Source organism: Nannobrachium achirus (assembly GCF_963921795.1).
Source record: "Nannobrachium achirus genome assembly, chromosome: 10".
Lineage (NCBI taxonomy): Eukaryota > Metazoa > Chordata > Actinopteri > Myctophiformes > Myctophidae > Nannobrachium > Nannobrachium achirus.
This window is the reverse complement of record NC_137819.1, coordinates 63,246,083-63,318,001: the sequence shown is the minus strand read 5'-3', so window position 1 is coordinate 63,318,001 and position 71,919 is coordinate 63,246,083. Positions and strand designations below refer to the sequence as shown.

The window sequence follows — 71,919 nt, the reverse complement described above, 5'->3', positions numbered from 1 at the left end:
TTCTGCTCTGTTTAGACCTGTTCTGATGTTCTGCTCTGTTTAGAGCTGTTCTGTAGTTGATGTCAGAACCACAAAGAGCGGGAGCGTGTCGCTGTTACTACATCTCATCTTTTCGACACCCGACTCTAACCCTCACCCAAACCTTAACCTCCGTGGAGTGAGTCTCTAACCCTCACCCAAACCTTAACCTCCGTGGAGTGAGTCTCTAACCCTCACCCTAACCTTAACCTCCGTGGAGTGAGTCTCTAACCCTCACCCAAACCTTAACCTCCGTGGAGTGAGTCTCTAACCCTCACCCAAACCTTAACCTCCGTGGAGTGAGTCTCTAACCCTCACCCTAACCTTAACCTCCGTGGAGTGAGTCTCTAACCCTCACCCAAACCTTAACCTCCGTGGAGTGAGTCTCTAACCCTCACCCAAACCTTAACCTCCGTGGAGTGAGTCTCTAACCCTCACCCAGACCTTAACCTCCGTGGAGTGAGTCTCTAACCCTCACCCTAACCTTAACCTCCGTGGAGTGAGTCTCTAACCCTCACCCAAACCTTAACCTCCGTGGAGTGAGTCTCTAACCCTCACCCTATAACCTTAACCTCCGTGGAGTGAGTCTCTAACCCTCACCCTAACCTTAACCTCCGTGGAGTGAGTCTCTAACCCTCACCCAAACCTTAACCTCCGTGGAGTGAGTCTCTAACCCTCACCCAAACCTTAACCTCCGTGGAGTGAGTCTCTAACCCTCACCCAAACCTTAACCTCCGTGGAGTGAGTCTCTAACCCTCACCCTAACCTTAACCTCCGTGGAGTGAGTCGCTAACCCTCACCCTAACCTTAACCTCCGTGGAGTGAGTCTCTAACCCTCACCCTAACCTTAACCTCCGTGGAGTGAGTCTCTAACCCTCACCCAAACCTTAACCTCCGTGGAGTGAGTCGCTAACCCTCCGGTCGAAATGATGGGTGTTCGCAAAAGCGAGATTTCCCCCAAAGAGCAAGACTAAGAGCAAGTAATGACAGGCAGACTACTAGACAGGAAGAGGTATTATTATTATCACTAGAAACCATAAGTAGGCTATAAAGTGTTTCTGTGAGAACCAAGTGGTCGTAGCAGTGATATTAAAACAACAACACTTACTTTATGTTAAGTTGTGGTTCTTCTGGTTTGTTTTGTAATCCCACTGTGTTGTCCTGACATTAAGTTCACAGTTATGAGTCTCACATCAAAATGGTTCCCTTCCTGTTTCTACCGGCTTTTTGCTCTGCAGTGGCACCGTTGCCCCGCCTCCTGCAGAGAGTCAGGGAAGGCAGAGAAACAAGACATTATGACAAATAAACTATACCAGGGGTCTTCAACGTTTTCAGGCCAAGAGAGAGACCCCCACAACCTGGGACCCCCACAACCTTTTCATAGATTCCATATAGTTTCATTGTTTGACAGCACAATCATCAGTGTATTTTGGATTTGTGTCAATTTGTGTTTTCAAATACGTATTTAACCACTTGAATCGTCAATACATAACTTGACATTTCACTCTGTACTTGGTCTGCTCTTTTTCCCCTCTACCCCCACCGTCTTTGCCGAAAATAGCCGATCTACAAGCTCACAACGCCTCGCTGTGCGAGGCGTTGTGAGCTTGTAGATCTGCTATTTTTGGCTAAAGTTCTCAGAATATGGACACTGACTAGGGTTCAAGTGGTTGATATAAAAAAAGGACAAAAAAGTCTCTATCACACAGAGATTTGGAGGACCCCCTGTAGTAACTCTGAGGACCTCCTTGGGGTGCCGGTCCCCCTGTTGAAGACCCCTGAACTCTACTTTTATCATCTGACATGATGATGATGATGAGCGGCTCCACACATAACGGTCAGGTGGTGGCGCTAGAGAGACATCTGGGCTCCTCCGTGGAAAACTGAATATTATGTCCAAAATGTTAAAGGAATATATCGTCGCTGTCGGGTGAAAACCTTGTATGTCCAAAACCGTTCGTTTTGCATTTATCATTTTAAAATGATTTAAACTAGTGAAAACAGCCGATCTACAAGCACACAACGCCTCGCGGCGCGAGGCGTTGTGTGCTTGTAGATCTGCTGTTTTCACTACTTTTGTGCGACGGCCTTGTATGATGAAGCAGGGCTTAACTTGGCGAAAGAACGTACAAATTTGAAACTTGGAGAAACGAGGTTTCCACCCGACAACGACAATATATTCTAAGCTTATGTCTTATGTATGCGTGATGTGAACATGCACAGTACATCATCATCAGACTTATTTTTATCCTTCAACTTTCTTGTTTATGCCCATAAATGACTAGATGTACATGTTTTGTCATTTGTAGCAATTGTAGAAATATCAAGACCTTAATAGTCGAATGTTTAAGCACGTAATGATCACGTATGTATACTTTATTTTACTCAATTATAATAATCCATAAGCCACTCATCCATGCCAGTTTACAGTTTAGGCATTCAGCAGACGCTTTTAATCCAAAGCGACTTACAATAAGCAGATAAAACATCACAATAATAAACAAGATACTATGTCAGTACATCAACAGCAATATAACAATGTAAATGGATATCTATCTAGGAAACAATATAATCAGTCAAGGAAATAAAAGGTCTAAAAAACCTAAAAACAGATGCTAACTAGCTTCATGTATGGTCATTGAGTGTTTCAGTAGTGCTATGGGTTTAGGTGGAGTCTGAAAAGGTGAGTCTTCAGTCCACGGCCAAAGCTAGCGAGTGAGTCCGTTGTTCTAAGTGCGACAGGGAGTTTATTCCACAACTTTGGGGCCAGGAGGGCAAACTGTCTCGGACGAGTGGATTTTTGCCCTGCATGTGTTTGCAGTGCTAGTCTGGCTCTGCCTCTGTGCACTGTGTGCAGCTCTGTCTCTGTGCACTGTGTGCAGCGAGGTCTGCTGCTGCTGCTGGCTTTGATCTGAGTGAGGGAGCACCAGACTGGGGGCCACAGAGACTGGGGGCCACAGAGACTGGGGGTCACAGACTGGGGGCCACAGAGACTGGGGGTCACAGACTGGGGGCCACAGAGACTGGGGGCCACAGAGACTGGGGGCCACAGAGACTGGGGGTCACAGACTGGGGGCCACAGAGACTGGGGGCCACAGAGACTGGGGGCCACAGAGACTGGGGGTCACAGACTGGGGGCCACAGAGACTGGGGGCCACAGAGACTGGGGGCCACAGAGACTGGGGGCCACAGAGACTGGGGGTCACACTGGGGGCCACAGAGACTGGGGGCCAGAGAGACTGGGGGCCACAGAGACTGGGGGCCACAGACTGGGGGCCACAGAGACTGGGGGCCAGAGAGACTGGGGGCCACAGAGACTGGGGGCCACAGAGACTGGGGGCCACAGAGACTGGGGGTCACAGCCTGGGGGCCACAGAGACTGGGGGCCAGAGAGACTGGGGGCCACAGAGACTGGGGGTCCTACAGGCTGTGGCCCCTAGAAGGGTCACAGAGACTGCATGGGGTCCTATTTTGAGTGTCCTTAGTAGCAGGTATTATGCCTTAACTTAAAGGACAGCTGTGTTCATATTTTAGATGTGTTTTATTGGAACAAATAAAAGATGAGTTCAAATGTACTTAAGACAATCAAAATAGAGCCCTAGATTTCTTTAGGGATTATTGTTACCGTAGCCTCTGAATATAATAACATACAATACAAGTGTGGAAGAGTCCTTGAGCAAGACTCTGAACCCCTAACTGCTCCTGATGAGCAGGTTGGTGCCAAGCATGGTTTCCTTCGCCACCGGTGTGTGAACGTGTGTGAATGGGTGAATGTAATGAATGTGTGTGTGAATGGGTGAATGTAATGAATGTGTGAGTGAGTGAGTGAGTGAGTGAGTGAGTGAGTGAGTGAGTGAGTGAGCGAGCGAGCGAGCGTGAATGTAATGAATGTGTTTGTGAATGGGTGAATGTAATAATCAATCTCTGTAAAGCGCCTTGGATAAAGGTGCTTTATAAATGCACCATTTGACATTTTCCCCTCAAAAGGCAAAGATACAAACTCTACCACTTCCTGTTTGCAACGGCTTTCACTTCCTGTGCGGTAAAGCTGAGACAGAGGGGAAGCACACACACACACACACACACACACACACACACACACACACACACACACACACACACACACACACACACACACACACACACACACACACACACACACACACACACACACACACACACACACACACACACACACACACACACACCTCTCTGCAGGCATGCAAACAGCCCCAGTTAAACACGGAGTGCATTGATACCAAACAGCTTTAGCAGAGTGTAAATCTGTGTTGTATCTGTTGTATATTTGTAACATACACACACTTTATTTATACTGTACATTAACAGAATCACTTTTTTTAACAAATCACTTTCCATCACAGACCTAAAATCTAGGTCTGCTTACATGATGAATCCTCCTAAATAATCACAGCATGGTGTAGTGGTGGATCTGGGTTTAATAATAATCACAGCATGGTGTAGTGATGATCTGGGTTTAATAATAATCACAGCATGGTGTAGTGATGATCTGGGTTTAATAATAATCACAGCATGGTGTAGTGATGATCTGGGTTTAATAATAATCACAGCATGGTGTAGTGATGATCTGGGTTTAATAATAATCACAGCATGGTGTAGTGATGATCTGGGTTTAATAATAATCACAGCATGGTGTAGTGATGATCTGGGTTTAATAATAATCACAGCATGGTGTAGTGATGATCTGGGTTTAATAATAATCACAGCATGGTGTAGTGATGATCTGGGTTTAATAATAATCACAGCATGGTGTAGTGATGATCTGGGTTTAATAATAATCACAGCATGGTGTAGTGATGATCTGGGTTTAATAATAATCACAGCATGGTGTAGTGATGATCTGGGTTTAATAATAATCACAGCATGGTGTAGTGATTATCTGGGTTTAATAATAATCACAGCATGGTGTAGTGATGATCTGGGTTTAATAATAATCACAGCATGGTGTAGTGATGGATCTGGGTTTAATAATAATCACAGCATGGTGTAGTGATGATCTGGGTTTAATAATAATCACAGCATGGTGTAGTGGTGAAGGGGATCTGGGTTTTGGTCAATTGATTTAGTTTTGTTTTCATATTAAATTGTCACACAAACACGGCAACCTGCAGGACGCCAGACAGAGCCTGTCAACCCATTGGCTGTGATATCTCCCTGACAACCGACAACAACCAGTGAAACGGCTGACCGTCCCTTCGGGCTATGGGATTTACTGTATCTCTTTGCTAATTGGCTCAGGGCCTGTCATTTCTCCCAGACGGCTCTGCCGGCCCTTGGCAGATCAGCAGTCTGCAGATGGATTTCTCTCCCATCCTACAGGAACATGGTCTCCAACATGCACGTCAGGGACGTGCTGGGCCCCTGATTCAGCCCGGGAAAAAGAGTTGGAGAGGCCCTCATTGCGCGCTATAGAGAGAGATCTCTCTCCATAGCGCTGCTGCTACTCAAAGATTTGCCGTTTCAGATCATGACAAGTGACAAGCCAGTGGGCCAATTACATGAGTTAAAATTTGTCCTTGTTGGGTGGAAACCGTGTATGTCCAAAACCGGTTGTTTTGTATTTATCATTTTAAAAATGATTCAAACTAGTGAAAACAGCCGATCTACAAGCACACAACACCTCGCGGTGCTAAAAACTAAAAAAAACTAAAAACTAAAAATGTTGTGCCGCTCTGTTATGACTACTAATGATGATAAATATGTCTCTTCTACAATAACTGTCTGTTTTTTACCACATGATGCTGCACTGAGATGCCACCCTGTGGCCACATTGGGTAACTGTTATGACTACTAATGATGATAAATATGCCTCTTCTACAATAACTGTCTGTTTTTTACCACATGATGCTGCACTGAGATGCCACCCTGTGGCCACATTGGGTAACTGCACTTCAGTGACCACAACAATAATCAGTCAATGATGAAAGTCATGCAAATACCAACACACTGACTGAACTGAGACGGTTGGTTCTGGAGAAAGAATAAATGGAAACACATGGACCTGTAAGGGTCCATTTAGAACCCACTGGAGGAACCCTGGAGGTCCCAGGACCCCAGTTTGAGAAGCACCGCACTGAGATTCATTTCAAAGGTAGAGTTGAGCTACTTTAAGTCGCTCAACTTTTATTTTCTCACTCAACAGTAATTAATCCAACATACAGAGTCACAGCCTAAACAGTTTGGGAACCCTTGTCCTTTCCTCTACTGACTCCAGCAGTGTTCAGTTCCCCCGCCCTAAAAACACACCTGCTGAACTCTGGAAATGGAATATAAAATACCACCAATTAAAACATGTCCCCATGTAATGTAAATGAACGATCAAAGCATCAACATGTGTTTCATATAATGTAAATGAATGATCAAAGCATCAACATGTGTTTCATATAATGTAAATGAATGATCAAAGCATCAACATGTGTTTCATATAATGTAAATGAATGATCAAAGCATCAACATGTGTTTCATATAATGTAAATGAATGATCAAAGCATCAACATGTGTTTCATATAATGTAAATGAACGATCAAAGCACCAACATGTGTTTCATATAATGTAAATGAACGATCAAAGCATCAACATGTGTTTCATATAATGTAAATGAACGATCAAAGCATCAACGTGTGTTTCATATAATGTAAATGAACGATCAAAGCATCAACATGTGTTTCATATAATGTAAATGAACGATCAAAGCATCAACGTGTGTTTCATATAATGTAAATGAACGATCAAAGCATCAACATGTGTTTCATATAATGTAAATGAACGATCAAAGCATCAACGTGTGTTTCATATAATGTAAATGAATGATCAAAGCATCAACATGTGTTTCATATAATGTAAATGAACGATCAAAGCATCAACGTGTGTTTCATATAATGTAAATGAACGATCAAAGCATCAACATGTGTTTCATATAATGTAAATGAACGATCAAAAAATAGCTTGTAGATCTATTTTTTTGAAAAATCGTGAAAATGCGTGCAAGTCTTTGACCCGATCTTTGACCCGACTTCTAAATCCTTCCTCTAAATCAGCTGTTCTCAAACTTTTTCATGTCAAGGACCCCCAAAATTACAGGTATTTGGACCGCAGACCCCCATCTCATAATATGTTGTTCCAGGGACCACCCAGAAGCAAATATTTGAGTTACAAATGTTTGCTTTAAAAAAAAGATATATTCAAAGTCTTAAAAAAAAAATTAATAATAATCACGATTTTTCAAAAATAGCAGATCTACAAGCTCGCAGCAGGACACTTGGTGCCGCGCTGTGAGCTTGTATATCTGCTATTTTTCAATAGTTAAAGCATTAATAATTCTAGGCCTAAATGGCTTAAGCAAAATGCTAATCCTACTGACTAATACTGCATCACTGCATGTAAGCCAAGCCTAATGTTATCTTGACAGTGCATTTAAAACAGTTTGCTCCATCTTCAGAGTAAATAGACATACAGAACAGAATGAGATGTAAACTAAACATTATTTATTGAATATAATGTAGTCTTAAAATATGTGAATATTAACACAAATATTAAATACAATAAGAAAAATACAAGCACCTTAAGGCTCTGTAATTAGTCTAGTGACAACAAGGTAAACATACGCCTATAGGCTACAATATGGTTGCATCAAAATGTAAAATAGCAGATCTACGAGCTTGTAGATCGACTATTTTTCCCATAAAATGGGCTAAAGAGTGGTTTATGTTTTTTAATATCATAATGGATATCTGCAAAGTAACCAGTAACTATAACTAGTGGAGTAAAAGTATCCTACAATATTTGGAGCCGAGATGTAAAGTAGCAGTAAAACAAATAACTCACAATTGTACTAAAGTACAGTACTTTTAAGTAAATGTACTTAGTTACTTTATACCACTGCACACACCTCACAAGTCAAGAACCCACAGCACCAACAACAAACAAACCCAACCAAAACCAGACAACAGCAGAAACAAATCACAGACAACGGTCACTGAGAAAGAGAGCACTGAAGACTACAGCCACAGACAGCGAGTGATGAGAGATTACAAAACAGCAGCAGTAGAAGTGTCCAGCCGTGACACGTAGCTTAGCCTTACATTAAGACATCTCCTAGAGAGACTTCCACATTGTGGTAAAGGTAAGAAATTCATTAGTCTCACTAGGAGATGTCTTAATGTGTAAGGCTAACACACAACTCAAAGCCCGGCCATCCCTTCAGGCCCGCCGATAGGGGGGGGTAAAGGGTACTCTTTACCCCCTTCCGGGAGTGGGGGGGCCCGGTGGAGTGGGGGCCCCGGCCCGGGCCCCCTCCCTCCGGCCTGGGCCCCCCTAGGAAAGATTTGGAGGGCACAATTACACTGTCAGTTACGGTAGGCAGGCTGTGATGTCATTACGTTTCCACTGCGGAATCTTGTAATCTCATTGGGTCAAGATGGCCCACATGACATTTATCTCCTTCGCTATTCGCTCTCATACTAGCACATGTTTTGTTTGCGGAAGAAGCTACAGTGCTGAGTGAACCTATGGAGTGAACGCTATAGACTCCGAGACAAGTTTCAGTAAACATTAATTTATTGGAAACATATGGATTAACACATGGCGAGGACGAGGAGTTTGCGGGTCGGTAGAAAGAGTTTCGAAAATGCGGTGAGCACCTTATATATTGCATAATTGTACATGTTTGGAGCGGCAGCTCATTAATATAAGCGACATCTCTCTCTCTTTCTCACTGTCTCTTGCTCTCTTTCTCACTCTCTCTCTCTCTCTCTCTCTCTCTCTCTCTCTCCCTCCCAGAGAGACGCAAGCGAAGCGAAGTTGCACAAAATAAGTTATACAGTACATATTTCCTTTTAATATTAACCTGAGTAAAATAAGCTGCATTGGGAGGTAAACGGGAGACACTTTATTGTGAATGTAAGACCAGAATAGATAGTTGTGTGTTGCTGGGTCCTAGTTGTCTCACAGTCACTGAATGTTATACTGTACCTCTGTCGCTGGCTTCATGATGGCTTTGGAATAGGGCACAGTTTAAGTTGCACGTGGAAGATGGACAGTCAAAGCTGTATTATTAGTTAGAGTATGTTACAGACACTTTGAAACAAGAGGGCACTTGTGTGAGTAAAGTTGGCTAAGTTGTCCAGCCACTGCACACGCATTTGAAGATGGAAAAAAATGGACTGGGCTGGGCTGTCCCACGTTAAAATGTCACCGTGGCTTGAGTGGAATATATCCGAGGAGGCACAAATGCTTATCAACTGAACTGTCCCAAACAGCTGTCCTAAACCAGATGCAGGGACGCCTTTATCTATTACAGTAGCTTGTGAGTAGCCTAAGCCTATACTTTATTACCTTATGTCAGCTGAAAGCTGAGCCATATTTTGAAGGATTAATCTGAAATACATATTTCTGTGCAGCAGGCTATATGCTTTGTTTCTTATTATGAAGGAAATGTGTTCTCAAAGTAATGCAATGTTCAGGTTATTGAGCAACCATTTACGCACACCGATGCGCAAATGGTAACGTGGTTAATTAATGTATTTGTGCAAGATGGCCCTAACATTTGTGTACATACTTATGTTCAAACAGTACAATCCAACATGTACCGATGTCTCTGGTTCACATTGGCACATTTCACTCAGGTTTTTTTTCATCTCACTAATGTCAATTTGTCTGCTGACCTCACTCAGCAACAACATAGCAGTGATTACCCCATGATGTGCACTGCAATGTAGTTTCAAATGCACTGCATTGCAGATGCTTTTTTTTAGAGTAAAAAACTAAAAAAGAAGAAGAAGACACGTGTGGCATACATGATCTGGGCAGATTGCCCCAGGAAATGTGCCAATCTCAACCCAAAACAAAGGTCATGCTTAGGGCTGTGTCTGTGTGCTGCATTTACCCGACCTGCTTGTCATTAATGCATACAAATATCTATGACCGATATTTTTATCAGATGTCTGGTAAATTTTAACCATGCCAGTTACAGTGATCAACAGTTTAAAACCCAGTTTAAAACCCTAGCACAATCTCTGAACGGTTATGCCGCCATGTAGAACCACTTTTAACAATTCTTTTACTTTGAAAATGAGTAATTTCCTGTGAAATACACGTTATTTCGGCCCGCGCTGTGCGCGGGCCAAAATACGAATACGGGCACGCGTGGAGGGGGGCCCGCGTGGAGGGGGGCCCCGGCCAGCTCTTTGATATTGACCCCCTTGCCAAAAATACTCTCGACGGCCCTGATCCCTTGCATATCGCCGCTAAAGCAGCACGCACCAACGTGGCTCCATCGCACAACACAAGTTACAATTGACAGTGCAAGTTGAATGTTTATTTACCTGATTGCTGTTGCTGCAGTCTCATGGCTTCTGGCCAAACAGGAGGCCTCAAACATGGCCACCCCTCATATGCACTACCCTTAAAGGGCCAGTGCTACACATGCATGGGCTGGCAATGGTTGCTGTTGCAACTCTGACTCAACATGTGAAAAATAGTCTACAGTTGCAATTTGCATCTTTTTTTACTGTTACTGTGTTACTTTTACACACACACACACACACACACACACACACACACACACACACACACACACACACACACACACACACACACACACACACACACACACACACACACACACACTCAAATAAAATGGTTTCAATTTAGTATGAATAAAGAACAATATTTAAAGGGATATTCCACTTTCAAAAAAACGCTTGGTCATTTTATCGTCTTATCAGGCTTTTATGAACACCATGAACAGATTTTAATTTGCTTCATTCAATATTTTGATATTTGATGTAAATGTTACCAGGCCCATGGCCTCTCCACATACACACACATTGTAACTTCAAACTCCATTTTAAACATGCTAGATTCATCAAAAACACCCATTATCTTGTTCTGGTGATTCATAATACCCTCCTAATACGTGAGCAGGCTGTGTTTTTTTCTATATATATATATATATATATATATATATATATATAATTATGTTTTTTTTCTTATATTTTTAATAATTAATTGTTGTATTAAATTGTTTCCATTTTCCCAAAGAATTATTAAAAATAAATTAAAAACGTTATCGAATGTACTAGGAGGGTAGTATGAGTCAACAGAAAAAATAATGTGTGTTTTTGATGAATCTAGCATGATTAAAATGGAGATTGAAGTTACAATGGGTGTGTATGTGGAGCGGCTCTGGATCAAGCCTCCTGATAACATTTACATCAAATATCTAAATATTGAATGAAGCATATATTAAAATCTGTTCAGGGTGTTCATAAAGCCTGATTAGATGATAAAATGACCAAAAGTTTTTTTTAAAGTGAAGTATCCTTTAATGTATTAAGAGCTCCTTAATGTATGTTGGCATCACTGACAGTCTATTTCTATGTCTACATTGTGGTATTGATATTTTTACTGTTACTGTGTTACTTTTACACACACACACACACACACACACACACACACACACACACACACACACACACACACACACACACACACACACACACACACACACACACACACACACACTCAAATAAAATGGTTTCAATTTAGTATGAATAAAGAACAATATTTAAAGGGATATTCCACTTTCAAAAAAATGCTTGGTCATTTTATCGTCTTATCAGGCTTTTATGAACACCATGAACAGATTTTAATTTGCTTCATTCAATATTTTGATATTTGATGTAAATGTTACCAGGCCCATGGCCTCTCCACATACACACACATTGTAACTTCAAACTCCATTTTAAACATGCTAGATTCATCAAAAACACCCATTATCTTGTTCTGGTGATTCATAATACCCTCCTAATACGTGAGCAGGCTGTGTTTTTTTCTATATATATATATATATATATATATATAATTATGTTTTTTTTCTTATATTTTTAATAATTAATTGTTGTATTAAATTGTTTCCATTTTCCCAAAGAATTATTAAAAATAAATTAAAAACGTTATCGAATGTACTAGGAGGGTAGTATGAGTCAACAGAAAAAATAATGTGTGTTTTTGATGAATCTAGCATGATTAAAATGGAGATTGAAGTTACAATGGGTGTGTATGTGGAGCGGCTCTGGATCAAGCCTCCTGATAACATTTACATCAAATATCTAAATATTGAATGAAGCATATTAAAATCTGTTCAGGGTGTTCATAAAGCCTGATTAGATGATAAAATGACCAAAAGTTTTTTTTAAAGTGAAGTATCCTTTAATGTATTAAGAGCTCCTTAATGTATGTTGGCATCACTGACAGTCTATTTCTATGTCTACATTGTGGTATTGATATTTTTACTGTTACTGTGTTACTTTTACACACACACACACACACACACACACACACACACACACACACACACACACACACACACACACACACACACACACACACACACACACACTCAAATAAAATGGTTTCAATTTAGTATGAATAAAGAACAATATTTAAAGGGATATTCCACTTTCAAAAAAATGCTTGGTCATTTTATCGTCTTATCAGGCTTTTATGAACACCATGAACAGATTTTAATTTGCTTCATTCAATATTTTGATATTTGATGTAAATGTTACCAGGCCCATGGCCTCTCCACATACACACACATTGTAACTTCAAACTCCATTTTAAACATGCTAGATTCATCAAAAACACCCATTATCTTGTTCTGGTGATTCATAATACCCTCCTAATACGTGAGCAGGCTGTGTTTTTTTCTATATATATATATATATATATATATATAATTATGTTTTTTTTCTTATATTTTTAATAATTAATTGTTGTATTAAATTGTTTCCATTTTCCCAAAGAATTATTAAAAATAAATTAAAAACGTTATCGAATGTACTAGGAGGGTAGTATGAGTCAACAGAAAAAATAATGTGTGTTTTTGATGAATCTAGCATGATTAAAATGGAGATTGAAGTTACAATGGGTGTGTATGTGGAGCGGCTCTGGATCAAGCCTCCTGATAACATTTACATCAAATATCTAAATATTGAATGAAGCATATTAAAATCTGTTCAGGGTGTTCATAAAAGCCTGATTTGATGATAAAATGAACAAAAGTTTTTTTGAAAGTGAAGTATCCCTTTAATGTATTAAGAGCTCCTTAATGTATGTTGGCATCACTGACAGTCTGTTTCTATGTCTACATTGTGGTATTGATATTTTTACTTAGAGTAAATAATGTGAGTTTTCTACTTTTTCCACCACTGGTTGTGAGTTTCAGGAGAGATTTGTTCGGAGCTCTGATTGCAAAAAGCCTGGATCTCATTTTGTTTTGAGCCCAACAAAGTGTTTGGAGCTCCTTGTTTAAGGCCTGTATCTCCACAAATATATCAACACTAAATATTAAGTGCTTATCAATGGATGGATGCTTTGTAATAATAATCCAAATCTACAAAGTAACTAAAGTTTCCATATAAATGTAGTGGAGTAAAAGTACAATATTTGGGTCTGAGATGTTGTGGAGTAGAAGTAAAAGTAGGCCTGTTGGAAATTGGAAATACTCAAGTAAAGTACAAATACCTAATAATTATCCTTAAGCACAGTACTTAAGTAAATGTACTTAGTTACTTAAAATGATTAGTAAACTCAATACAATACATATGAGACCAAAACAGAGCCACAGACAGCCAGTGCATCCATGAATTTAAATCTAGTGTAAAAAAATAAAACTATTTAAACATCTAAAAACAACAACATGACATCCATGATCAGACATCATATGAAGTACTTCTGCTAACGGACACTAGAGGGCGTCCAAACAGCAGTTTTCACTCAATTACAAGTGAATGTCTCATTTCACAAGTTTTCAAAAAGGTATGGATATCTTTTGAAAATAGCAGATCTAAAAGGGGTGTGAGCTTGTAGATATGCTATTTTCAAATAGCCAATGTATAAAAAGTGTTGAAAGTGAAGAGGTTTTGTAATAATAATCAAAATCTACAAGGTAAAGCCCTTTGCACACAGGCGCGTTTATCCGCACGGATAAAACGGACAATTTTTTATTTTTTAAAGAAAACAATGATTCTCTACGACCTCATGCACACCGGATCCGAATTAGCCGTGCGACGAGTGGCTGCGGCCGTGCGTTTTTTTCTCGATCGAACCCAGTTCGATTTGTGCGTCTTGTCTCATGCGGTAAAAAAACTCATCACTCCTTTTATGACTCCTTTTGGGATCCGCCGCGCCGATTCCGCACAGCCTTGCACACCAAATCCAATGCGTTTTATTCATGCAGCAAACGAAAAAAACGCAACTGTCCTGTGTGCAAAGGGCTTAACTGTAACTAGTATAACATTTTCAAAACAAACAAACAAAAAGGCATTTTACATGACCAATGAGCTGTGGCCATGACAACACTGAATATTAATACACAGGAACAACGACAGACTGTCAACAATCAATTTATTAAACAATTATTACTTCTACACATGATCATACAATAACATGTGAACAATGAGAACAGCATCACATTAATATAAAAAAAAAGCACAATAATGGAATGAGTGAGGAAATAATGATCTGATAATGAATCAATGAAAAAACAATGATTGTTTTTCTACACATGATCATACAATAACATGTGAACAATGAGAACAGCATCACATTAATATAAAAAAAAAGCACAATAATGGAATGAGTGAGGAAATAATGATCTGATAATGAATCAATGAAAAAACAATGATTGATTTGAGTTAATTAACAACACATTCAGTAGATGTTTGAATCCAGAGTGATTGACAACATTCTGACAAAACATATTTACAATTTCATCAACAAATAAAAACTAGACTAAAATGTCAGGGAGGGACTGGTGGAGAAGAGATCCAGTAGAACTAAAAGACAAGTCATTTTATGTTTGGTTGAGCTCGGGTGTAGCTCTCTCTGAATATAGCCGATCTACAAATTCACAACGCGTCACAGACACGCTGTGAGCTTGTAGATCATCTATTTTCTGGCAGAGAGCTCAGTATAAATCAGGCATTACAACACCATCACAGCCCTACAAGAATACATTTTAGTCGACTAAATAAACTGTAGATTTAGTCAACTAAAATGTTATGACATTTAGTAAAAAAAAATAACAGAAAAAGAAAATATGACAATAATTTGCTGTCAAAACGAATGCTGCTCACAATGTGTCACTTTGTGACGTAGATCTTAGCTATTAGATAGTTTGTAGATCTGCTATTTTCACTCAAGAGATCTGGTGTAGAGGTGGGGGAAAAGCAGGGGACCAATTACAGAACCCTGGGGAACCCCAGTCAATAAAGTATATGGCATTCAAGTGGTTCAGTATAAAGGTTTATATAAAAGAAACAATATCGATACTGTGACAATTACATGATCAAATACAGTTTATCTCTGTCTGTTGTGTACAAATATAAAAAATAAAAAATACATAAAATATGAGTTTGTATCTACATAAGAGACACAAGTATGACACTGATATTTACATCATCATCATTGATGGACAGTATTTATGATACATATTGATAAATGTGTGGAGTGGAGGTTTGTGCACTTCTATCTGATCTAATCTAAGATCTAAAGCTCCCTGTGGTGATGACTCATTTTATACCATAGAGTTTGACATTAATATGGATTTGACCAGGGACCCCCATTTGAACATATTTGTACCAGGGACCCCCATTTGAACATTTCACTTTTTTTGCGACGCCTTGTGAGCTTGTTAGATCTGCTGTTTTTGAATAGCCAACATACAAATGGATAAAGTGGTTCAAATGATTGTGATGCTATGTTAACTACTTTTCCTGGGGACCCCCTGGTACACAGTCCATGACCCTTGCGGGGTCCCCAGACACATGGAGGTCACCGAACAACAGTCTGGCACAAAATGACCAAATGACACGCTCTGAGCTTGTAGATCTTTATTTTTGAATAGCCAGCCACTTATTTTTTTTTAAACCATGAACATTTGTGCAAACCTTTGAACAGTAGGAGCGAGATCATTTAGCGACCTACAACCGGGTCGCGACGTGGTCGTTAGTTTTCAGCGACCGGGTCGCTAAATCGAGCGACCGGGTCGCTAAATCGAGCGACCGGGTCGTTAAATCACCGACCGCGCCGCTAAACCGACCGACCCGGTCGCTAAATCTACCGACCTGCCTGCAGTTTTAGGTCGGTAGATTTAGCGACCCGGTTGGTACATCTAGTGACCCGGTCGGAAGATTTTGCGCCCCAGTCGGTCGATTTAGCGACCCCGTCGCTCGCTTTAGCGGCGCGGTCGGTGATTTAGCGACGCGGTCGGTGATTTAGCGACCCGGTCGGGAGGTTGCGTGGCAGGTTAGCCTAACTGAGGTAAGGTTACTGAGGTTAGGGTTAGGGTTAGGGTTACGGTTAGTAGCCCGGTGGTCGGTGGCAGCGACCACCGGTCGGTGGATTTACCTACCCAGTCGCTGGATTAACGTCCCGGTCGGTGGTTTTACCGTCCCAGTCGGTCGATTTAGCGACCCAGTCGGTGGTTTTAGCGACCCGGTTGGTACATCTAGTGACCCGGTCGGAAGATTTTGCGCCCCAGTCGGTCGATTTAGCGACCCCGTCACTCGCTTTAGCGGCGCGGTCGGTGATTTTGCGACGCGGTCGGTCGATTTAGCGACCCAGTCGCTGAAAATTACCGACCACGTCGCGACCCGGTTGTAGGTCGCTAAATGATCTCGCCCTCTCTCCCTTTGAATGTATATTTTCCAAAGCAAATTTTGCTTCTGGGGGTCCCTGGAACAACACATTTTGAGATGGGGGTCCGTGACCAATCACATGTCATTTTGGGGGTCCTTGACATGAAAAAGTTTGAGGACCACTGATTTAGAAGAACGGTTTAGAATAGAATCGGGTCAAAAAAATATTCTAATACCTGCAGAAATGTCCACGATTTTTCAAAAATAGCAGATCTACAAGCTCACAGCGCGGCAATCGGTGCCACTCTGTGAGCTTGTAGATCTCAGGGGTTAAAGCAAAAAAAAATCCCGAGACGGAAATGTATTCCCCCCCCCCCGCGCTTGAAAAGCGTCTTTTTTATCGTTGCTGCCATGCTGCCATTTAACAGATACAACAGAAACAGGCTCCTGGTTCTCTCAGCGTTTGACACGGTGACACCAGGACCTGAATGGCTTTCCCGTCAACCTTTTCATCCAGCCAAGCCCACCTCAATTTGTTTTTGACCGCACTGAGCACATCCGAGCCTTATTGTCGCTGCCTCCGCCCAGAACTCATGTGCAATTCCAAATAACGCGTCGCTGACTGAACCTATGCCACACGTGGGTAATGTTATGAGCGAAACACTGCGATGCAGTGGAGAAATCTCCGCCTATTGCCATGAACAGTGAACACCAATCATTCATGATACGTTGCTAATCGGTACCAATGAAACACCACCCCGAAGTATTTCATTAGCATCTGTATGGATCACTTTTGTGAGTGACAAATAAATCCCCTCGAATCTCTGATTTGCAAACATAACAAGTGTTCCGTTGCTTATAATGCAGAGAACGTAAGCAAACCATATAGACTGTAGAAAGCAAACGCGTATTGTCAATTACTGCTGCCCCCTGTAAACACATATTTAGATAGTATAGCCTACCTGCTGTTTACATGTAAAACTCCAGTGACTTCATCTTTTGACACTGCCATCCATACATTACAGAGAGAGCGACGTCTCATTCCTTTGCAGCATCCAGCTATTGGAATTCAGCGTAGGTCCAAAAAGTTTAACAAACTTCCAAACGGTGTACATCGTTTAAGCCACAGGAGCACTGTTTTCTATCATAAATATGAACTTTAGCCAAACTATTGCGGGTAATCCAAGTGATGTTTTGTTTATCCAACAGCATCGTCGCAGTTAGCTTACAGCAGCAACAAGTAGCTAGAGGCATTTCCTCTCAGTGTAGGGCGGATTTCAAAATAAGAGCCTAGCGTAATCTGATCAAGTCAAGTCAAGTCACGTCAACTGGTTTTATTTTGAAGTCTACTTACAGGAAATAGTTGGTCTAAATTAGAACTACATGACACACCAGCAAGTCTACGCACCACAGTAGTAACTGATGCTATTATAATTAGCGCAGACGGTTCAGCTTTTTTTCTTTTTTTCCGAATCTTCTCTGATCTCATAAATAGCCCCTAGGGAATCCTCAAGACGGAAATCCGTCCCCAGGACGGAGAACTTTAACCCCTGAGATCTGCTATTTTAGGTAAAATGTTTGTGTTTCTTTTATATAATTTGTAACATTTTCAAAAACACAAATCTTGTCTTATGGGAGTCTAGGGTCAAAGGTCAAACACATGGGGGTGTTGTCATGACAACGTCAGAGAAACACTGAATCTACTGGAGCTGTAATGTGTGATGTCACTGTGATGCTGATTACATCATCATTATGATGTCATTGTGAGTCACTCAGGCCAAAACATGGAGTCCATGAGTCACCATGACAACCTGCACTCACTCAAACATGTTGAGTAACCATGGCGACCTGATGTCACCCTCACATAGAGACTCTATCTCTGCTCACACAGACACACTGAGGAGGGGTAGTCTAACCAGAACCCAGCATAGAGAGGTTCAGTGAATGTGTTGTGAAAGGTATAGAGGTGTGCCAGTGAGTCAGAGGACACTGTGTAGAAGGACAGAGTCCCAGTAGGACAGTCCACAAACACTGCTACTCTGTTGGAGCCCCTAGAGGCCCTGACAGGGAGGACAGTCTGCTTATTATTGTGTCTGACACTGTAACTGTTACCATAATGACCATCACAGACCAGACTCCAGGACATGTTATTGTATCCAAGCCCACGGTCATCACCACTTCCTTTCCTGCTGATTCCTCTATAAGTCACTGCTATCTCAACCCTTCCACTGCACTCTACCTCCCAGTAACAGCGTCCAGTCAGACCCTCTGTACACAGAACCTGCTGCCATACATCAAACCTGTCAGGATGTTCAGGATATGATTGATCCTGTCCCCTCCATGTCACCTTCCTGTTGTTCTGAGACAGAGAGAGGTATCTGTGTGCTGTGTTTGTGTCCAGAGTGAGACGCTGGGAATCTGATGAGAAAACAACACAGTAAACATTAAATACATCATTCACTGACTGACACACACACACACACACACACACACACACACACACACACACACACACACACACACACACACACACACACACACACACACACACACACACACACACACACACACACAAAATAAGACCTGGAAGCACTTTAACCATTATTTTATGGTTTAACGAGGCCTAATGAAAAATAGCAGATCTACAAGATCACAGCGCGGTACCGAGTGCCGCGCTGCAAACTTGTAGGTCTGCTATTTCTTATTTGAATACATATTTTTGAAAGCGAACATTTGTGACTGGAACAAGATATTTTGAGATGGGGGTCCACGGCCAAACGCGTGTCATTTTGGGGGTCCTTGACATGAAACAGTTTGAGATGCACTGATTTGGAAGACATTTTTAGAATGGGATGAAAATATTGCTGTGAGCTTGTATGTCTGCTATTTTGACCCCTGTGGGTGAAGCGGGCGGATGGGGGTCCTCGCACCCTAGTCTGACACCCAGTGACCAAATGACGCTCTATGACAGGGTTCCCCAATAGGCGGCCTGGCCCGCGGCGGAATACTGTCTGGCCCCCACCAACCCCAGTAATAATAGTGAGCAGCAGCAACAACACTAGTATATCGTCGTTGTCGGGTGGAAACTGGAAACCTTATATCTCCAAATTTGTATGTTCTTTCGCAAAGTAAAGCCCTGCTTCATCAAACAAGGCCGTTGCACAAAAGTAGTGAAAACAGCCGATCTACAAGCACACAACGCCTCGCACCGCTAGTTTAAATCATTTTTTAAATGATAAATGCAAAACGATCGGTTTAGCATACAAGATTTTCACCCGACAACGACGATATCTGAACTGTCGCTGGAGTAGTTGGAACGCCACTGTCGCCCCCTGCTATGTTGTGGCCCTCGGCTTGGTACCCTAGACATAATTTGGCCCTTGGGGAAAACTAATTGGGGAACCCTGCCCTATGAACTTGTAGATCTGCTATTTTTGAATAGCCAATAGAAAGCAATAAGGTTAAAGTGCATAATGTGGCATGAACTAGTTTACTGGGGACCCCCTGGTAAGCCCCCAAGGACCCCTGTGGGGTCCCCGGACAGGTGGATGTCGCCGCCCACTACTCTGGCACCCAGTGACCAAATGACGCCCTTTGAGCTTGTAGATCTGCTATTTTTAGAATAGCCAAAAGAGAACAATGCTTAAAGTATAAAATGTGGCACAAACTAGTTTACTGGGGACCCCCTGGTGCACAGTCCGTGACCCCTGGGGGTCCGCGGATGCGTGGGGGATTCCCGCCAACTACTTTGAGACCAAACGACTAAATTACGCGCTATGAGCTTGTAGATCTGTATTTTAGCATATAGCCAAAAGAGATCAGTATGGTTAAAGTACATAAAATGTGGTGTGAACTAGTTTACTGGGGACCCCCTGGTAAGCCCCCAAGGACCCCTGTGGGGTCCCCGGACAGGTGGAGGTCGCCGCCCACTAGTCTGGCACCCAGTGACCAAATTACGCGCTATGAGCTTGTAGATCTGCTATTTTTTGAATAGCCAATAGAGAACGGATGGGACGGCATAGCTCAGGGGTAGAGAAACTGGTATTAGAGCACGAAGGGTATAAATCCCGAAGGGTTCCCAGTTCGAATCCGGGCTCCCCCTGAGTCAATGTCGAAGGGTCCTTGGGCAAGACTCTGAACCCCTAATTGCCTCCGGTGAGTAGGTTGGTGCCTTGCATGGCTTCCTCCGCCACCGGTGTATGAATGTGTGTGTGAATGGGTGAATGTAATGCACAATCTATGTAAAGCGCTTTGGATTAAAAGCGCTATATAAATGCACCATTTACCATTTACCATTTTAGAACAATGCTTCAAGTATAAACTGTGGCACAAACAAGTTTACTGGGGACCCCCTGGTGCACAGTCCATGACCCCTGGGGGTCCACGGACGCAGGGGTGATCCCCGCCAACTACTCTGGCACCAAATGACCAAATGATGCTCTATGTGCTTTTAGATCTGTATTTTTGAATAGTCAAGCAATATATTTAAAGTGCATAAATTGTGGCGTGAACTATTTTACTGGGGACCCCCTGATAAGCCTCCAAGGACCCCTGTGGGGTCCCAGGACGGGTGGCAGTTGCCGCCCACTAGTCTGGCACCCATTGACCAAATGACGCGCTATGAGTTTGTATATCTGCTATTTTTAGAATAGCAAATACATGCTATAAGTATAAAATGTGGCACAAACTAGTTTACTGGGGACCCCCTAGAGGACAGTCTGTGACCCCTAGGGGTCCGCGGATGCAGGGGGATTCCTGCCAACTACTCTGACACCCAATGGAGCCCTATGAGCTTGTAGATCTGTATTTCTGTATAGCCAATAGAGAACAATATGGTTAGTGCGTAAAATGTGGCGTGAACTAGTTTACTGGGGACCCCCTGGTAAGCCCCCAAGGACCCCTGTGGGGTCTCCGGATGGGTGGAAGTTACGGCCCACTAGTCAGGCACCCAGTGACCAAATGTCGTGCTGTGAGCTTGTAGATCTGCTATTTTTATAATAGCCAATAGAGAACAATGCTCAAAGTATCAAATGTGGCATGAACTAGTTTACTGGGGACCCCCTGGTGCACAGTCCGTGACCCCTGGGGGTCCGCGGACGTGGGGGGGATTCCCGCCAACTACTCTGGCACCAAATGACCAAATGATGCCCTATAGGCTTGTAGATCTGTATTTTTGAATAGACAATAGAGAGCGATAAGGTTAAAGTACATAAAATGTGGCGTGGACTAGTAGATCTTCTATTCTTTGAAAAACATTTGTGCAAACCTTTGAATGGTGTATTTTTCAAAGCCAACTTTGCTTCCGGGGGTCTACCGAAAAACACATTTTGAGATGGGGGTCCTTGACATGAAAAGGTTCGAGGACCACTGATTTAGAAGAACGGTTTAGAATGGATTCGGGTAAAAAAATATTGAAAGACCTGCTGAAATGTTCAAGATTTTTCTAAGATAGCAGATCTACAAGCTTGCAGCACCGCAAGCTTGTTGATCTGCTATTTTTTTCACACACATGTGCACGCACGACGCACGCACGCACGCACGCACGCACGCACGCACGCACGCACGCACGCACGCACGCACGCACGCACACACACACACACACACACACACACACACACACACACACACACACACACACACACACACACACACACACACACACACACACACACACACACACACACAGCAGAAGAAGATGCAATAGAAAGAGATGCAATATAAATAAAATAAATAAAATAAATGTTGCTGAAAATAGCGGATATACAAGCTCACAACGCGTCATGCTGCGGCACATTGTGAGCTTGTAGATCTGCTATTTTCAGCATGCAGCCTTTATGATACCAAGGTCCATCAAAATACATCACGTTTTGAGCTTGTAGATCGAGTATTTTTTCAAACATACTTTACAAATTCAGAACCCGTCAGGATGTTACACATTTTGAGCTTGTAGATCTGCGATTTTTGTCTAACTTTCAAATATAGACAATCTAAAAGCTCAAAATGCATGGTGAGCTTGTAGATCGGTTGTTTTGGAAATATAGCCAATCTACAAGCCCTCTGGTCCATATAATGGAATCTCTGCCATCCTGGATTCCAGCATCAACATGTCAACTCAGTCAAACGTGAGCATTCTTTAATAGAAAACATGTTTTATTAGTCTGTTATTTGGTGGTGTGTTTAAACTTAGTCTTGCTGGTGTTAAGGACCAGGCCAAGAGCAGAGAAACCTGAATTCCCTGGAAGCTCTCCTGAAGAGTTTTCAGAACAGCATCTGGGGAGGAGCCAACCAAGCATACAACAGTGTATAAAATGTTAATGTGTGATATTGACACAGACAGACAGATACTCACATCTGGTAATGAGTTGAGGATTAAGCCAAACTTCTCCTCCATGTTTCACTCTAAGTGAGGAAAAACATATTTTGTTCAATCTGATTAATCAAATACTAGGGCTGTCAATCAATTAAAATATTTAATCTGAATACCAAGACCTCCAACGGAAACAAGACCGCAAGGGCTTTTTTAGGATGTTCCTACTGGGCTGTACTACTTTTTTTTACTGCACTTTTACTGTTCTTATTTTTGTTAACTACAATTAATCACATGATTATGATCAACATGGCAGTAGACAAATGCTTGCTTTATGCAAATTAAAGTTCATTATTATTGGAACAATGACAACTACAGTCCAGAATCTTCAAGTAACAAAAGGTGTGAATGGGAGAGAAAAGCTGAAATGATAAACTCAAGACCAACAAATAACAAATGGGCATATTTATTTACTAACATTGCAGTAATGATTACTAATGATCTGGCTTTTATTGTGAAGGTGTCTTTACTTGGGAGATAATAAGCTATATGAGCCTTTTTTCAGTGGCATGTTATGTTTAATCAAACTACAACAATACGTTTACCTCAGAGTTTGGAATGGACCACAGTTCAAACACCACAGCGCATTAATTGCACATCAAAACAAATTGTGCCATTAAAAGGTTAACTCTTTATTATCGTGTTAACTTTGACAGCCCTACTAAATACACAAATACAGTAAGAACACATCTAGGTATGTGTGACTTTGTGTCAGAGTGAATACTCTGTTCAGAGACACATGAGGGAAACACTGCACATTCAGTGCACTAACATGGACACAGCTCAAGTCTACTCACTTGCAGTTCTCCAGGACTGGAACATTCACCATCATGTTGGAGCTCAGGTCCAGCTCTCTTAGGGAGGGATGAGAGCTTACAGCTGAGACCAGAAGTTCACAGCATCTCTCTGACAAGTTGCAGTGAGCCAGTCTGAATGAAGAATGAAACATCAGATTGATTGATTGTTAGATAATCATATTTGAACTGGGGACCCCCGCCCTGACAAGCACTTGGAACAATGCCTCGCAGTGAGCTTGTAGATCGGCTATTTTCACAAAGTTTGCCTCTTCCATCCGCAATATTTGACCATTTGGTTGCATAAAAAGGTCTTGAATCTTTAAATTAGACCTTTAAAAATGTGCAGATACCCGGTATACACTTATATGGTATGTTGCACATAAAGCTAATCATCTGGAGACCCCCCAAAATAATTTGGGGGCCCCCTTGGGGTCACACGTCAGAAATAGACGATCTACAAGTTTATAAGCGTTGCTTCCTCGTCGCGCTGTGAGCTTGTAAATTAGCTATTTTCGATGCGTAATCGACCATGACAAAGTAGGCTATAAATTTGCCTTAAAATGGATATTACACTTTCAAACAAGTTTGGGGTCATTTTAACGTCTACTCGGGCACATAGGCTTGGGTTATCATGATATCAAGCTTATTAAAACATTCTCACCACAGCATTCATGTTATATTCACATCATACAGTACATAATAAAACAGAAGTGATCAAAATAAACTGGGTAAATGTATCTTACCGTAGAATCTCCAGCCTACAGTGCAGACTCTTCAGTCCTTTACAGAGCAGCTCCACTAGTCCTGAGTCGTTCAGGTTGTTTTCACTGAGGTCCAATTCTCTCAAATGGGAAGGATTAGAGCTGAGAGCTGAAGCCACAACTTCAACCTCTGTCTTTCTGAGGTTACAGCCAACAAGTCTGTAAATGCAGATTAAATAAGAGATTATCAAAACAAAAGTATACATAGTTCACTGTCATGGGAGTTAATTAAAATATCTCCTATCTAGTTATCCACACATAAACAGTATTTAGCGGAGCAGAGTGTGGAATTGACCAGGGGTTTTCAAAGTGGGTGACGGGGCACCCTGGGGTGCCGTGACGGCAATCTACACCAGCTGGACAGTTGAGTTATAAGAATGATGAAACCACTCCTCATCCATAAGTGGTGGGAATATTAAATATAGTCTGCCTACGATGACTAACTGTTAAATATAGTCTGACTAGGTAATATTAGACCAAAGGTACAGAGAGAGCAAATATCCAATGAAGTGCAAATAGTTTTTTTGTCAACCCAAGAAAAAGGAAAACATCAGCTCCAAAAATTGCAGTAAGATATAAGAAGTGTCTTTGTTCTGTAAATGTTTGTTCTATTGGTCTGTAAATGTATGGATGTAAATGTTAACATATGGTTCTTGTTTTTATGTCCCTTTAACAGAGTAAAGAAGCTCAACTGGTGAACTGTGGAAGATGCAATAAAATGATTGAATCTGGAGCTTGGACAAACATGTTGTTTTTAGTTTGACTCAACTTGTGAAAATAGCCAAACTTCAAGCTCACAACGCCTTGCAGTGAGCTTGTAGATCGGCTATTTTTCACAATGCTTGCCTCTTCCTTCAGTAATATTTGACAATTTCCAATCTGGTGTTAAAAAGGTCTTAAAAGTTATTAAAATGTACCATTATAAATGTGCCCTTTATACACTTATACTGTATGTTTGTTTGTTTACTGTTGAGTGAGAAAACAATGCACAATAAGATAATCATCTGGATTAGACCCCCTTGGGGGTCCCGACCCTCAGTTTGGGAACCTCATGCCTAGGCTAATAGAACGATAGTTGATTGGTACAGTAGGTAGATGCAGGCTATTGATTATACAGTATGATTGGTACAGTAGGTAGATGCAGGCTATTGATTATACAGTATGTTGATCTGTTGCGTACCTCAGTAAAGCTTGATAACTGTGGCTTAGCTACAACGGGTTGCACATCGAAAATAGCCGATCTACAAGCTCTCAAGTGTTGCGTCCTTGACGCATTATGAGCTTGTAGGTCAGCTATTCTCGTGCACAATCCCGTTGTATGACGAAATAGCCTATACATTTGCCTCTAAAGGGATATTACACTTTCAAACAGGTTTGGGGTCATTTTAACATCTACTCAGGCACATATGGTTGGGTTACCATGATGTAAAGCGTATTAATAATGTACCTAATAAAACAGAAGTGATCAAATTAAATTGAGTACATTTATCTTACCGTAGAATCTCTAGCCTACAGTGCAGACTCTTCAGTCCTTCACAGAGCAGCTCCAGTCCTGAGTCGTTCAGGTTGTTTTCACTGAGGTCCAATTCTCTCAAATGGGAAGGATTAGAGCTGAGAGCTGAAGCCACAACTTCAACCTCTGTCTGCCCGAGGTTACAGCCAACAAGTCTGTAAATGCAGATTTAAACAAAGTATACATAGTACACTGTCATGGGAGTTAAATAAAATATCTTCTATCTAGTTATCCAGACATAAACAGGATTTAGTGGAGAAGAGTGTAGATTAGACAACACCAATTAGAATGATGAAAGTACTGAGGAAGATAACAAATTATATATCAAAGATTTCACCCAAAAGTTAAAGGTGTCAAATGAAGACTGAACTACTTTGCATATTTACTGCCTAAACTGTGTAAAAGCTTTACAAACAAGCTGCTAGAGACCAGCATTCAGTATACACTGAATTATTATGTAAATAATTGTATTTATTGTCACATCACAAAGCTTATTGTTGTTTACATGACATCGCATAAGGGACTCGCTTTCCAAATAAAGCTGATTTACAAGATGTCAAGGTGTTGCGATGCAAAGCATTGTAAGCTTATATATCTGATGCCTTTGAACTTGTACTACAGAGTGCTTTCACCACAGTGAAGCTGGTTTAACGTTGGATATTCCGGTTGTCTTTTATGGCGTTAAACAGGGAACAATGCAAATGATGAACACATGAAGAACGTTTGATTTGGTGGAATTCATCATCTGATGAAGCTGAGATGCACAAATCAAGGCTTTACACAGCCTGTCATGAATCAGACTCTTTATTTAGAAACAAACCTATAGTAAAGAATATAGCAGAAATGTAAAGAGCTGAGTGAAAGAGACCCATGGAAAATATGAATGATCTTGTTCTTTTTGAGAGGTGCTAACTGCTCCCACATTTGGCTTTGTGTGTATGTCTGTCCATCCATCCGGGCGTTGTAATTAACTCATAAAAGGCACCGCTCACTTCACGCTGGGTATGATTTTTATTTTAAGTTCCACTACTGAATGTCAGTGGGTTCAAACCACTGGTCTGGTGGGGTAACGATGTCACACGCACGTCGCTCAACACCTACTATACAGGTATATTGATATGCATACAGGCCCGTTTCTTTGTTAAAACACCCTGTTGTGACACTAAAGCGTTGGCGGAGGGCAAACTTGTTTTTTTTTTTTTTTTTTTTTTTTGCATCAGTGCATGTCTGTTTGCATTTGGAGCGTGACCCCTGCTCAGAAAGGATGGGGTGGTGGGGGCGCGACCCTGGACTAATTCAACACTGCTCGTGTCACGGCAACCACACTTGCAATTTCCCTGAATTGCATCTTTCTAGTTTAAACCCTGCTTTATTGTGGACTTTGTACGTACACAAAATACCACCAGTCACTATTACACAGACAGTATTATTGGAACTTTTGTTTTAACCTTAATAATTTCTAATTATAGCGTTAACTGTAATGTTTCTATTCACATGACTACTAACCGAGCCTTTCTGCAGTTCCTCACAGCTGGGATCAGTCTCCGTCGCCCCTCCTCTGATGTGTTGTATTTGTTCAGGTCCAACTCTTCCAGAACCTCCTCTGACATCAGCAGCATGGCGGCCAGAGCTGAACACTGGGATGGAGACAGACTGTCCCCTGACTTCAGGTACTGTTGGATCTCCTGAAGTACTGAGTGGTCGTTCATTTCCATCAAACAGTGGAAGATGTTGATCATTCTCTCAGGAGAGTGATCTTCAGTGGTCATCTTCTTCAGGTTGTTAATGACTCTCTGGATGGTCTCTGGACGGTTCTCTTTCTGAACCAGTAGGCCTCCTAACAGACTCTGGTTGGACTCCAGTAAGAGGCCATGAAGGAAGCGGACAAAGAGGTCCAGGTGGCCATTTTTACTCTTCTGGGATTTTACCATGACTTTGTACAGGAAGTGTTCCAGGGTCAGCGAGGGTCCTCCTCGTCCTCCCATCATCCTCCTCTTCCACTTCTCCTCTTCGTCTTCTTCTCCCAGGAATGTCTCCAGTACCTTCATGTTCTTCTGTGTGAAACAGTGGAACAGGTAGACTGCAGCCATAAACTCCTGGATGCTCAGATGAACAAAGCTGTAGACCTTTCTCTCAGATTGAACAGTCTCTTCTTTGAAGATCTCTGTGCACACTCCCGAGTACAGCGAGGCTTCTTTCACATCAAGGCCACACTCTTCCAGGTCTTCTTGGTAGAACATGACACTGCCTTTGTTCAGATGTTCAAACGCCAGCCTGCCCAGCTTCAGAAGAACCTCCCTGTCCTTCTCCATGAGCTGCTGTTGATTCACATCATGACTGTCATCATACTTCTTCCACTTCCTCTTTGTCTGGACCGACAGGAAGTGGCTGTACATCTGAGTCTGGGTCGTAGGCAGCTGTTCTGTTTCGTCTGTCTTCAACATGTCCTCCAGAACGGTAGCGGTGATCGAACAGAAGACTGGGATGTGACACATGATGTGGAGGCTCCTTGATGTCTTCATGTGTGAGATGATTTTGCTGGCCAGCTTCTCATCACTGAATCTCTTCCTGAAGAACTCCTCCTTCTGAGGGTCTGTGAACCCTCGTACTTCTGTCTCCAAGTCAACACAATCAGGAGGGATCTGATTGGCTGCTGCATGTCTGGTTGTTATCCAGAGGAGGGCTGAGGGGAGCAGATTCCCCTCGATGAGGTTTGTCAACAGCAAGTCCACTGATGATGTCACTGTGACATCAGAAACAATGTCATTCTCTTGGAAGCCATCAGAACCTTTGCGAATGTTCTCGAATTTCAGCGTAAACCTACTTTCATCCAGACCATCAAAGATGAAGCCAACCTTCCAGACAGCGAGCTGCTCTGCTGTGACCTTCTTTAATTCTGGGTGGAAATGATGGATCAGTGAGAGAAGACTGTGCTGCTCATCTCTGACCAAGTTCAGCTCCCGGAATGAGAAGGGAACCAGGAGAATGACATCTTGATTTTCCAAACCCTTTGCCCAGTCCAGAGTGAACTTACGCACAGAGAATGTTTTTCCAATGCCGGCGATGCCCTTGGTCAGAACTCTTCTGATGGGTTTGTCTCTACCAAGGAGGAGGGGCTTAAAGATGTCACAGCATTTGATTGGTTGGTTATGGAGGGTCTTCTTCTTGGAAGCTTTCTCAAGCTGCCAGACCTCATGTTGGGTATTAATCCCTTCACTCTCTCCCGCTGAGATGTAGAGCTCTGTGTAGATGCTGCTGAGGGAGGGGACTTCAGTGACGTATGTCACACGATCAAGACGGTTCAAACCGACCTTATAAACCTTTAGAACCTCCTGCGGACTGACACCTGCTATGAGAAGAAAATGAAGACATTTTAAACATTCAGTTGAATTCATAACTTTACATCTGCACAGCTGGGTATGCACATTATTAATTTAACCACTTAAAGGGATATTCCACTTTCAAAAATACTCTGCCTTGCATGGGTCTGCCTCCCCAGACTCACATACACACCCATTGTAAATTCAAACTCCATTTTAACCATGATAGATTCATTGAAAACTTCCATATTTTTTTTTTGGTGACTCAAACTACCCTCCTAATATGTGATCAGGCCGTGTTTTTTCGATAATATTTTTCTTTAATTTTTTAATAAATTTCTTTTGTATTTAATTTTTCTAAATTTCCCAAAGAATTATTAAAAATAAATGAAAAGGGTTATTGAGAAAACACAGCCTGCTCACGTTTTAGGAGGGTAGTATGAGTCACCAGAAAAATAAGTTTGGAGTTTAAAGTTACAATGGGGGTGTATGTGGAGAGGCCCTGAGCCTGGGGGGCAGATAACATTTACATCAAATATCTAAATATTGAGTAAATTAAAAACTGTCCAGGGTGTTCATAAAAGCCTGATTAGATGATAAAGTGACCAAAAGTTTTTTTGAAAGTGGAATATCCCTTTAAACCCCAGCTTCCGTATTCTTAGGATCTGTTATTTTCAGCAAAGATATTTCATGTTGAGTGAAAACAGAAAATACACTAGCATAGAACCCTGAGGGTCTCCACTAAACAACATAAGGGGTTTAAGTGGTTAATAAAACCAAGAAAAACAGGCAAAAGAAACAACAGCGGATCACTGGTTTTAAACAGAGTTGATGTTTAGCATCATTATTTAAACATGGATACTGATGACACATTGTGGACATTTAGTCTGACAATGTCTTCTGTCATTTCAAACATTTCAGTTATTAACTGTGTTAATTAATGTACATTGTGTCCGGTCTTACTTTGTCCACACTTGGGACAGTCATGGTGTCCTGTTGGAGCAGACTGCTTCCAGTATGAGGTGATGCACTGTCTGCAGAACCAGTGTCCACAGCTGCTAGAGACTGGATCTGTCAGAACCTCCTCACACACTGAACACCTGGACGCCTGCTCTGTCACAACAACACCACTCCTCTCCCTCTCTCTGTGGAGACATTAAGACATTATATTACTGTATAATAGTATTTAATATGTACATTTAATATCCCTCTCTCTGTGGAGGAGAAGACAACTTATTATGAATATAGACAATGACTTAATAATATCAATATGTATCAATATCACTCCAAGGAAACATACTCAACACTTTAGTCGCCAAAACGTATATCATATATTAAATAGCCTATCTACAAGCTCACACAGCAATGTGTTGCTTGCAGGTAGGCTATTTGCCTGTCTATATTTGCTGTGTGTGCACGCATGCTGGTGTGTAATGTGATGACATTGTTTCGGTGTTGTGTGTACTGTATGAAAAGGCTCAGTGCAAATGTGATGAAATGTTTACAATAAAGGATGCTTATAGTTAATGTCTTGTGTCCATAATGTTGGTACAGAACCAGACTGATAGTTAATGTCTTGTGTCCATAATGTTGTACAGAACTAGACTGATAGTTAATGTCTTGTGTCCATAATGTTGTACAGAACTAGACTGATAGTTAATGTCTTGTGTCCATAATGTTGTACAGAACTAGACTGATAGTTAATGTCTTGTGTCCATAATGTTGTACAGAACTAGACTGATAGTTAATGTCTTGTGTCCATAATGTTTGTACAGAACTAGACTGATAGTTAATGTCTTGTGTCCATAATGTTGTATAGAACCAGACTGATAGTTAATGTCTTGTATCCATAATGTTTGTACAGAACCAGACTGGGAACAGAACATGTAAATGACATGTGACACCATGACTGTCCAAAATGACATGAGAATAAGTAGAACAGAGAGCATATCTCCACCAGGCCAGGTTGGATACAGTATCAGTCTTTGACCGATGGTTCAAGACTTATAGGCCTAAATGTAAAGTGGGCTGGTTTAGCGCCACCATGACAATATAAACATGAAGCAGGGATTGTCTCAGGGGTAGAGTTGCCGTCTTAGAACACAGAGAGTTCCCAAAGGGAATCAACAGAAGTTCGATCCCGGGCTCCCCCAGAGTTAGTGTGGAAGAGTCCTTGAGCAAGACTCTGAACCCCTAACTGCTCCTGATGATTAGGTTGGTGACTAGAATGGTTTCCTCCAGTTGTGTGTGTGTGTGTGTGTGTGTGTGTGTGTGTGTGTGTGTGTGTGTGTGTGTGTGTGTGTGTGTGTGTGTGTGTGTGTGTGTGTGTGTGTGTGTGTGTACTGTAAGAAAAGGAACAGTGCAAATGGGATGAAATGTTTACAATAAAGGATGCTGATAGTTAATGTCTTGTGTCCATAATGTTTGTTCAGAAGCAGACTGGTTCTCTATCATCAATATGCCATTGACATAGGGTGATTAACTTCAAATATTAATTATGAACCTGCTATGAGGCAACAATATCACCAACATAATGCTGAGACTACGTACATGCAGATACATGCAGTTGCTCTTGTCAACCAACAGGGGTCCTACTAGACCACAGAAATATCCCAATAGAAGAGCAGGGAGATGCCACTGTTGCAACAACAGAGCGAACAGCTGGTCTGAGGCAGACATTGGATCATGTTAATAATACTATAGATTCTCCTTTAGACCAGTCACTCTTCATAGACACACAGCTGGGTGTTGGAGACTCTGCTCTGTGACTTCTGGAATCATACAAATGCATAGCCTGCTTCCAGACCATAGACCCCACCCACTCTCAGAGTGGACTCTTTCTCTGGTCTGGAGCTGAGTACATCAATTGGCATTTATTTTCGGCTCCTCCAATGAGCGCGGGGGGTGGGTCTAACGAATATCCAATCCGCACAGCAGTTGAAACGATTCAAACGAAGTTCACACTAGGCCTGTCAAAATTTGCCAAAAATGGCATTTGAATATTCGGTCAAAAATCCACCGTTGATTCGAATAAATTCGAATATTCAAATAAGTAGAGAAATTCGAAGCATTCGCAATTCGGAGCTTTGGAGCTTTTTTTTTTTTTACATGTTATATTCACACCAATACAGCCATTGTTGCCGTTTTCTTGGGTCGCGCGTTAACAAAGAAACAAGCCTATTTGCATATCAATAGACCTGTATTAGGCGACATTCGCGACCCCCCAAACCTGAAGCTGTTTATTCTAGACAGTCGCTTCTATCGCTTTACTGGTGGTCTTGCAGGTCCGCGTTGGTCAGGGACGTGCAGAGAATGTTAAGAGAGGCAGGGGCTGACATTTCTAAAAGGGCCCTTTGGTGGACAATTCTCTCTTAAAAGGGCAGGGGCTCAAGCCCCGTTTGATGTCTGTGTGCACGTGCCTGGCGTTGGTAAAAGCGCAGAGCAGCATCGCATCGTATATGCGAAGCGTCACAGCAGCTGTGATGGAAGTTTGAAGTGGAACAACCACGACATGAAACGAGCAATTATAATCACACCAATGGATTATGTTTTGGTTTGAACCAGATTAGGTAGTCTACAAGAGTGTGACGGAGGGAGTTTTACCGTGAACGTGGCTGCGTGCAGGCAGACTCGTGAGAAAAGAAATCCATGCTTTTTTACATTGTGTTTTCGGTGGAGAAGTCTCGTTGTCTGCCTTCCCGTCACTACCAAATGAGTCGCCCGTTTCAGCTTGACTCGTTATCATTCTGAATCAATTAAAGTTACATTGTGTGTTTAAACGTGAGCATGTTTAACTCAAGAGGCAAAGCACTGTGTCTGCTAGGCGGAGGACGGACGGTCAGTGTGAAGGGAAAGTTAAGCAGCTGGAGGTTTATTCTTCGCTGTATGTCGGTGTCGCTAAACATGCACCCTTAATCTACAAGCCCACAACGCATTGGATCAGCGACGCATTGTGGACTTATAGATCAGCCCACTTTTGCAGTGGCGAATGGAGACTTCTGCCTCGCGAGACCAGCCACCTTTTAACGTTACATGCGCCCTGAATCTCGCGAAAAGTGCGGCAGATTTGTTTTAATTAAATATAAAATAATTCGAAGCTCAATTTTTTACTTTTGAATATTCTTTTATTGTTAACATTCGAAGGAATATTCGAATATAGAATATTCGTTCACAGCTCTAGTTCACACACAGGCAGGCTGAGGAAGGCACACACGCACGCGTGTGCACACGCGCTGATTTCACCAAGCTGTTAATGTTGATTACATGTTTCTGGTCGCAGTTCTGTGTGGAAGCAGTCACTGACAGAGACACACACACAATCAGACACACACTCCACGACCGTGCGTCGTGTCCACCATGCGTCTCGATCACCGTGCGTCGCGATCACTTGCGCGCGTGCACGCTCGTAAAAAAGTCCCTCCCCCGTAAATCGCTCAGAATAGGGCACTGTTTCAGACTACTGCGTGAGCTGAGTCTGAGATCAGGCTAACAAATGCATACATTTATCATGTGAATGAAAAGGTCCAGGTCAGCACTAGAAGACCTGAGGGGTGGTTTGGAACATATCTAGGCAGGCATCACGAGGTGCCAGACATTTGAGAGCTTTATAAACAAGTAAAATATGTTTTAAATCAATCCTAAAAACAAGCAGGAGTCAGTGCAATGAAGTTAAACTGGAGTAGTAATTATGTTCTCTCATCTTAGTTTTAGTTAAAACTCTGGCTGCTGCATTTTGAACAAGTTGTAATCTGTCAGTTGTTTTCATTTTGAACAAATTGTAATCTGTCAGTTGTTTTCATTTTGAACAAGTTGTAATCTGTCAGTTGTTTTTTTTGGAAGGCCAGAAGGAAATGGGCACTCGGCCATTTTAATATAGGATAGATTTAGATAGATTAGACTTTTTTTTCCCATTTTGGATGGATGTGTGGGTAATAGCAATATCTCAGCCATTAATTAAAAAAACTAGCTTAGCCAAATGATTGCATCATTTTAATTCTATTTTATTCTACTGTTCTAATGTTGCCGATCTTTTTCACCCCGATCCGATCCCCGATCACCCGATCCGATCTTCACATCCTTACTGTAAATAAAAGGATTGACATACTGTGTGTGTGGAGGTCCAGGTTCACTGAAATCAGGAGGGCGTCCTTTAGACGCATCACTCGTCATAGACACACAGCTGGGTGTTGGAGACTCTGCTCTGTGACTTCTGGAATCAATGAAAAGGCTAATTGTTTCTGTTTACAGAATAGATGTAACTAAGTAACAACATTGATTTTGAGAAAACAGTAACTGAGTAAACAATTACTCTGTTGCAAAACTAACACATTATGTTACTCTGTTAATAAAAAGGTAAAGTGATTACAGTAACAGTGATTACAGTAACAGTGATTACAGTAACAGTGTTACTTCTAACATGTTACCTCCAACACTGCTGCAGGCAGAGGCTGACCATTATTCACATTATATTATTTCCCATTTAAGGATGGTTGTAACGATATCTCAGCCTTAATAAACTTGAATTAACCATATAATGACCTTGGTCAAATTATTGGCCAATTATGTTATTAAATATGTTGTTTTAGTAGCATTGTGTACATTGTATAGTGTTATTGTTGTGTATAGTGTTATAAATTGTACAGGAGGATTGACATACTGTGTGTGTGGAGGTCCAGGTTCATCACTGAAGAGAGGAGGTTCAAATTTAGACCGGTCACTCTTCATAGACACACAGCTGGGTGTTGGAGACTCTGCTCTGTGACTTCTAGAATCATACAAAAGTTTAGACATTTATCATGAGAATTAAAAAGTTAGATCAGACCTGAGGGGCGGTTTAGAACATATCTAGTCAGTCTTAGACGTATGAAGGTTTGGAACATATCTAGGCAGGCAGTCATGGAGGTACGAAGGTGCCAAAACTTTGAGAGCTTTATAAACAAGTAAAATATATATTTTTAAACCAATCCTAAAAACAACCAATAGTCAGTCTAGTGAAGCTTAGACTGGAGTAGTTAGTTAAAAGTTGTAATGTAATCTGTCAGTTGTTTTCTTTGGCAGGCTAGAAATAAGTGGCACACTAGACCATTTGAATATAGGATAGATTTAGATAGATTAGACTTTTGTTTTGTTTTCCATTTTGTTAGATAGATGTGTGGGTCGTAGCAATATCTCAGCCTTAATCTATCTATAAATGCGAGAAGTCTCTGCGTGTGTGTGTGTGTGTTTGTAATCCGCGTATCTCGAGAACCGTTCGTCCCACCGGCTTCAGATTCGGCACGCGCGTTCCCCGCCGCGGCACGGAGTGCAGTGCCGGGTCTCGACCCGACCCGACGCGCGGTTTTCCCAAACCGGCGCGAAACGTTCGGAATCTCCTTATGCGGGGTTGATTGTTGACATCAGGCTGTTTCTGAGGAAATCGGCGAAAGCTCTGACTCATTGTGACATCACTTCATAAAAGGCTCTGACATCACGTACGCCACATGAGTCAACAAAAAATCTCTGTGAGTGTGTATGTATGTAGGTAATCCACGTATCTCGAGAACCGTTCGTCCCACGGGCACGCGCGTTCTCCATATGGGCATAAAATGAATGCCCCCATATGAGAACCGTTCGTCCCACGGGCACGCGCGTTCCGTCCCACGGGCACGCGCGTTCTCCATATATGGGCATAAAATGAATGCCCCCATATATGGGCATAAAATGGATAAAGGGACACAGACAGACAGATTCAGAGATCTCCGAGAACCGTTCGTCCCACGGGCACGCGCGTTCCGTCCCACGGGCACGCGCGTTCTCCATATATGGGCATAAAATGAATGCCCCCATATATGGGCATAAAATGGATAAAGGGACACAGACAGACAGATTCAGAGATCTCCATATATGGGCATGAAATGGACGCAAATAGACAGATATCTCCATATATGGGCATATATGGGCAGACGTACGCCACATGAGTCAACAAAAAATCTCTGTGAGTGTGTATGTATGTAGGTAATCCGCGTATCTCGAGAACCGTTCGTCCCACGGGCACGCGCGTTCTCCATATATGGGCATAAAATGAATGCCCCCATATGAGAACCGTTCGTCCCACGGGCACGCGCGTTCTCCATATATGGGCATAAAATGAATGCCCCCATATATGGGCATAAAATGGATAAAGGGACACAGACAGACAGATTCAGAGATCTCATACGGCATAAAGGGACACAGACAGACACACAGACAGACGGATACAGAGATCTCCATAAATGGGCATAAAATGGACGCAAATGGCATATATGGGCATAAAATTTACGCAGAATCACAAAGATCTCCATATACGGGCATAAAGGGACACAGACAGACAGATTCAGAGATCTCCATATATGGGCGTGAAATGGACGCAAATAGACAGATATCTCCATATATGGGCATATATGGGCATAAAATGGACCCAGAACTATATCTGCAGTGATCTCCATATATGGACATAAAATGGACGCTGACAGACAGACAGATAACAGATATCTCCATATATGGGCATAAATGGACACAGGCAAACAGATGGTCAAAACGGGTCCTATGACAACAGGTATAATGGGGTTTGCATTAAAGGGCGGGGCATTCATTCCCTATTTACGTTGTTCCGAGTTGGCCAGGTCGCCGACTAGACGCTGGGCCGCCCGAAGGGCGGCCCAGCTTCTAGTAACCATTAATGAACCAAATAACGTTGGCCAAATGATTGCATAACCATGTTATTCTAGTGGTGTTGTGTATATTGTGAGGATTGACAGACTGTGTGTGTGGAGGTCCAGGTTCACTGAAATCAGGAGGACGTCCTTTAGAGTGGTCACTCTTCATAGACACACAGCTGGGTGTTGGAGACTCTGCTCTGTGGTGAAGACTTCTGGAATCATACAAAAGAATTGTTCCACTTATCATGAGAATGGAAAAGCAAATTGTTCTGTTTTCCTTTTCCCTTGTGGCAACAGAAGGAACATGGAAATATACTGTAGGTCTTCAATGTAACTAAGTATGTAAAGTAAAAAGGGTTAGGTTAGTTAACTTAGTATGCAATTACTCTATTGCAAAACTAACGTGTTATGTTACTATGTTACTAAAGAAGTGATTACATTAACAGCGTTACTTGTAACTTGTTACTCCCAACACTGCTGCTGCCGCAGACACAGGCTCACCATTATTCATTTTCTTTTCTCTTTTCTTTTCTTTTCTTTTCTTTTCTTTTCTTTTCTTTTCATTTTTTTTCTTTGCTTTTCTAGTGTTATAGTGTTATGTATATTGTATAGCAGTGGAGGTCTGTCAGGGCTAGCAAAGCCTTCTCTGCTAGCCCTGCACTTGCCTGATGAAGACATTTATATTTCATAATATATATATATTTTTTTTTACAAACAAACATATACATAACACCGGTTCTGGTTAGGGTTAGGGTTAGTTTCAGGCATAGTTTTACTGAGGTTAGGGTTAGGGTTAGGGTTGGGTTTAGGCATAGTTTTACTGAGGTTAGGGTTAGGATTAGGGTTGGGTTTAGGCACTCATTACACTGAGCACACACCTGGTGTGCATTTCCGAACGCACCCTTTGACACACTCGGACTGAAACATGAGCTGAAAACACTCTCCCGTATACTTTCAGATAGCAACACATTAAGCTTACGTCAGCAGGCCCTTCTGGCCCAGGCAGAACTATTGTCCAATGAGGCTGCTGTGTTTGTGTCACATGTTTGTTCTTGTCCATGTGAGATGTCAGATCAGCTCTGACTGGGCTGATGCCTCGGCCCGGGATCCAGATATTTCAAATTAACTCACAACATCACAATTCACAATTAAACAAACAACAACTTATTATGAATATAGACAATGACTTATATAATATCAATTTGCATTATTATATCAGAGTTAACCGCACTTGTCCGCCATATACTCCAAAACATGTATATCATATAATATCCTATCTACAAGCTCACACTGCATTGTGTAAGCTTGGAGGTAGGCTATTTGCCTGTTTATATTTGCTGTGTGTGCATGTCTGTGTGTCATGTGGTGATTGTTTTGGTGTTGTGTGTGTATTGTATGAAAAGGCTCAGTTCAAATGTGATGAAATGTTTACAATAAAGGATGCTGATAATGTATAATGGCAGTCGTAGGTGCCAAACATTTGAGAGCTTTATAAACAAGTAAAAGATGTTTTAAATCAGGAATCAGTGAAGTTAAAAATGGAGTAATAATTATGTTCTCTCATCTTAGTTTCAGTTAAAACTCTGGCTGCTGCATTTTGAACAAGTTTTAATCTGTCAGTTGTTTTCATTTTCAACAAGTTGTAATCTGTCAGTTGTTTTCTTTGATTTAGATAGATTAGACTTTTTTTTTTACATTTAGGGATGGATGTGTGGGTAATAGCAATATCTCTGCCATTAATTAACCAAAAAACGAGCTTAGCCAAATGATTGCATCATTTTAATTCTATTTTATTCTACTAATGTTTCCGATCTTTTTCACCCCGATTCGATCCCTGATCACCGATCCGATCTTCACATCATTACTGTAAATAAAAGGATTGACATACTGTGTGTGTGGAGGTCCAGGTTCACTGAAGTCAGGAGGACGTCCTTTAGACCAGTCACTCTTCATAGACACACAGCTGGGTGTTGGAGACTCTGCTCTGTGACTTCTGGAATCATACAAAAATATGTTTCTAAAATTATCATGAGAATGAAAAGGCTGATTGTTTCTGTTTTCTTTTTCCCTTGAGGCAACAGAAGGAACATGGAATAGATGTAACACCATTGATTTTGGGAAAAAAGTAACTGAGTAAACAATTACTCTGTTGCAAAGCTAACGTGTTATGTTACTCCGTTACTAAAAAGGTAAAGTGATTACAGTAACAGTGATTACAGTAACAGTGTTACTTGTAACGTGTTACCTCCAACTTCCCATTTAAGGATGGTCGTAACTAGGGATGTTAATCAACGCATTATTTACGAATCGGCGCGCCGAGGGCGAAAATCGACAAGTCAATCGACTTTTTTTTCACTTTTTTTCAGGCTAAGCAGCAGCTGAGAGGAGAGCACAACGGCACATTACTTTAAGCAACACAACTTATGCAGCTGCACCCATCAGAACTTGCATCAAAGCCCTAATAATAATTATAATAAATCATTGCTCTTCCTTGCGTTAGCACTGAGTCTGTTCTCTAGAGACTAGAAGCGGAGTGACAAAGTCCATGGAAAGTAGTGGGAGCGTTCTGGCTGGCAACCCAGGCTAGTGTAACAAATGTGGAGCTTTGGTCTGCCTCCGTGCCTCGCACTCCGTCCCCGACCGCGTCCACGGGTGTGTCGCATTAACGACGAGTGGTGTATTTTGTGTTGTTTTATTGTCAATCTTGACAAAATCACTGCACACGAGGCGACGCTGCCATTAACAAGCGAGCTTTCGTGTCAAGCATGCATGCGCACACACAGGCATGTAAACAAAACACATCCAGTCAGCGCGCACTGCTATGACGCGTGCAGACGAACAGACCAGCAGCGTTTCTCAACCTGTAGTCTGCGGACCTGACTAGCGCCGTATGCACGCGAATCTGCGATGCATGCATGCACAACACAGACATTCACTCGTCCCCGACACAGAGACACACCCACCGGTCCTCTTACATTTGGAAAACATTAACGCTTATAACGTTTTTGAACGAGCGATTAAAACATTTTTGGGGGAAAAACTTTAGAAAAAAATACAAAAATAAAAAGAATCGACTCATACATTTTTGAGTCGTGGTGAGCATGAGTAGATTTTCATTTTTTTTTTACATCCCTAGTCGTAACGATATCTCAGCCTTAATAAACTTGAATTACCATATAATGACCTTGGTCAAATAATTGACCAATTATGTTATCAAATATGTTGTTTTAGTAGCGTTGTGTACATTGTATAGTGTTATTGTTGTGTATATTGTATAGTGTTATAAATTGTAGAGGAGGATTGACATACTGTGTGTGTGGAGGTCCAGGTTCACTGAAGTTAGGAGGTTCAAATTTAGACCAGTCACTCTTCATAGACACACAGCTGGGTGTTGGAGACTCTGCTCTGTGACTTCTGGAATCATACAAACGTGTATACATTTATCATGAGAATTAAAAGGTTAGATCAGCACTAGAAGACCTGAGGGGCGGTTTGGAACATATCTAGTCAGTCATAGAGGTGTGAATGTTTGGAACATATCTAGTCAGACAGTCATAGACGTATGAATGTTTGGAACATATCTAGTCAGGCAGTCATGGTACGAAGGTGCCAGACCTTTGAGAGCTGTATAAACAAGTACAATATATTTTTTTAAACCAATCCTAAAAACAACCAAGAGTCAGTCTAGTGAAGCTTAGACTGGATTGGTTAGTTAAAAGTTGTAATCTGACAGATGTTTTCTTTGTCAGGCTAGAAATAAGTGGGCACACTATGCCATTTGAATATCAGATAGATTTAGATAGATTAGACTTTTGTTTTGTTTTCCATTTTGTTAGATTGATGTGTGGGTTGTTGCAATATCTCAGCCTTAGAATAACGTTGGCCAAATGATTGCATAACTATGTTATTCTAGTGGTGTTGTGTATAGTTTGAGGATTGACATACTGTGTGTGTGGAGGTCCAGGTTCACTGAAATCAGGAGGACGTCCTTTAGACGCATCACTCTTCATAGACACACAGCTGGGTGTTGGAGACTCTGCTCTGTGGTGAAGACTTCTGGAATCATACAAAAGAATTGTTTCCACTTATCATGAGAATGGAAAAGCAAATTGTTCTGTTTTCCTTTTCCCTTGTGGCAACAGAAGGAACATGGAAATATACTGTAGGTCTTCAATGTAACTAAGTATGTAAAGTAAAAAGGGTTAGGTTAGTTAACTTAGTATGCAATTACTCTATTGCAAAACTAACGTGTTGTTACTATGTTACTAAAGAAGTGATTACATTAACAGCGTTACTTGTAACTTGTTACTCCCAACACTGCTGCTGCCGCAGACACAGGCTCACCATTATTCACTTTATTTTCTCTTTTCTATTCTTTTCTTTTCTTTTCTTTTCTTTTCTTTTCTTTTTTTTTCTTTGCTTTTATAGTGTTATAGTGTTATGTATATTGTATAGCAGTGGAGGTCTGTCAGGGCTAGCAAAGCCTTCTCTGCTAGCCCTGCACTTGCCTGATGAAGACATTTATATTTCATAATATATATATATATATATATATATATATTTTTTTTACAAACAAACATATACATAACACTGGTTCTGGTTAGGGTTAGGGTTAGGGTTAGTTTCAGGCATAGTTTTACTGAGGTTAGGGTTAGGGTTAGGGTTGGGTTTAGGCATAGTTTTACTGAGGTTAGGGTTAGGATTAGGGTTGGGTTTAGGCACTCATTACACTGAGCACACACCTGGTGTGCATTTCCGAACGCACCCTTTGACACGCTCGGACTGAAACACGAGCTGAAAACACTCTCCCGTATACTTTCAGATAGCAACACATTAAGCTTACGTCACCAGGCCCTTCTGGCCCAGGCAGAACTATTGTCCAATGAGGCTGCTGTGTTTGTGTCACATGTTTGTTCTTGTCCATGTGAGATGTCATATCAGCTCTGACTGGGCTGATGCCTCGGCCCGGGATCCACGCCAGGGATTATGTTATTCCCTCTGACTATGGGATTGTGGGTGGCATGTGATTGGGCATGAGAACATGTATATGTATGTACCGTCATTTCCTGCCCATTCATTCAGTAAACATGGTTGCACCGCTCATCCTCTCCTGTGTGTGATTTACAGTTCCTCCTATCTAAACTGGCGTGGTGGCAGCGGCGATTGGACTTACGTCTCAGGCCGAAAAAGGAGTTATTTAACAGTCTTATGATAGACGATCGCACGGTGGATTTCAGTCTGCCGTCAGAACGCGAGAGGATTTAGAGCGCAACATAGCCTAATATGGCAACGTCACTCAGAGCGCCAAAGCAATGGTGCTTAACCAAGATAGAGAACGTGAACTCTTTTGAGAACTGGCGACAGAATCTACTGTATACGCTGTTACTGGACAATGAATTCGCTCCTTTCCTTGTGGACGGCGCAGCGTGGGAAAAGAAGACGAGAGCATCTCCGCACCGAGGCTTCACTGACGACGGGGACGAGGTGCCCCGCCCCCAGCGGCGGACAAAGGAACAGAAAGTAAGCATGCTGGAATTGATGCTGGGGCAAATAGCCAATTATTGCCCTGTGATCTCACGTCAAAGTATAGTTAAAAACTCTACTTCCATTGACAGTATATGGCAAGCTATACGCCAGCATTATGGATTTCAGTGCACAGGAGCACATTTCATTGACTTTGCTGCTATTAAATTGGAACCTAATGAAAGACCAGAAGACTTATTTCAGCGCTTAATGGCTTTTGTGGAGGATAATATGCTGCACAAAGACTCTGGAATCAGTCACATGGGAGAAGTTGTGACAGAAGATGAGGAGCTCTCGCCATCACTGGAGAACTTTATTGTGCTTACATGGCTCCGCTTGCTGCATGAGGAGCTGCCCAGACTTGTGAAGCAACGGTATGGCACAGAGCTACGTTCACGCACACTTGCATCCATTAAGCCAGAGATTTCGCAGGCTCTTGATTCCCTGTTAAATGAACTACAGGCGTCAGAGGACGCAAGGGCTATGCGCACAGCTGTCTCTGAATTTTCTAGGTCTGGTTCTAGATTTTCTAGCTCTAGATTTTCCAAGCCAAGACAGATGAGTCAGGGTCCGAGGAGGAGGGTGTGCCCTCTCTGTAAGGAGGCCAGAAGAGCTGATGAACACTTCTTGAGCATGTGCCCTTTTCTGCCCCCGGAGGACAAAAAGTTCATGGCAAGGACACGGCAGGTTACGGGGGAGCTGAGTGAGTCTGAGGGCGAGTCAGACAACTTTGCTGGTGAAGAGATGACTGCAGCCAGTGTTGTCCAGCGTGTGGTCATCAAGGCATCCCCGTATCTGGACACCTTTCACGGTCATCTAGCTGTAAGGCTCACTATTGACAGTGGCGCTACAGGGAATATGATGAAGGCATCATGCGCTACGAGACTGGGCATCACCGTTACAAAGACCACACAGTTGGCCCATCAGGCTGATGGCTCCTCTCCACTGAAAGTAGTGGGGGAGGTAAGAACATGCTTTCAAAGAGGCGGGCAGAACTTGTACTTTGAAGGCCTCGTCGTGGAGAACCTTGATTCTGACATCTTGGCTGGGATCCCGTTTATGGTGAAGAATGACGTTTCGATCAGGCCAGCCAAATATCAGGTGTGTGTGGGTGAAAACACCTACTATTATGGCAACCAGCACAAAGGCGACAGACATGCGGTGCGGCGTGCACACGTACTCAGTGCACCTGACAAGTCTACAGTATGGCCGGGGAAGTACATCGAGCTTGACCTGCCGGCCGACCTATGTGACGTGGAGGGCGAGTTGGCAGTCGAGCCGCATGTAGACGAAAGACACACACACCAGTGGCTTGCCCCAGCGCTGCTTCAAGGCGTGGCAGGGAAGATCCGAGTCCCTAACCTCACCAGGGAGCCACAGTTGATCCAGAGACATGACCACATATGCCGCGTCAGAGCTACATTCACACCAGCATGTGAGGATGTTTCACTACCAGCCGAAACTCCTAAGAATAGCCTTAAGTCTAAATCTGCACCCTTTGCTGAGCTTGTAGCTTTGGACCCAGACAACATTATGTCCCCTGCAATCAGAGACAAGTTTCTGGCATTGCACAGGGAGTTTGACTCTGTGTTTGACCCACAGTTCAAAGGGTACAATGGTGCTGTGGGCCCCTTTCAAGCCAATGTGAATATGGGGCCTGTGCAACCCCCGCAGCGTAAAGGCAGGGTCCCGCAGTATTCCAGGGGTCAGTTGCAGGAGCTTCAGGCCCAGTTTGACAATCTGGAGCAGATGGGCGTCTTCAGAAAGCCTGAGGATGTCGGCGCTGCAGTGGAGTATGTCAACCCATCCTTTCTGGTTAAGAAGGCAGGAGGCGGCTCTCGCCTTGTCACAGCATTCGCGGATGTTGGCCGGTACAGTAAACCTCAACCATCACTTATGCCTGACGTTGACTCCACCTTACGGTTGATTGCGCAGTGGAAGTACATTATTGCTACGGATCTCACAAAGGCCTTCTATCAAATTCCACTATCCAGAGACTCTTGGAAGTACTGTGGAGTGGTTACACCGTTTAAGGGTGTTCGTGTGTATGTGCGCTGTGCCATGGGCATGCCGGGGTCGGAGACAGCGTTGGAGGAGCTGACATGCAGGGTGTTCGGGGATCTTCTGGAGCAAGGCCACATAGCCAAAGTTGCAGATGACATGTACTGTGGCGCAAACTCTCTTGATGACCTGTTGGCCGTCTGGAGGAGGGTGCTGTCAGCCCTGCAGCATTGTGGGCTGAAACTTGCCGCCACCAAGACCACCGTAGCACCCGTACAGACTTCCATCTTAGGCTGGGTGTGGCGTCAGGGTACCATCCGTGCCACCCCTCACCGTGTGTCTGCCCTGGCCGCGTGCCCGCCCCCAAAGACTGTGACTGAGATGCGTTCATTCATTGGGGCGTACAAGGTGTTGGCTCGTGTACTCAAAAACTGTGCTACCACACTGGCACCACTTGATGATGTGGTTGCTGGCAGAGACTCAAAAGATGTGATCCAGTGGTCTGACGAGCTGCTATGTGCTTTTAGTAACTCCCAGAAGGCCTTGTCCTCAGCTCATGCCGTTACATTGCCGCGACCTGCTGACCAGCTATGGATTGTTACTGATGGTGCTGTCAGGGACCCAGGTTTGGCAGCTACGCTGTATATCACCTGTAAGGACACTGTGAAAGTCGCTGGATACTTTAGTGCTAAGCTGCGTAAAAATCAGGCCTCCTGGCTGCCCTGTGAGGTTGAGGCCTTGTCAATAGCAGCAGCAGTGAAGCACTTTGCTCCCTACATTATCCAGTCATCTCAGAGGACATGTGTTCTGACAGACAGCAAGCCATGTGTCCAGGCCTTTGAGAAACTGTGTAGGGGTGAGTTCTCAGCAAGCCCTCGTGTCACATCGTTTCTGTCAACAGCCAGCCGGTACCAGGTGCACGTGCGGCATGTGGCGGGGGCATCGATTTTACCGTCTGACTTTGCCAGCCGCAATGCAGCAGAGTGTGACAATCCGACGTGCCAGATTTGTACATTTGTGCAGGTGGCTGCAGAGTCTGTTGTGCGCCAGGTGAGCACTGAGGACATTATGCGAGGAGCGCAGAAGCTGCCGTTCACCTCTAGGTCAGCGTGGCTGGCTATACAGTCTGAGTGCTCAGATCTCAGACGCACGGGCGCTCATCTCCGTCAGGGCACACGACCGTCAAAGAAGCTGACGAACGTGCGGGATGTGAAGCGTTACTTGAATGTGGCCACGTTGTCCAGGGACGGCCTCTTGGTTGTCCGCCGCCACACTCCTCTTGCAGCATCAACAGAATGCATTGTAGTGCCGAGGGCTGCTCTAGATGGTTTACTCACTTCTCTCCATATTAAGCTTGACCATCCGTCCACCCACCAGTTGAAAACCATCGTGCAGCGTTACTTCTATGCCTTGGACATGGATGCTTCTGTTCAACGTGTAGCTGATGGGTGCCATCGATGTGCATCCCTGAAAAAGGCCCCGGCGTTCATGCTTGACCAGTCTACGTGTCACCCACCCGAGGTCGTTGGGGCCGCCTTCGCAGCAGATGTGTTTAGACGTGAACGCCAATTCATTCTTGTCGTTCGAGAATGCGTGACATCCTTCACACTAACCTCCATTATTGAGAATGAACGCTCAGAGACACTCAGAGATGCTCTACTTCGCCTGTGCGTAGGCGTGTGTCCACTTGATGGGCCCTTTGCAGTAATCAGAACTGACCCAGCTCCAGGGTTTGCTGCGTTGGAAGGAGATGAGGTTCTCGCCACGCACAGGCTGGTCGTGGAAGTGGGCAGGGTTAAGAACATCAACAAGAATCCGGTGGCTGAGAGAGCTATTCAAGAACTGCAGGGTGAGATCTTACGCATTGAGCCTAATTGTAAAGCTGTCACACCCCTGCTGCTCTCCGTCTCCACGGCCCGCTTGAACAGCCGGGTCAGGTCACGTGGGCTGGCTGCCCGTGAGATGATGTTCCAGCGGGATCAGTTCTCTCATCAGCAGTTACCAGTGGATGACCAGGCTCTCATCAGAGAACAGCAGTCGCAGCGTGTGGCCAACCACCCTTACAGCATGAGAGCGAAAGCACCATCCGGCCGTGCAGGTGCGCCAGTATCCCTCCAACCAGGAGACCTGGTGTACCTATATGGGGATCGGAACAAGTCAAGAGCCCGTGACAGATACCTGGTCGTCAGTGTTGATGGAGCATGGTGTAACATCCAGAAGTTTACGGGTAATCAACTGCGCCGTACCTCCTACAGAGTCAGAGTGAGTGATTGCTACAAGGTGAGGGACCAGTCTCCTGTCACGGAACCAGTGGACGCTGGCCTGTCGTCCGATGAGGATCCTGTGGAGTCTCTACGTGGCCCTGATATTCCACCGGCCATAGCAGAGCCGCCCCTGTCACCCCAGTATCATGGTGGCACGTCAGCAGACGTGCCTGAGACATGTGAAATGGACCAGTCAGTGGAGAGTGTGCCTCCTCCTGAGGCTGAGAGAGAGGTGACAGTGCCTCGCAGGTCGGGGCGTCAGACCAGAGAGCCAGATAGGCTGAGATATTATTGGTGAATGGACAATGCACAAGTTGGGGTGTTATTTAAAAAAAAAAAAAAAAAGAGAAAAAGGGTGGCGCCAGGGATTATGTTATTCCCTCTGACTATGGGATTGTGGGTGGCATGTGATTGGGCATGTGAACATGTATATGTATGTACCGTCATTTCCTGCCCATTCATTCAGTAAACATGGTTGCACCGCTCATCCTCTCCTGTGTGTGATTTACAGTTCCTCCTATCTAAACTGGCGCCAGATATTTCAAATTAACTCACAACATCACAATTCACAATTAAACAAACAACAACTTATTATGAATATAGACAATGACTTATATAATATCAATTTGCATTATTATATCAGAGTTAACCGCACTTGTCCGCCATATACTCCAAAACATGTATATCATATAATATCCTATCTACAAGCTCACACTGCATTGTGTTGTAAGCTTGGAGGTAGGCTATTTGCCTGTCTATATTTGCTGTGTGTTCATGTCTGTGTGTCATGTGGTGATTGTTTTGGTGTTGTGTGTGTACTGTACGAAAAGGCTCAGTTCAAATGTGATGAAATGTTTACAATAAAGGATGCTGATAATGGATAATGGCAGTCGTAGGTGCCAAACATTTGAGAGCTTTATAAACAAGTAAAAGATGTTTTAGATCAATCCTAAAAACAAGCAGGAATCAGTGAAGTTAAAAATGGAGTAATAATTATGTTCTCTCATCTTAGTTTCAGTTAAAACTCTGGCTGCTGCCAGAGTTTTAATCTGTCAGTTGTTTTCATTTGGAACAAGTTGTAATCTGTCAGTTGTTTTCATTTTGAACAAGTTTTAATCTGTCAGTTGTTTTCATTTTCAACAAGTTGTAATCTGTCAGTTGTTTTCTTTGATTTAGATAGACTAGACTTTCTTTTACATTTAGGGATGGATGTGTGGGTAATAGCAATATCTCAGCCATTAATTAACCAAAAAACAAGTTTAGCCAAATGATTGCACCATTTTAATTCTATTTTATTGTCTCCACCAGCCGAAGGCTGAGGGAGAGTATGTTTTCCCCTCCGTCCGTCCGTCCGTCCGTCCGTCCGTCCGTCCGTGCGTGCGTGCGTCCGTGCGTCCGTACGTCCTCGCAGTTTGTGAGCAGCTAATCTCAGTCACCGTTGGCCCGATCGCTGCCAAACTGAGCACACACACTCCCTGGATGCCAATGTAGAACCTCTGCCCCACATTTTTCAAATCAGCCTCATGGTGGCGCTATAACAGGCCGATTTGTGTGGCCTGGTTGTTACCAGTTAATCTCCGGCGCCGTTGGCCCGATCGCTGCCAAACTGAGCACACACACTCCCTGGATGCTAATTCAGAACCTCTGCCCCACATTTTTTAAATCAGCCTCATGGTGGCGCTATAACAGGCCGATTTGTGTGGCCTGGTGGAGACCTGTGCTCGGAAGAGCACTGCTTCTAGTTTTACTAATGTTTCCGATCTTTTTCACCCCGATTCGATCCCTGATCACCGATCCGATCTTCACATCATTACTGTAAATAAAAGGATTGACATACTGTGTGTGTGGAGGTCCAGGTTCACTGAAGACAGGACGTATTCCCATAGATCGGTCACTCTTCATAGACACACAGCTGGGTGTTGGAGACTCTGCTCTGTGACTTCTGGAATCATACAAAAATATGTTTCTAAAATTATCATGAGAATGAAAAGGCTGATTGTTTCTGTTTTCTTTTTCCCTTGAGGCAACATAAGGAACATGGAATAGATGTAACACCATTGATTTTGGGAAAAAAGTAACTGAGTAAACAATTACTCTGTTGCAAAACTAACGTGTTATGTTACTCCGTTACTAAAAAGGTAAAGTGATTACAGTAACAGTGATTACAGTAACAGTGATTACAGTAACAGTGTTACTTGTAACGTGTTACCTCCAACTTCCCATTTAAGGATGGTCGTAACTAGGGATGTTAATCAACGCATTATTTACGAATCGGCGCGCCGAGGGCGAAAATCGACAAGTCAATCGACTTTTTTTTTCACTTTTTTTCAGGCTAAGCAGCAGCTGAGAGGAGAGCACAACGGCACATTACTTTAAGCAACACAACTTATGCAGCTGCACCCATCAGAACTTGCATCAAAGCCCTAATAATAATAATAAATAATTGCTCTTCCTTGCGTTAGCACAGAGTCTGTTCTCTAGAGACTAGAAGCGGAGTGACAAAGTCCATGGAAAGTAGTGGGAGCGCTCTGGCTGGCAACCCAGGCTAGTGTAACAAATGTGGAGCTTTGGTCTGCCTCCGTGCCTCGCACTCCCTCCCCGACCGCGTCCACGGGTGTGTCGCATTAACGACGAGAAGTGTATTTTGTGTTGTTTTATTGTCAATCTTGACAAAATCACTGCACACGAGGCGACGCTGCCATTAACAAGCGAGCTTTCGTGTCAAGCATGCATGCGCACACACAGGCATGTAAACAAAACACATCCAGTCAGCGCGCACTGCTATGACGCGTGCAGACGAACAGACCAGCAGTGTTTCTCAACCTGTAGTCCGCGGACCTGACTAGCACCGTACGCACACGAATCTGCGATGCATGCATGCACAACACAGACGTTCACTCGTCCCCGACACAGAGACACACACACCGGTCCTCTTACATTGGGAAAACATTAACGCTTATAACGTTTTTGAACGAGCGATTAAAACATTTTTGGGGGAAAAACTTTAGAAAAAATAAAATACAAAAATCGACTCATACTTTTTTTGAGTCGCGGTGAGCATGAGTCGATTTTCAAGATTTTTTTTACATCCCTAGTCGTAACGATATCTCAGCCTTAATAAACTTGAATTACCATATAATGACCTTGGTCAAATGATAGACCAATTATGTTATCAAATATGTTGTTTTAGTAGCATTGTGTACATTCTATAGTGTTATTGTTGTGTATATTGTATAGTGCAGGGGTCTTCAACGTTTTCAGGCCGGGGACCCCCAAACTGATGGGGAGATGGAGCAGGGACCCCCTACCACCTCGTAGGGTGGGGGGGTCGGGGCTACGACATATTTTTTATTTTAAACATGTACAAGTTACAGCGAGCAGGGTGGGCCGTACCACTACCATTTCTAAACATACTACTTATTAACTGAGAACCAATGTCAATAATATCAACAATCTGTCAATTGCATAGTAATCATGTATTCAAGCTATTCAAAATGGATAGAATCATGATTTATTTTTTAACAAAAATGTGAAAAAAAAAGAAAAAAAAACATTTTTTGAAACTTTTTTTTTTTTTTTAAGCAATAATTTCGCGGACCCCCTGCAGTACCTCCACGGACCCCCTGGGGGTCGCGGACCCCCTGTTGAAGACCCCTGGTATAGTGTTATAAATTGTAGAGGAGGATTGACATACTGTGTGTGTGGAGGTCCAGGTTCACTGAAGTTAGGAGGTTCAAATTTAGACCAGTCACTCTTCATAGACACACAGCTGGGTGTTGGAGACTCTGCTCTGTGACTTCTGGAATCATACAAATTTGTATACATTTATCATGAGAATTAAAAAGTTAGATCAGCACTAGAATACCTGAGGGGCGGTTTAGAACATATCTAGTCAGTCATAGAGGTGTGAATACTTGGAACATAATTATCTAGTCAGACAGTTATAGACATATGAAGGTTTGGAACATATCTAGTCAGGCAGTCATGGTACGAAGGTGCCAGACCTTTGAGAGATTTATAAACAAGTAAAACATTTTTTTTTAAATCAATCCTAAAAACAATTGTTTTTGGTGTCTACGGCAGGCAGTTTCAATGTTAATGACCATGGCCCGTGTACCCTTTGGAGCCGGTGTACAGTCATTGTACATGTCTCATAGTGACCATGGTGCGTGATCACTCGCTGGCTGCCTTTCGTGTACAATTCTGTGCCGACTATGTTTTATCAATGGGGGGCAGCAGAGAGCTATAGTCTAGCCTACTACTGCCTGGTTGGTTCCCAAAGTGTGGTTTGGGGACCCCGGGTTTCCAGGGGGTCCCTGGCTGGTTCCCAAAGTGTGGTTTGGGGACCCCCAGGGTTTCCATGGCTGGTTCACAACAGCCTAGTACATTCATGGCTGGTTCCCAAAGTGTGGTTCGGGGACCTCTGGGGGGCCCTACAGGGTTTCAAAGGGGTCCTTGGCTGGTTCCCAAAGTGTGGTTCGGGGACCTCTCTGGGTCCCTGAGGGGTTTCTGGGGCCTTGGCCTCGGACTGCAGAGTCCGGGGACTACCGATCAGGGACCACCTCCAGGGACCCCTGGCGATATGACTGTGGACCTCAGATATGGCTTTGGAGAACCAGACGGGCCGCTGCTCCGCTCCTGTCCGACTTTGGGGCCTCGGCCTGGGACTGCAGAGTAGCCAGGGACCCTCCGGAGCTCTGGGGACCCCCGGGGACCACCGCCAAAAAGCTAAAAAATTACCAAATGATCCCCCCAAAGGGGCTGCTCACAGGGAATTCCCGGGGACCACGACTCCTGGTGCTCCGGAACGACGCACCAGGTCGCGCCCCTAGTGGAGGACCCCCCGCCACTGCAGTGCAAATAAAATGCTGTAACTCGATCTAGGAGCGACCGGGAGAGCTGGGGCCGGTACCCACGCGTCCGCCTCGGCGGCCCGGAGACGGCCGTTCACAGAGCGCCACCTAGTGGCAGACCCCTGCAACTGCAGTCCGCTAAAAAGGCTTTAACTCGGCCCCGGAGCGACCGGGAGAGACGGGGACGGCACCCAGGGGGTCCCCGGCGGCAGGGCCACCGCCTGGGCCCCGAGGGACCCCTGGAGCTCCAGGGACCCCCAGGGACCCCAGCGCCACCGGGAAAAGAAATATGGAAAATACTCAAGTAGCCGATCTACAAGCTATTGCTCCACTCCAAGGACCAAGGACCGAGGCCCGGACGGGGAGGGGGTCCGCAGACCCCCGCTTCTCAGGAGGGTCTCCCGGGGGTAAAACGTATATATTACACTATAAGTGTAATAGTGTAATAGCACAATATGTGTAAATAGTGTAATAATGTAACAGGTTTAATAGTGTAATAGGTGTAATAGTGTAATAGTGTAATAAGGCTAATAGTGTAATAGTGCATTACATGTAATAGTGTAATAGTGTAATAGGTTTAATAGTGTAACAGCACAGGCCACCAGAGTCCAATACAGCCCAATAGAGTCCAGCACACTTAAGTCCAGCCCAGTCCTGCACAGTGGGAGTATAGACAAGGGAAGGGGGTGCATTTATGTATGCACCAGGCCATTACAGGCCGGATCTAGCTGGAATAGGCCAGACCAGGGTGCACATGACTGCATATAAGTCAGTACTCTATTCAAGCCTTGACATGTTCATGTAAAACTATTGGCCATGTACACAAACTCATGTTAAACTATTGCCCGTGTACACAGGGGTTAATTGCATGTGTAGGGAGCTGCAGGGCTGGCTGTAGCCTGGAGCATCCTGATGGAGACTGTTGGAGTCTGGTGCAGTCCTGTCCACCCTGGTCTGGCCTATTCAAGCTGGATCCGGCCTGTAATGGCATGGTGCAGCCATCAAAATACCCCCCTTCCCAGGTCTATACTCACACTGGGAAGGACTGGGCTGGACTTAGGTGTGCTGGGCTCTATTGGGCTCTGGTGGGCTGTATTGGGCTCTGGTGCGCGATGCTTTCCTGTGCTGGGCTCTGTTGGGCTATACGAGGCAGTACTGTATTAAAGCCTTGACATGTTCATGTAAAACTATTGGCCGTGTACACTAAGGCATGTAGAAACTATTGCCCGTGTACACAGTGGATAATCCCATCAACGAGGAGCTACAGGACTGGCGGGAGCCTTGAGCAGCCCGGTGGAGACTGCTGGAGTCTGGTGCAGTCCTGTGCACCCTGGTCTGGCCTATTCCAGCCGGATCCAGCCTACTGTAGCCTAATGAAGCCATCTAACCTCTCCACTTCCCTAATCTATTCTACCACTGTGCTGGACTTGGATGTGCTGGGCTGTGCTGGACTCTATCAGGCTGTGGTGGGCTGTTTTGGGCTCTGGTGGGCTATGCCGGGCTCTGGTAGGCTATACAGGGCAGTACTGTACTATAGCCTAGACATGTTCATGTAAAACTATTGGCCGTGTACACTAAGGCATGTAGAAACTATTGCCCGTGTACACAGTGGATAATCCCATCAACGAGGAGCTACAGGACTGGCGGGAGCCTTGAGCAGCCCGGTGGAGACTGCTGGAGTCTGGTGCAGTCCTGTGCACCCTGGTCTGGCCTATTCCAGCCGGATCCAGCCTACTGTAGCCTAATGAAGCCATCTAACCTCTCCACTTCCCTAATCTATTCTACCACTGTGCTGGACTTGGATGTGCTGGGCTGTGCTGGACTCTATCAGGCTGTGGTGGGCTGTTTTGGGCTCTGGTGGACTATGCTGGGCTCTGGTAGGCTATACAGGGCAGTACTGTACTATAGCCTAGACATGTTCATGTAAAACTATTGGCCGTGTACACTAAGGCATGTAGAAACTATTGCCCGTGTACACAGTGGATAATCCCATCAACGAGGAGCTACAGGACTGGCGGGAGCCTTGAGCAGCCCGGTGGAGACTGCTGGAGTCTGGTGCAGTCCTGTGCACCCTGGTCTGGCCTATTCCAGCCGGATCCAGCCTACTGTAGCCTAGTGAAGCCATCTAACTTCTCCACTTCCCTAATCTATTCTCCCACTGTGCTGGACTTGGATGTGCTGGGCTGTGCTGGACTCTATCAGGCTCTGGTGGGCTGTTTTGGGCTCTGGTGGGCTATGCTGGGCTCTGGTAGGCTATACAGGGCAGTACTGTACTATAGCCTAGACATGTTCATGTAAAACTATTGGCCGTGTACACTAAGGCATGTAGAAACTATTGCCCGTGTACACAGTGGATAATCCCATCAACGAGGAGCTACAGGACTGGCGGGAGCCTGGAGCAGCCCGGTGGAGACTGCTTGAGTCTGGTGCAGTCCTGTGCACCCTGGTCTGGCCTATTCCAGCCGGATCCAGCCTAGTGTAGCCTAGTGAAGCCATCTAACCTCTCCACTTCCCTAATATATTCTCCCACTGTGCTGGATTTGGATGTGCTGGGCTGTGCTGGACTCTTTCGGGCTCTGGTGGGCTGTTTTGGGCTCTGGTGGGCTGTGCTGGGCTCTGGTAGGCTGTACGGGGCAGCAATGTACTAAAGCTTAGACATGTTCATGTAAAACTATTGGCCGTGTACACAAAGGCATGTAGAAACTATTGCCCGTGTACACAGTGGATAATCCCATCAACGAGGAGCTACAGGACTGGCGGGAGCCTGGAGCAGCCTGGTGGAGACTGCTGGAGTCTGGTGCAGTCCTGTGCACCCTGGTCTGGCCTATTCCAGCCGGATCCAGCCTAGTGTAGCCTAGTGAAGCCATCTAACCTCCCCACTTCCCTAATATATTCTCCCACTGTGCTGGACTTGGATGTGCTGGGCTGTGCTGGACTCTATCGGGCTCTGGTGGGCTGTTTTGGGATCTGGTGGGCTGTGCTGCGCTCTGGTGGGCTGTGCTGGGCTCTGGTAGGCTGTTCGGGGCAGTACTGTACTGAAGCTTAGACATGTTCATGTAAAACTATTGGCCGTGTACACAAAGGCATGTAGAAACTATTGCCTGTGTACAGAGTGGATAATCCCATCAACGAGGAGCTACAGGACTGGGGGGAGCCTGGAGCAGGTGGAGTCTGGTGCACCCTTGTCTGGCCTGTAATGGCTTGTGCAGCCATCTAACTACCCCCAGTCCCTGGTTTTAACTCCCACTAGGCTGGACTTAGTGTGTTGGACTCTATTGGGCTCTGCTGGGCTGTATTTGTTTCTGGTGGGCTGTACTGGGCTCTGGTGGGCTGTGCTGTGCTGTTCTAGGCTCTGTTGGGCTATACAAGGCAGTACAGTACTAAAGTTTAGACATGTTCATGTAAAACTATTGGCCGTGTACACAAACTCATGTAAAACTATTGCCTGTGTACACAGTGTATAATCGCATGTGCAAGGATCTACAGGGCAAGCTGGAGCCTGGAGCAGCCTGGTGGAGTCTGGTGTAGTGCTGTGCACCCTGGTCTGGCCTATTCAAGCCAGGTCCAGCCTGTAATGGCCTGGTGGAGACATCTAACTACCCCCCTTCCCTGGTCTATACTCCTACTTGGCAGGACTGGGCTGAACTTAGGTGTGCTGGACTCTATTGGGCTCCTGTGGGCTGTATTTGTCTCTGGTGGGCTGTGCTGTGCTTTGCTGGGCTCTGTTAGGCTGTATGGGGCAGTACTGTACTATAGCCTAGAAATATTCATGTAAAACTATTGGCTGTGCGTGCACACAAACTCATGTGGTAACTCAATATGGTTATTGTGAGGCTAAAGATGCTTTCCATCATAGTGACATGCAGAAAAAACTGTCCATATAGTATGGTTTACATAGAAGTCAGGCAGTTGTCCTTCACGTATTCATATATATTTAATGTATTTATTCCATAAATATTTTTTGGGTGAGGGGGGCTCAACCCAATACAGCAGATCTACAAGCACCTCGCAGATCTACAAGCACCTGCCAGGGACACAGTTTGGTTGGCCTGCATAAGCCTTGCTGTCAACACACTACTACACCAACCATCACCTGCCTACCAATCAGGTCACCAAGCCAGGAGTGTTCAATTAGTGCCTGTCTTTTGATCAGTGCCTCCTGCCAAGTGGCCTCAGTCTTTCTTTGGAGTTCACTAGGAGAGAAGCATGTTTGAGCTCAGTGCAAAGTGTGTTTGTTTTCCATTTGGACTTACTGTGTTTTGTTGGTGTGTTTGCAAACAAGACCAAAGGAATAACATTATGCACATCGCCTAACTTGTGAGAAAGTCCTGCTGGGCAAAACCTTCTCACTTAATATTTGACAGTTTGTCCTGTTTGGTAGCACAAAAAGAGTTGAGGCGTTTGTAAAACACGGTCTTGTGAAAATAGCAGATATACATGCTCACAATGCCTCACAACGCAAGGCGGCGTGAGCTTGTAGATCTGCTATTTTCAACATTTTAATATTTAATTTGTTATTTTAAAGGTATTAAAAAGGTCCTTAAATTGTATCTTAAAAAATGTGCAGATAGCCTCTGTACACTGTTGAGTGGAAAAAAAAAACAATGTTCACATTAAGCTAATCATTTGGGACCACCCAAGATCATTTGGAGACCCCTCTGGGGCACTGTGCCAGGATCTCACCAGCACTGTAGCTCCCCACACTTGAGATTAACAACTCTGTACACGGGGAATAGATATACATGAGTTTGTGTACACGGCCAATAGTTTATTTACATTAACATGTCTAAACTTTAGTACAGTACTGCCTCGTGTAGCCCAACAGAGTTCAACTCAGCACCGCACAGCCCACCAGAGACCAATACAGCCCACCAGAGCCCAATAGAGTCCAGCACACCTAAGTCTAGGCCAGTCCTGCCCAGTGGTATTGTAGACCAGGGAAGGGGGGTATTCTTATGGCTGCACCAGGCCATTACAGGCCGGATCCAGCTTGAATAGGCCAGACCAGGGTAGACAGGACTGCACCAGACTCCACCAGGCTGCTCCATACTCCAGCCAGCTCTGTAGATCCTGTGTACACGGCACTCCTAACTCGAACGGTCAAGGGAAAGGGTCGTTTTAGGCGTCAAAACGGGCCCTTTGTCCTTAAAATGAATAAAAAAATCAAAAAAATATGTTTTGTTTTAGGCCGGACAAACTTTTCATATTTGAAGCATGCCCGATCCGATGGAATGGGTTTCGTGTCTCTCCGACACTTTGAACCCTTTACGATTGCGAAAAAGACACCGAAACCCGAATTTTTGTCCTTAAAATCAATAAAAAAAACTAAAAAAAACTGTTTGTTTCACGCAGGAAATACTTTTCATATTTGAAGGATGCCTGATCCAATGGAATGGGTTTCGTGTCTCTCCGACAATTTGAACCCTTTACGATTGCGAAAAAGACACGAAATTTGCACGCCACCAACACGATTACACATTCTTTCGGATAAAAGACACTTATTCTGACTTACTTTTTGACGCTGAATCCAACAAACCCGGTCTCGTGTCTCTACGACACTCCTAACTCGAAAGGTCAAGGAAAAAGCCACTGTGTACACGGGCCATAGTTTTACATGACTTTGTGTACACGGCCAATAGTTTTACATGAACATATCTGGGCTTTAGTACTGTTCTGCCTCGTATAGCCCAACAGAGCCCAGCACAGCACAGCACAGCCCACCAGAGCCCAATACAGCCCACCAGAGCCCAAAACAGCCCACCAGAGCCTGATAGAGTCCAGCACAGCCCAGCACATCCAAGTCCAGCACAGTGGGAGAATAGATTAGGGAAGTGGAGAGGTTAGATGGCTTCACTAGCCTACAGTAGGCTGGATCCGGCTGTTATAGGCCAGACCAGGGTGCACAGGACTGCACCAGTCTCCACCAGGCTGCTCCATACTCCAGCCAGCTCTGTAGATCCTGTGTACACGGCACTCCTAACTCCAACGGTCAAGGGAAAGGGTCGTTTTAGGCGTCAAACCGGGCCCTTTGTCCTTAAAATGAATAAAAAAATCAAAAAAATATGTTTTGTTTTAGGCCGGATAAACTTTTCATATTTGAAGCATGCCCGATCCGATGGAATGGGTTTCGTGTCTCTCCGACACTTTGAACCCTTTACGATTGCGAAAAAGACACCGAAACCCGAATTTTTGTCCTTAAAATCAATAAAAAAATCTAAAAAAATCTGTTCGTTTCACGCAGGAAATACTTTTCATATTTGAAGGATGCCTGATCCAATGGAATGGGTTTCGTGTCTCTTCGACAATTTGAACCCTTTACGATTGCGAAAAAGACACGAAATTTGCACGCCACCAACACGATTACACATTCTTTCGGATAAAAGACACTTATTCTGACTTACTTTTTGACGCTGAATCCAACAAACCCGGTCTCGTGTCTCTACGACACTCCTAACTCGAAAGGTCAAGGAAAAAGCCACTGTGTACACAGGCCATAGTTTTACATGACTTTGTGTACACGGCCAATAGTTTTACATGAACATATCTGGGCTTTAGTACTGTTCTGCCTCGTATAGCCCAACAGAGCCCAGCACAGCACAGCACAGCCCACCAGAGCCCAATACAGCCCACCAGAGCCCAATAGAGTCCAGCAAACCTAAGTCAAGCCCAGTCCTGCCCAGTAGGAGTATAGGCGAGGGAAGGGGGGTAGTTAGATGGCTACACCAGGCCATTACAGGCCAGATCTGGCTTGAATAGGCCAGACCAGGGTGCACAGGACTGCACCAGACTCCACCAGGCTGCTCCATACTCCAGCCAGCTCTGTAGATCCTGTGTACACGGCACTCCTAACTCGAACGGTCAAGGAAAAAGCCCCTGTGTACACGGGCCATAGTTTCTACATGCCTTTGTGTACACGGCCAGTTTTACATGAACATGTCTGGGCTTTAGTACTGTTCTGCCTCGTATAGCCCAACAGAGCCCAGCACAGCCCACCAGAGCCCAATACAGCCCACTAGAGCCCAATAGAGTCCAGCACACCTAAGTCCAGTCCAGTCCTGCCCAGTGGGAGTATAGAGCCAGAGCCCAATACAGCCCACTAGAGCCCAATAGAGTCCAGCACACCTAAGACCAGCCCAGTCCTGCCCAGTGGGAGTATAGACCAGGGAAGGGGGGTAGTTAGATGGCTGCACCAGGCCATTACAGGCCATATCCGGCTGGTTAGATGGCTGCACCAGGCCATTACAGGCCATATCCGGCTGGAATAGGCCAGACTAGGGTGCACCAGTCTCCACTAGACTCCACCAGGCTGTTCCAGGCTCCAGCCAGCCTTTAGCTCCTTGCACATGTGATTAACCCCTGTGTACACAGGCAATAGTTTTACATGAGTTTGTGTACACGGCCAATAGTTTTACATGAACATGTCTAGGCTTTAGTACTGTACTGCCTCATATAGCCCAACAGAGCCCAGCACAACACAGCACAGCCCACCAGAGTCCAATAGAGTGCAGCACACCTAAGTCCAGCCTATTCCTGCCCAGCAGGAGAATAGCCTAGGGAAGTGGGGTAGTTATGTGACTTCACTACGCTACACTAGGCTGGAATAGGCCAGACCAGGGTGCACCAGACTGCACCAGACTCCACCAGTCTCCATCAGGCTGCTGCAGGCTCCCACCAGCACTGTAGCTCCTCGTTCATGGGATTAACCACTGTGTACAAAGGCAATAGTTTCTATATGACTTTGTGTACACGGCCAATAGTTTTACATGAACATGTTTAGACTTTAGTAGAGTACTGCCTTGTATATCAGAGCCCAGTAAAGCCCACCAGAGCCCAATAGTCCAGCACAGCCCAGCACATCCAAGTCCAGCACAGTGGGAGAATAGATTAGGGAAGTGGAGAGGTTAGATGGCTTCACTAGGCTACACTAGGCTGGATCCGGCTGGAATAGGCCAGACCAGGGTGCACCAGACTCCAGCAGTCTCCAGCAGTCTGCTCAAGGCTCCCGCCAGTCCTGTAGCTCCTTGTTGATGGGATTATCCACTGTGTACACGGGCAATAGTTTCTACATGCCTTAGTGTACACGGCCAATAGTTTTACATGAACATGCCTAGGCTATAGTACAGTACTGCCCTCTATAGCCTACCAGAGCCCAGCACAGCCCACCAGAGCCCAAAACAGCCCACCAGAGCCTGATAGAGTCCAGCACAGCCCAGCACATCCAAGTCCAGCACAGTGGGAGAATAGATTAGGGAAGTGGATAAGTTAGATGGCTTCACTAGGCTACAGTAGGCTGGATCCGGCTGGAATAGGCCAGACCAGGGTGCACAGGACTGCACCAGACTCCAGCAGTGTCCACCGGGCTGCTCAAGGCTCCCGCCAGTCCCTTAGCTCCTCGTTGATGGGATTATCCACTGTGTACACGGGCAATAGTTTCTACATGCCTTTGTGTACACGGCCAATAGTTTTACATGAACATGCCTAGGCTATAGTAGATTACTGCCCTGTATAGCCTACCAGAGCCCAGCACAGCCCACCAGAGCCTGATAGAGTCCAGCACAGCCCAGCACATCCAAGTCCAGCACAGTGGGAGAATAGATTAGGGAAGTGGAGAAGTTAGATGGCTTCACTAGGCTACAGTAGGCTGGATCCGGCTGGAATAGGCCAGACCAGGGTGCACAGGACTGCACCAGACTCCAGCAGTGTCCACCGGGCTGCTCAAGGCTCCCGCCAGTCCCTTAGCTCCTCGTTGATGGGATTATCCACTGTGTACACGGGCAATAGTTTCTACATGCCTTTGTGTACACGGCCAATGGTTTTACATGAACATGCCTAGGCTATAGTAGATTACTGCCCTGTATAGCCTACCAGAGCCCAGCACAGCCCACCAGAGCCTGATAGAGTCCAGCACAGCCCAGCACATCCAAGTCCAGCACAGTGGGAGAATAGATTAGGGAAGTGGAGAAGTTAGATGGCTTCACTAGGCTACAGTAGGCTGGATCCGGCTGGAATAGGCCAGACCAGGGTGCACAGGACTGCACCAGACTCCAGCAGTGTCCACCGGGCTGCTCAAGGCTCCCGCCAGTCCCTTAGCTCCTCGTTGATGGGATTATCCACTGTGTACACGGGCAATAGTTTCTACATGCCTTTGTGTACACGGCCAATAGTTTTACATGAACATGCCTGGGCTATAGTAGATTACTGCCCTGTATAGCCTACCAGAGCCCAGCACAGCCCACCAGAGCCCAAAACAGCCCACCAGAGCCTGATAGAGTCCAGCACAGCCCAGCACATCCAAGTCCAGCACAGTGGGAGAATAGATTAGGGAAGTGGAGAAGTTAGATGGCTTCACTAGGCTACAGTAGGCTGGATCCGGCTGGAATAGGCCAGACCAGGGTGCACAGGACTGCACCAGACTCCAGCAGTCTCCACCGGGCTGCTCAAGGCTCCCGCCAGTCCTGTAGCTCCTCGTTGATGGGATTATCCACTGTGTACACAGGCAATAGTTTCTACATGCCTTAGTGTACACGGCCAATAGTTTTACATGAACATGTCTAGGCTATAGTACAGTACTGCCCTGTATTGCCTACCAGAGCCCAGCACAGCCCACCAGAGCCCAAAACAGCTCACCAGAGCCTGATAGAGTCCAGCACAGCCCAGCACATCCAAGTCCAGCACAGTGGGAGAATAGATTAGGGAAGTGGAGAGGTTAGATGGCTTCACTAGGCTACACTAGGCTGGATCCGGCTGGAATAGGCCAGACCAGGGTGCACAGGACTGCACCAGACTCCAGCAGTCTGCTCAAGGCTCCCACCAGTCCTGTAGCTCCTCGTTGATGGGATTATCCACTGTGTACACAGGCAATAGTTTCTACATTCCTTAGTGTACACGGCCAATAGTTTTACATGAACATGTCTAGGCTAGTACAGTACTGCCCTGTATAGCCTACCAGAGCCCAGCACAGCCCACCAGAGCCCAAAACAGCCCACCAGAGCCTTTGTGACAGGTGATAGATTTAGAGCTACAAATTATGGTATGGAACTGCCGATGGAATTAGATCTACAAATCATGGGGATGCGACTAGTTTTAGAATTAGATCTACAAATCATGTGGATGTGACAGGTGATAGATTTAGAGCTACAAATTATGGTATGGATTAGATCTACAAATCATGGGGATTGGAATGGTTTTAGAATTAGATCTACAAATCATGTGGATGTGACTGGTTTTAGAATTAGATCTAGAATGTGGATGTGACAAGTGATGGATTTAGGGCTACAAATTATGGTATGGAACTGCTGTTGGATTTAGATCTACAAATCATGGGGATGGGACTGGTTTTAGAATTAGATCTACAAATAATGTGGATTTGACAGGTGATAGATTTAGAGCTACAAATTATGGTATGGAACTGCCGATGGAATTAGATCTACAAATCATGGGGATGCGACTAGTTTTAGAATTAGATCTACAAATCATGTGGATGTGACAGGTGATAGATTTAGAGCTACAAATTATGGTATGGATTAGATCTACAAATCATGTGGATGTGAATGGTTTTAGAATTAGATCTACAAATCATGTGGATGTGACTGGTTTTAGAATTAGATCTACAAATCATGTGGATGTGACAGGTGATGGATTTAGAGCTACAAATTATGGTATGGAACTGCCGATGGAATTAGATCTACAAATCATGGGGATGTGAATGGTTTTAGAATTAGATCTACAAATCATGTGGATGTGACTGGTTTTAGAATTAGATCTACAAATCATGTGGATGTGACAGGTGATGGATTTAGAGCTACAAATTATGGTATGGAACTGCCGATGGAATTAGATCTACAAATCATGGGGATGCGACTAGTTTTAGAATTAGATCTACAAATCATGTGGATGTGACAGGTGATAGATTTAGAGCTACAAATTATGGTATGGATTAGATCTACAAATCATGTGGATGTGAATGGTTTTAGAATTAGATCTACAAATCATGTGGATGTGACTGGTTTTAGAATTAGATCTACAAATCATGTGGATGTGACAGGTGATGGATTTAGAGCTACAAATCATGGTATGGAACTGCTGATGGAATTAGATCTACAAATCATGGGGATGGGACTGGTTTTGGAATTAGATATACAAATCATAGAAATGAACTGTCTGTAAAGTTAGATCTACAAATCACGGAGATGGGATAGTCTATCAAATTAGACAGTAATTTTTTCCATTCAGTAATGCTGGCTGTGTACACATGTCCACTTCCAATAGTTTTGGAAAATAGCCTGCCGCCCTGTGGAATTATGCTTGAACTGCAGAAAAGGACCCTAAATTAAAAAAAAAGAAACAAAAATCATCCGTGGGACTGATGGGCGAGCAAGTGGTGTCCACACGCAGAGGGGGCCCCGGAGGACATTTTGAGTCCACCCGGTGAATTTTCGCGCCCCCACAGTCCGCACAGTGGGGCCCGGAAATTTGGCTGTGTACACCGGCAATAGCTGATTGACTTCAGAGACACCAAAAACAATAGGGGTAACAACCAAGAGTCAGTCTAGTGAAGCTTAGACTGGATTGGTTAGTTAAAAGTTGTAATCTGACAGTTGTTTTCTTTGGCAGGCTAGAAATAAGTGGGCACACTATGCCATTTGAATATTAGATAGATTTAGATAGATTAGACTTTTGTTTTGTTTTCCATTTTGTTAGATAGATGTGTGGGTCGTAGCAATATCTCAGCCTTAACCCTCTAAGGCCCACGGTTGTAATATTACAACGTTTGTATTTTATCCAAAAAAAGGTTTAAATCATTTTATTTTAGCTCCCCCTACCACCTAAACACCACCATTGGATTCTATTGTTTAGTATTACAATGCCATTGGCCACAATATTTGCATATAAATACCCCCCACAGGGGCTGACATTCACACCCGCCACACCCGCTGAAATTCCAGAGTTTTGACGAACAACATCTCACTTTTTCATGGAAGCTATACCTCAAAAAAACATAAGTAAAATGCCTGTACTATTCTTTTTGGTGATCATTAGAATGTCTAGAACATGTACATATGTTATTATTTTGAAAAATATCCCCCATATGTAAATTAGAGCATGATTTATGATTTTTGATTTATGGCTATAAAATCTTACAAAAACATTTTTTTGAAAAAAACATTACATTTTCCTCTTAATAGGACTCCTACAACACCATCTGATTTTTTTCAATTTTTTATTTCAAGTATTTCTTAATGCGGGCCTTAGAGGGTTAAAATAACGTTGGCCAAATGATTGCATAACTATGTTATTCTAGTAGTGTTGTGTATAGTTTGAGGATTGACATACTGTGTGTGTGGAGGTCCAGGTTCACTGAAATCAGGAGGACGTCCTTTAGACCAGTCACTCTTCATAGACACACAGCTGGGTGTTGGAGACTCTGCCCTGTGACTTCTGGAATCATACAAAAACATTGTTTCCACTTATCATGAGAATGAAAAAGCCAATTGTTCCGTTTTCCCTTTCCCTTGTGGCAACAGATGGAACATGGAAATATACTGTAGGTCTTCAATGTAACTAAGTATGTATGTATGAGATTATAGCAACAGCGTCACTTGTAATGCGTTTCCTCCAACACTGCTGCAGACAGACTTTTTTCTTTTCTTTTCTTTTCTTTTCTTTGAGGCATGAAGGCCATGGCCGTCGTTGCCCCTCAGTTTGGCCTTGTGCCCCTCTAAAAAATGGCATGCCCTGAGGCCACAGTGGCCTTAATGCCCCAGCCCAGCTTACTGTATTACTGTACTTTCTCCTCTGTCTCTGTCTTGTCAATATGTAGACACCAGTGTCTTTCTTGTCATGTAGACACCAGTCCCCCCATTTTTAAACCAATCTGTATCTTTGATTTGTGCAAGGCTGAGCATCAGATTGTAAATACCCATTTATTTATTTCACAGCGGATTTTCAATGGACTAAAATTGAGTTTTATTTGATGGCCTTCCTGCCCTGGCATTTGGCCTTTGTGCCCTCAAAAAATGTACAACCCCAAGGCCAAGTGGCCTTGCCCCTAAAATGATGAAATTCCAGGCCTGGTCATAGCAATATCTCAGCCTTATAAGCATTAATTAATCATATAATGACGTTGGCCAAATGATTGCATAACTATGTTATTCTAGTAGTGTTGATATTTTATAGTGTTATGTTATAGTGTTATGTATATTGTATAGTGTTATATATTCTATAGGAGGATTGTACTTTGTGTGTGGAGGTCCAGGTTCACTGAAGTCCGGAGGACGTCCTTTAGACGCGTCACTCTTCATAGACACACAGCAGGGTGTTGGAGACTCTGCTCTGTGGATGTGATGTTTGACAGGTTCCTCCTTCTTGCTCTCCATGTTGCTCTTTATTAAACCTGTCAAGGTTACAGTCAATAAAATACATCAGAAAACACAACATGCTAGAGATGGATGGCATTAACCATCAGCATCCTTTAGTGTAGCCTTTCAGCCATTTGAACAGTGTGGCACACGCGCACACGCGCGCACACACACACACACACACACACACACACACACACACACACACACACACACACACACACACACACACACACACACACACACACACACACACACACACACACACACACACAGCTAGTAAAATAAAAATACAAATCATTTATAGTTGCAGACAACACGTTTCTAGAACAGTGTCAGTTTTTTATCTCATTCTGTATTATCAATATGCCATTGACATAGGATGATTAGATTCAAATATTAACAGTGAACCTGCTATGAGGCAACAATATCAACAACATAATGCTGAGACAGTAGATGCAGATGCATGCAGTAGCACATGTCAACCAGCAGGGGTCCTACTAGACCACAGAGACACAGCTGTTGCAACAATAGAACTAACAGCTGGTCTGAGGTAGATGTTGGAATATCATGTTAATAATACTATTAATTAACATACTCTACCATGGTTAAAATAATGTTGTATTCACTAAACTAAGTTATGGACTGCAGCTTTGAGATGTCCACTGGTTCAGCAGTAAATAATGTATTGTTTTCTTCTTCTTCTTTTTACAGATTTTAATTGTTGCCTAAAACTTTTTAAATTGTAAAATACCTCATACTACATTGACAAACATTAAATACTCAAAGAAAACCACACCCTACTGCTTCTCTTTCACATGATCATCCTCCCCTATACCACGTGGTTTACAGTAAACTGGTGAGGTGGGGATTTCCCCATACTCTATGGGGATTTCCCCCTAGAAAGCCTGGTGAGGCAAGGTTAGCTGGGGATAAAGTCTCTCTCTTTGCATGTTACAGATCCGGTCTGGAAAGGAAACACTGCGTGTATGCATGTGTGAGTGCAAACGACAGGATACAGTAGGCGGGCTCTAGACCGGATCACACTGTTAACTCACAATGGAAACCAAGCAGGTTTCAGCCGTTTAGAAAGGGGAAACTGACACGGGTTTTAAACCGTCATAATTATACCAAATCTATGTCACTCGTTGCGTTAAATAATAGACTTCATCATATTCACAATGCTCTGCTCTTAAATGTTCTGCTCTGTCGAGACATGTGTTGCTGGTGTCATGAAACATAATAACCACAAGAACAAGTAAAGACAGGCAGAGACAGGGAGTGGTAGCCTATTATTATTATTATAAGAAAACATAAAGTAGGCTATAGGCCTACACTATTTCTGTGTAAAACCGATGGATATAGTAGCCTAGTGATAAAACAACACTTACTTTACATCAACTTTAAGTTCTTCTGGTTTGTTTTATAATCCAATATGTTGTCCAGATGTTCAGTTCACTTATTGTGTGTGGATCAAAATGGTTCCTGTCTGTTTCTACTGTGTTTCTTTTATAGACTAGACTACATGCTGTAGCCCCGCCTCCTCCACAGTCAGGGATTAAAGGAGTAGTTCACCCCCAAAATGATTACTCACACCATGGAGACTTGAATTCATGGATATTCTTTTTTGTTTTTGTTTTATTCCTAAGACAATAATTTGATTACAACAAATGTTACTTACTTACTTACTAATTTATTCTGGATGGCATTTGGGTCCCCATCCAGAATCAATGGGGGTACATTTACTATAATCAAAAGTTTGTCTTAGGAATGCGACAAATACAAAAAGATATTATTGACCTCAAGTTTCTATTGTGTGAGTAGAAAAAAATAGAAAAAAAAATCATTTTAGTTATGAGTTATCTCCGCTGTGTAGTTTTCTAGCTATCACAACATGTGACAGCTTATCACCTAAAAAGGTGAAGAACTATCACTTCACCTGGAGTGTGCATGATCCTATCACTGCAGGTGAAGTTATAGCTCTTAACCTTTTTAGGTGATAGCTAGAAAACTACACCACGATGATAGCTCATCACCCCACCCTGTAGCCTACTATATCAGCCTTAAATGTCTGAAAACTAAAATACAAATAATTTACACAACACTGATGATTGTGCTTGACAAATCTATGAAATCTATGAAAATCTGAAACACAATGTTATACAATAATGTAGTGGGAGGGTCCCTGCTTCATCTCTCTCTCTCTCTCTCTCTCTCTCTCTCTCTCTCTCTCTCTCTCTCTTTCTCTCTCTCTCTCTCTCTCTCTCTCTCTCTCTCTCAGCTAAGGGGTCCCTGCTTCATCTCTCTCTCAGCTAAGGGGTCCCTGCTTCATCTCTCTCTCAGCTAAGGGTCCCTGCCTCATCTCTGTCTCAGCTAAGGGGTCCCTGCTTCATCTCTCTCTCAGCTAAGGGGTCCCTGCCTCATCTCTCTCTCAGCTAAGGGGTCCCTGCTTCATCTCTGTCTCAGCTAAGGGGTCCCTGCTTCATCTCTCTCTCAGCTAAGGGGTCCCTGCCTCATCTCTCTCTCAGCTAAGGGGTCCCTGCTTCATCTCTGTCTCAGCTAAGGGGTCCCTGCTTCATCTCTCTCTCAGCTAAGGGGTCCCTGCTGCCTGAAAAACGACCCTAACGTGATCCAAAGATTGTGGGTTCAAATCTTCCTGCTTCTTTCCTCAGAGAGGGATGTTTGTGCAGAGAGAGAGAGAGAGAGAGAGAGAGAGAGAGAGAGAGAGAGAGAGAGAGAGAGAGAAGGGGGGGGGGGTCCCTTTAAGAACACCACTTTTCTGAAGTCATGTGACTTCCCATAACTTTAGAGAGAGAGAGAGAGAAAGAGACTGGAGGGTCGTTCCAGGTCACTCTGTTGCATAACGGTTTCATGGTCCCAAAATAGCAGATCTACAAGCTGTGACACTGTGAGACCATGAAGTATAGATCTGAGCTTAATGTGATCTTTATCATGAATCAATACTAAAGTATTTACTTTTATACTCTAACTAAAGTATTTATACTTTATATTCTAACTAAAGTATTTATACGTTATACTCTAACTAAAGTAATGATACTTTTATACTCTAACTAAAGTATTTATACTTTATACTCTACAACAAACTAATGTATTTATACTTTATACTCTACAACAAACTAAAGTATTTATACTTTATACTCTACAACAAACTAATATATTTATACTGTATACTCTACAACAAACTAAAGTATTTATACTTTATGCTCTACAACAAACTAAAGTATTTATTGCGACCGTAGGTCGCAGTTTAGTATGTGAACCGTCACAGCTTGTCTGTCTGTAACGCCTGACACTGTGGTTCCCCTGACACATCACTGTGACATCACAGGTGAAGTGACATAACAGTGATGTCAGATACTCTGAGCAGGGATGTCGATATATGGGCAGTTCAGGCCAAAGGTGGTACTGCAGCTGAAATGCTCTGAGAGACATTAAAAAATGAGAGAGGCTCTCTATTCAGGAGTGGTAATTTAGCCTCAAATCTTTTGAAAAACGTTTTTGGGACATAAATAATATGACATAAATTTTTAAATGCATGGTGTATCACCTTTAAGTTTTAGTCCTTTTTTTGTTTTATAATCCCAATGTGTTGTCCAGATGTTCACTTATTGTGTGTGGATCAAAGTGGTTGCTGTCTGTTGCTGTCACATTCTTCATGGCAGGGTGAAATTCAACCCAACGTGTGGTGAATGTGACGGGTCACTTGAGGACATGCAGGACATGTTCTACCAGCTGAACCACTTCTTTGTTTGGCAAACACTTCTGTTCTCTGTTACTGACTCTAGAGGTGGAAAGCACCTACTGTAAGTACATTTACTCAAGTACTGTACTGTACTTGAGTGTAATTATGAGATACTTTAACTTTACTAAAGTTTGTCCAATTGACCTGTGATGCAGACGACCTTTGCTGCGTGTCTCCCCATCTGTCCCCCCATTTCCTGTCAGTCTACTGTCCTATCAATAAAGAGCTGTCAGTCTACTGTCCTATCAATAAAGACCTGTCAGTCTACTGTCCTATCAATAAAGACCTGTCAGTCTACTGTCCTATCAATAAAGACCTGTCAGTCTACTGTCCTATCAATAAAGACCTGTCAGTCTACTGTCCTGTCAATACAGACCTGTCAGTCTACTGTCCTATCAATAAAGGCTTAAAAGCCCCGAAACAAATCTTTAAAAATAATAATATAATAATACATTGAAATGGGACACTGTGCATAATGTTTTGGTACTTTTAAGTACCAAAGACTGTCCAAAAAAGAAAATATATATTTGTATTATTTTATTTTATTTTTATTTTATTACTTTTACTGTGATAGAGTTCCCAAATTCTTCCCAAATCCGACCATACCCAACCCAATGTGTTTAGGGCCTAAAATGTAGGATTTTAGGCCCTAAAAATGTACAGGCCCGTTGAGAACTCTACTCTCCATACATCACATCACTCATAGTAATCTGCTCACTACTGTCCATACATCACATCACTCACTCATAGTAATCTGCTCACTACTGTCCATACATAACATCACTCACTCATAGTAATCTGCTCACTACTGTCCATACATCACATCACTCACTCATAGTAATCTGCTCACTACTGTCCATACATAACATCACTCACTCATAGTAATCTGCTCACTACTGTCCATACATCACATCACTCACTCATAGTAATCTGCTCACTACTGTCCATACATCACATCACTCACTCATAGTAATCTGCTCACTACTGTCCATACATCACATCACTCACTCATAGTAATCTGCTCACTACTGTCCATACATAACATCACTCACTCATAGTAATCTGCTCACTACTGTCCATACATCACATCACTCACTCATAGTAATCTGCTCACTACTGTCCATACATAACATCACTCACTCATAGTAATCTGCTCACTACTGTCCATACATCACATCACTCACTCATAGTAATCTGCTCACTACTGTCCATACATCACATCACTCACTCATAGTAATCTGCTCACTACTGTCCATACATCACATCACTCACTCATAGTAATCTGCTCACTACTGTCCATACATAACATCACTCACTCATAGTAATCTGCTCACTACTGTCCATACATCACATCACTCACTCATAGTAATCTGCTCACTACTGTCCATACATCACATCACTCACTCATAGTAATCTGCTCACTACTGTCCATACATCACATCACTCACTCATAGTAATCTGCTCACTACTGTCCATACATCAGATTCTTGCTCAGCTCTCACTGAAGGCGGTCGCACTCTCTCTAGCTGCTTACGGAGAGTTTCCCCTTCTCATTGTCTTCGAAACGGAGCGTATCTGAACACTGTCTCTACTCTCGTAGCTATTTGGACCTATTTGGAAGCAAACATGGATCTGGTGAGCTATGCACTGAATGCCATGGATACTATCTTTTCAACACGAAAATCTGGTTCGGAGGAATCCAGTTGTCCCGACGGAACCTACCCAGCTGGATACGTGATGGACTACCGGCAACGGTGGAATATGATGTGCCTTACGGTTCTTTCCGTTGAGGATGTGGAAGATCTTTATCTTTTTACTCTTGTGATAACAGGGTTTCTGCTGATTGGCATGGGCTTTGCCTTGGTTTATCGAAAAATCTGCAAGATGGGTGGACCCCCAGGAGCCCCAAAACTGCCCGTCATGATATTGGAACTGCACAAAGTTGCTTGTGCCCAGACTGTTGCGTTTAACGAACTCAAACGCAATGTCAACATCTTGCTGGAGCAAAACAACGCTATGCAAAGAGGGCCAAAATATGGACAATAGAGGAGTATACTCTAACTCTCTGTATCCCTCGCCCGAATTATTACGACCGGACTGGCACGACCTTGGAATACCGCACTCCTCCTGTGAGATGGGAACTGTGTTGTGTGCGCTCGCCCCCCAACCCCCCCCCTAAAGGAAGTCAATGTGAAGGGAAGCCTTTCCCACCCTCACCCAATTCATGTCTGCTCCCACACGAACATCTGGTGTTTTGACTTTCGAGCTGGTGCTGGGCCAAGGACGTCTACATAGTATCGCATTGTCACCAGCGAAAAGGACATTCTGACCTAGCTACTATCTGGAAGCTTACAACCGGTCTAACGCACACACGAACACAATCGCAGACTTACACGCACACACACATCCATTCACCTGCCTTCACCCCCCCCACCCCCCCCCCCCCCTTCCCAATGTTCGTAAGGGCTTATTTTTTCTTTCTCCCGGGCAGTTCCAGGAGGAACTGCCCGGAAGCAATGTTTTTTTTTAACGGCCCAAGCAACCCAACACCATCCAATGCAAAGCTTGCACCTCCCAAATCTTTATCTTTTTCTTTTTCAGCAAGAAAGGGCTATAGCAGCGCCGTGGTACTGTATGTACTGTATGGCAGCAGCGTGCTCCCTTAAATGCACAAATACATTTCGTTGTACTGTGAATGTACTTGTATGTGTACTGTTCTTTGAAAATGAGTTGATCGTTGACAAATGAAACTGTGCCTGTGTACCTGTACTGTATTGTTACAATGACAAATAAACTCTAATCTAATCTAATCTAATCTAATCACTCACTCATAGTAATCAGTTCACTACTGTCCATACATCACATCACTCACTCATAGTAATCAGCTCACTACTGTCCATACATCACATCACTCACTCATAGTAATCTGCTCACTACTGTCCATACATCACATCACTCACTCATAGTAATCAGTTCACTACTGTCCATACATCACATCACTCACTCATAGTAATCAGCTCACT

At 43.7% G+C, this 71,919-nt stretch overlaps 1 protein-coding gene across 1 annotated transcript; it reads right to left on the bottom strand.

The window, feature by feature from the left end:
- Positions 1 to 18,371: 18,371 nt before the first annotated feature.
- Positions 18,372 to 30,445, bottom strand: LOC308293216 (protein NLRC3-like; the record flags this gene model as incomplete). Its single annotated transcript, XM_080735652.1, has 7 exons — positions 18,372 to 19,118; positions 23,050 to 23,099; positions 23,865 to 23,996; positions 24,608 to 24,784; positions 26,120 to 26,293; positions 27,645 to 29,393; positions 30,405 to 30,445. The coding sequence occupies 7 exons, from the start codon at positions 30,443 to 30,445 to the stop codon at positions 18,574 to 18,576; spliced, it is 2,868 nt and encodes a 955-aa protein (XP_080591778.1). The 3' UTR covers positions 18,372 to 18,573.
- Between the last annotated feature and the right edge of the window lie 41,474 nt (positions 30,446 to 71,919).